We start from the raw sequence: 72,089 nt of genomic DNA on the forward strand, positions 1-72,089 counted from the left end.
CCGTATCACATTTTTCATTGTGGAGTCAGAGCTAGGTTTAACCCTCTGAACCCTAAGCCATTTTTTCCTATTTTTGGTCTGCCGTGTCACCTCGTGTAATAATGCTTGTCAAACCTCAACCCTTTAATGTTCAGTCAAGTTATACACATCTTTTTTTTTTTCAGGACAACCTAGGCTATCAGAATGTGTATGCTTCAGTGATATCACATGAATGTATAAATAGTTATATGATCATAAACAGAAATTGAATCTCACAGACATTCATTTTAATCTCTTGAAAGCTGTTCTTTGAAGCCTTGGCTGTAAGATAAAACAATTCAAAACATTCCTACTAATGCAACTTATGTACATTTTTCAACCCTAAAAGTCACCAAAGTGCCATTCTGCAAAGCAGTTCCTGTCTGCAGTGGGTGTCAGTAGTAGTAGTAGGGTTTGACATTGCTTTTAGCAATGAAAAGTGCTCTATAAATGACATTTATTATTATTATTATAGTAGTAGTAGTAGTAAACAGGAGGAGTGAGAGGTCCTGTTTTCAGTTTTAAATCTTTGTTTTTTTTTACCAGTCAACAACACAGTGTCTGATTGGTACAAGTACGTAACAAAGGCTCTGATTGGCTAAAGATCCAAAATGGACGGCTAAAAGTCCGCTAACAACAACAGGAGCCTTTTACATCTTGAAAACGGGATAAAAATGATCATCAAAGTCATTCAATGTTGGATTTATCATCACGGACATGTTGTACAAGGTCTTTGAAAAGACAATGAAGTTCCAAGCCGCACTACAAATCTAATGAAAGGGCCACGATTGCATGGAAGCCCCGCCTGGAACGGCGCAAGTGTTAGCTTCCCATCAAAACAAACGTAGGTTGCATAAACTGATCAAATGTTATGATGACTTTTATAACGTGACGCATTTTCTGTCGCATACAAAAGGTTGGGGCTCAGACGGTTGAATATGGGTGTCCTCATCATAATTGTTTTTGCTCCTATAGTCCATCAACAATTAGTATTTATCCAAATAAAGTAATGTATACAAGTCCACGTGCAGTCTTCTTCAAACAGCAACAGTTAAGACTGTGTGTGTGTGTTTGAGGAGGAAAGGCGGTTCAGTGAGAGAGCCAACGTGAGGCTTGTCCACGTGCGAGTGCACCCCTTGCTCAAGATGAGACAGAATATGAAAGTGGAGTGACAGATTGGAGCCGCTTCCTGACACATGCACTCGGAAGCCAAAGGTGTTTTGAAGCAGCACTTGTAGCTCCCCGCTCTTGTCTCCAGCGAAAGCCGAGAACACGAGCTTGACTCGGAGCATCGGGGAACATGAAAGGACAAAGCCACTGTACGTCAGAGCATTGCTCAGACAGGGCGCCGGTAACGCGATGAGAGAAGCTGCAACGTGGCATGATGACAGACGTGCAAAAGTTGCTGTAAAATTGCCAATTGCCAAGTGAAGCTATGAGCCTTATTGGAGGACTCTTTTCTGCGATATTTACCACACAAATGGTCAGTGATGCCAGACTCCAGTCGGAGAGGCCAGGTGCCTCATGTTGTTTACACCTTCGGCCTGATAATGGCCAAGGACTACAAATGTGTCCTTTGGCCTGTTCTTGTGCCTGTCCTCCTTTTCCCCTTGCAGCAGAGATGATTCTGCAATGAAGCCTCCTACTCAGTCGCCTTCTGCACGTAAGCAAACACTCCCCCTCCCTGTCCGTGGCCTGTGGTGAACGCGGGGCCAGCAGAGTTTGATGAGGGGAGGGCGGATGAAAGGAGAATATTGACGAGAGCTCATTTATTGATTAGCTCATCAATAGCCGATGGTCATGACACCACGGGGATAGAGACAGGGAAATTGTAAATGTGGAGCCGGGTAAGTTATTTTATCTTCCCCCCTGTAACTCTCCAAGGTTAATTTAACATCTGTCACTTTGATATTCAACCTGGTTCAATATTTGCAAACAGCTTCTGCCCAAAGCCACGGCAATTATATTTAACATTGAACGCTCCTTTTGGCTTTGAGATTTATGATTCTCAACACAGATAGGGAGTGAAATGTGGAGCTAAAATATAAATGATCTGGTCCTTGTCTTGTTTTTGTTTTTTTATCACCAGTAATCAGAAGAGGTGTGTAATTTTACTAAAACCACTGGGCAACGTTTTCAACACACATTACTGAAACAGAGGAAATTAGTGTGTTTATTGGTAACTAGCTTCAAATGTGATGAAATACACATTTGTTCTTCTGAGTTTTTACTGTGTGTGTGTGTGTGTGTGTGTGTGGCATTGACTCAAATTATACAACAACAACCACATCAAAGATGGAGCTTTGTGTTTTGTGGGTCTTATCTCTTATATGAACTGCAGTGTCCATGGTTACAAAGGAACAGGCCAGTGCAATAGTGTGGTTCATTAATGTTTTTTTTAAAATGTTTTTTTAACAATAAAGCTCAATGACAGAGGTATAAGTTATATCAGGCTCTGCACACGAAAAATACTTGTTGATGGGATACATTCCTTGTTGTTTTTGGTCTTTTCATGGGATTTACTGACAGTATAAGAAAAAGGACAATATAATGGAAGTATCTGTGTCCTTTCTTGATTCATGAAAATTAAAAACTAAAACAAAATATGGCAAAATAAACAGAAAGAACCAAACTTCACAATGCCAGTAGGCGTCTTTGATGAGAATGTAACCCCCTCTTTCTGTCAGTTAGTTGGTGAGAATGTTGACACAAATTCACAATGAATATTATTGCAGCTGTACTGATTCTGCTTGTTCTCTTTTTTTTGTGTCTGTTCACTAGTTTCAGTTTTTCATTTTGACTGGATATAACATGGGCACAACGTGCGGCGGCGCACTTACAGTATACATTCTCAAGGCTTCCAGTCATACTGCGACTATCAAGAGCCTCTTCTCAGAAGTCACTGCCTATTTCTGAGCCTCAGCCTCAGCCTCCACACTTATCACCTGCTTTCTGCAAAGCTTGCTTTCTGTGGATGAAACTGACGTTAGAGACAGAAAAGAACAGAGGAAGGGAGAGAGAGAGAGAGAGAGAGAGAGAGAGAGAGAGAGAGAGAGAGAGAGGGGGAGGCTCAGCTGCCACCGCAAACTGAAACCCTGTGGCTCTGGGATTGAGAGGAGTTCCGCAGAGTTGGGGTTTCACATGTCGCTGTGTGATCTAAGATAAGACAAGCTCAGCTGTATCCTCCCTTCACACACACACACACATACACACACACACACTCACAAGCGCAACGGAAAATATTCCAGGATGTACTGTATAACCCTTGTCATTATGAAAGTTCATAGCCTACAGTATATGTATACTTAAGTGCGCCTGTGTGTCTCCGTGTGTGTATGCCTGCGTGTGTCAGAGTTTTTTTCTAAGAAGTAAAAATAAATGGAGTAAAGGACACCACCCCTTCTTTTCTTTTCATTCTCATGACTGTACGGTAAATATGAGCCAGGAGACTATGTGACGGTAACAACATATGACTACCAGTAACTCTGGTAGCTCAGTAACTCAAAACTATATATGTGCAAATATTAAGGCAAAAAAAAAAACCCCACCAACATTTAATTTTTTAATGTTTCCCCAAATGTTCCCCTTCCACGGTGTTAACATTTTGTCTTCATGCATTTTGCTTTCTTGTTTGACTAGACACCTTGAGCATTTTACACAAGGACAACAAACAGCCTCTTTCCTCTGATAAAACCCCATCTGCACAAGAGAGTAATTAAGCGAAACACACCGAAGATGCAATTCACTTCAGGTCACGGCATAAAAAACGAGAACTCCGCTTTACATTCTCCTCCTCTGCAAGACCCAGGGCTGTTCGCATGGTCAGCAGGGACCTTGTTGTCTTTTGTCTGTCCTTGTTTGTTCCCCGCACAGTCGGAAGAGAAGAATCGCTTTCTGTTGGAAACATTACCTGATGGATATTTATGCAGCTGTGAGGCTGTGAAGAGAGCCCTTAATCTTTTTTCAGGCTTCACACATACACACACACACACACACACACACACACACACTGGGCCATTGCAGCACAATTGAACACACACATGTACACATATTAGACTCAAAGGTGTTCAGCTGTCTATCCCCATCAGCGTGGAGCCGACCTCAGAGCTTGGCCCTCTGACCCGAGGGGTCATGGCACAGAGATCGTGGTTAAAATAAACTGTGGACGCTGGGTAAACAGGATGTGTGCACCCACCCAGACATATGGCACTCGCTAATCAATAACCACCGAGCTTGGAGGAAAACAAGTGGAACTCATTTCCATGGAAGCTACAAGTACTCGGTATTAGTAAAAAAACAAAAACTACTGTACTGTAATATTTTTGGATCAAGCTGCCAAGCAACAAAGTCAGCTCCTGGAGCTCAGGGAACGTGTTCTCTGATCAAATGTACCGTCATGTATTTTAAGAGTGAGACGAATACAAAAAATGAATGAATTATAAATGTCCAGTTTTTACATAGAGGGAGTGGACAACCCTGTCGCCACTCGCAGACAACCATGATACACTGATGATGAGACGTTGTTTCTTATCAGGCACATATTACTGCCTCCAGTCACGTAAGGAAGACTAGCATGTCTGTTTATTTACAATATTAAGAGTGCTCGTCTTGTGCTGCAAACCACGTGTGCAATTTATAATTTGTTTTTCAGTCCTGGAAGCTGGCTGATGTAAGCGCATTATCAGTCGGGACAGTAGCTTCTCTTACGTTGTGATTTACTTACAAGTTTTATTGATAATGATACTGAAATGCCATTTAGTACGTGTCGTTCGCTGGTTTCACGTCAGGAAATGGTGGTACTTCACTTTTGTTTTGCACAGACCAGTCAGTCTTGGATATGGCTTCACTACAGTGGCTATGTAGGAGGATCTAGTCGTCATTTGTAATTCCACCTCCTAAGCTCTGTTTGATCGGCTGTAGATCGATGGTGGAGTAACCATCAGTGGGCACAACACCATAGCAATTGGAGACGTGGGATGTGATTCAGATGTCTGGAACAGGGCTATTCTGAAGTGTGTGAGTTTTTTTTGTGTGTATTTTTGTTCATTCATGAACATAGGATCAGCAGTTGTTGCCCCAGGGTCCATTGAGCAGCTGTTCTGGAGCTTTTGATCATTTCCCAAGGTCTTCACCAACATACCGTATAGAGATTGCACAGTTTTCAAACAATTAGTGATCTTCACTTCTTCCCTTATTGAGCGCAATAACTTCTGACTAATCCCTTTAGCTGGGTTCAATTTGTCTGTGAAGTCTGTAATGGAAAAACACAGGTGGAACTTGAATTTGAATTGCTTTGTCAATATTCTTTTTGCATTTAGGTCTTCGGTCAGTAACTTTTGATACAACAACATTGCATGTTCCTCTTGTTCTCATTTTACTGCTGAACATAAAAATGTGCATCACGTCATCTTTTCTGAATTGGCAGTGGTGCCGTCAAACGTGTCACTTCACAGTCTCTCTGTTGACATCTGCACACTGTTTGTGTTTGTGTGTGTGTGTGTGTGTGTGTGTGTGTGTGTGTGTGTGTGTGTGTGTGTGTGTGTGTGTGTGTGTGTCGTGTGTTTTTGCTGTTCCTTACAAATTTAGCACTTTGGAGGTTTTGTGCAACCTTCATATGTCAAATGCTCTTTTTTTGCCGGTGCCCTCCACCTGTCTCTCTTTCTTCTGGGAAGGAGATCAGGTACCTTTCAGCAGGTGCTCCAGTGACCTTTCGCAGCTGCGGGGGTGAAATTGGCTGAGCTTCCTTCACCTTGTCTTAGTTCCCTTGCTCTTTCCGTATCGCTCCCTTTCTCATGTATAAATATACAGACCTAAATTACAGAGCTGCCATATCACACATTCAAATCCCCCCCTCCCTTTTTTTTTTTGAGCTTTGCAAGAGAATAATTGCAGCTTGAATGACAAGCAATATACTAAGAAGTGCCCTTTGCCTCATACAGCAATAGCACATGTTCTTCACCTCACAGCCTTTGTTAGCACGTGTCACGGGAGCATTAGACAACATATCTCAGCACAAGCGAGCCCTGGTTATACAAACATCCACGTTATGCCTAATAACCTAATATGCCGCCTGGTATGGCAGAAAACAGGAACCCCGGGCTGTTTATGTTGAACCGGCCTGTACAGTCCTGCATTAACAAAGTACAATCCTGGTCTCCGGAGCCTTAACTATAGGTCCTCAGGCTTGTTGCATAATTAGGCCTGTGTCTGAGTTAATTGTGAAATGGGTACAGTTGCTGCTCTACGCTGACCATGCTTCCTATACAAAATGATAGGAATTAATGAAAAGGGCAGGAGAGGGGTGTCCAATAGTGAATTCAGGGCAGAAGGAGGGAGAGAGTGAGTCGGATTGATGTTTGCATCTTCGTCCCCGACATCTACACTCACCACGCGATCCCTCCTGCTCCACTTATTCAGCCACCCTTGCATCCATCCAGCCTTGGCCCCCTATTAGCGGAGGTGCCGCTATGAGTTATGGAATGGCTTTACCGTGTGCTGAAACAGCTGAGGTCATGGATACAGACAGAGTGCATGCATCCTTGTGTGCCGAATGTAAATGAGTTGGCCTTTCTCCAGCCCGGGAGCTGAGCTGAGCTGTGCGTGATCTCGTCTGCTGCTCCCTCTGTAGACGCGAGGCAGGGATCCTGCTAATCATCCCAAAGTATGTGGGACAGCAGACAGCTTTTAGAGAAGGACAAAGATCGTTCCCTCTTAAACATGGGATAAGATGCTTTTTGACAGCAATATCTCGCAATCATCATCTTCCTCCCCCTTGTTTTTTTTTTTTTTTGTAGAGCAGGTGGTGAGGAAAACACCGCCTGCATGTGTGGGTTTCACCTAGTTTCCACTGAGGAAAGGTACATTTCAAACCTCCTCCGACTAGAGATGAACTCAAATGTACGAGGGCCAGAACAATGGCACGAGAAGGAGAAGAGCTCGATAAAGATGCTTGTTTGTTGGGTGCGATCTTGTTAGCAACAGTAAAATAGATTATTTATGCTGTAAAGCCCCAGCATAATTAACATTAAGATCAAATAACAGACTCCAACCAGGCCGAAACTGCTTTATATATGTTATCCTTCGTTCCACAGGCCCCTTGAAATCCCATTAAGAGTAGCACATACATTTACATTCCCTTTAGCTGTAAGAGGAAATGATTGTGTGCAGTGGGGCACAGTTTTGTATTCTGATAGGGAACACAGGGAGCTATGGTGTGCGTGTGTGTGTGTGTGTGTGTGTGCGTGTGTGTGTGTGTGTGTGCGTGTGTGTGTGTGTGTTTGCGCGTGTGTGTGTGTGAGAGATAATGGTACATTTGACTTTGGGGGAAGCCCACTTTTCATATAACTCCATATATGGTAATGTAAACACAGCACTTTCGTAACTCCTCTGGAGCGTGCACACACACACACACACACACACACACAGGCACACACACAAAAAAAATGAATGAACACAGGAAGACCCACTCTGGCAGGAAGTGGCAGCCGCTGCCATGGTAACAAACTGAAACCCAAAGCAGCGAGGGAGAGAGCCTCGCCTTTCTCGCTGCTTTGACGTCATTTCTAGTACGCTACAACTGAAAGGCAGTGGCACACACGGAGGCAAACGTACAGGCAAAAAAATACAGGGAATTTTTGACTGCGTACAGAGAAATGATGACGGACCAGGCACATATTTTGTCTGCGCTGTCCTTTCAAGTAAACCACTGGACTGAAAAAAAACAAAAACATATGTTCAACACTATTAAGGAGAATGAGTTAAAAGAAGCTTGGATTGCATTAACGGCAAGAACAGCGTACTATCAAAAGTGTGACTAATGAATATGCAAATGATCGCAATATGGTCGCAACACATTTTTTAAAACTCTGGCATAATCCACTGCTTAGTGATGTATGAAACAAGTGCAGGAATAATCTGTGCATGTTTAGTAAACGTGTGCTCCTCGGCTCTGCCGGCAGGAGCAATGCATTTGTGAAATGATCTTGTGTAGCGTCACAGGACAAAACTTAACAGAAGAAAAACTATTATCTCCACGAGCTGAATAGGTGCTGAGGATTTAGCAAGTGTGTCACAGCTGTCGCTGCCTCTAAGCCCAGGAAATTAACTTATTTCTTTAACTGTCGCTGCAGGAGATTAATCACAATATCGACGTGTTTCTTCTATTACTCACTCTGCTCATCTATTTTTATGTCAAATCGTCATTGCTGCTACAAATATAAATAGAATTCAATGAAGTTAGTCACCAAAACAGGGGCATTTAAAGTAAAAAAAAAAGAAGAGAAAAGCTACCCACTATCACCAAACAGGTGATTTGTTGCCATTCAAAGAGTAAAGCATCCTCGACCAGGAAAAGCTCTCCCTCGAGGGCCGGCTCATCTTTCCCTCTCTTTTCTCCCCCTTGCCACCTAATTAAAATCTCTGCATCCATACAGATTTATCCACCTCAGTCCCTACAACAGTCCCTCACTCATTAGCCGCAGCCTTATCCTTTGTGATTTGCTTCTTTATGCCGCTGCATTATATTAGAATTGAGGTTTAAAGAACGGCGGGGGTTTGGATTTCGTGTGGCCCTAAAGGCTAAATCCATAGACAACAAATCTCTTTTTAAAGGGCCAAAGGGTAGTCACACAAGTGTGCATACGCAGCCCCTTTTTTACACGCCCTTTGGAATATATTGCCCATTGAGTCTATTTCACCGTTCCGTTTAACGGTACCAACAAAGAATGGGAATTCCAGTGCCAATGCTGTTGTGTTGCACGTCATGCGTCTGATTCGTCATTGTCGTCGCCACGTTATGCATAATTACACACAGGGACGGCAAGATGCTGGCTTGTTTTGGTTTAGTGTGTGAAAAGGGAATAAAGAGATGTCTTAACGACAATATAGTGGGATCTCTTTGTGTGTGTGTTGGTGTCGGGTCTTACGTTGAGTAAGACGCGTGCCAGAGAAGAGGAGGGTTGAGCGGAGGTGCGTATGCAGGCAGGGGTAAACCCAGCAACACTGATCCTGTGTCATGTTCAGTATGCGACGGGAGGCTCTGCTTTAGTAGAACACTCACCTATGAACAAACATCTGCTTTTTTCTGGCCCTGTAATTATCCAGACATATTTGTTCCCCACGTTCTTCACCCCCCCACCGTCCCTCTGTTTCCTACGGCACTCTGAAAGGAGAGAGACAGGTGCTGGTGCCTCATGGGTTTTAAGCTCCTCGGAAATAGTCATTAGCCCTTTGCACAACACACATGCATATACATCCCCCCCCCCCCCCCCCCCCCCCCCCCCCACACACACACACACAGACACACACACAGAGTGATGGAAATGTAGGTTTCTTCTTCTGTGCCTGTCAGTGGTTATGATTTATGACGGTAAATCTCTCAGAAGAGCCATGCGTTGAAACATCTGCGTCTGTGGCAGTTTGTAGGATCCTGAGGCGTCAGCAGTTGTGTTGCCAAATTGTGGGCGGGTTCGTTGGAACCATCTTACCCAACCTGTTGGGTCACTGGTTTAGGAATACGGCAGTGCTGCGTAGGTAGGTTTCTATGTAACCAGTCTTGTTGCGATCACCAAGGAAACTGACGTCACACCGTCTGTATTATTGAAAGGGATATTCAGTGATTTTTAACAACCTAAGAATTACAACATACAATGACCACGTGAGGTCCAGTATCCTCACATAGGATTCATAAAAATAAAAAAATGACATGTCATTTAGAGCAACATAAAGGGAGATATACACTAGAACTGAACGGTTAACAAAATAAATAGTGCGAGAATAAAACATTTGCTGACTTATTGAGTCCTGCATTGTTGTTCAGAAGCCCAGCTCGATAAATATTCAAGGACAAGCATTGTTGTCGATATTCAGATATGTGATTCAATGTGTCAGCAATCATGTCCCTACAAAATATGATTATGTGTTGCTCATTTCCTATGCCAAAGTATGCTTTAGAGGAAATGTAATTGCTATCTTGATTATGTTCAGTTGCAATCTCTTTCCACTATCCAGGAAGTACTTATTGATGTCGAACACTGCACAGAGGTGTAGAGAAGATCGGCATGGATGGTTGCATGCAATTTCTTTTCATTATTTAATCACTGTAAAATTGTTTATTTTTTCAATACCTAATTAATTTTGTGTTATTTCCCTTTACCCTTTACCAAAAAGGTATGAAAACAATGGTTTTTTTTGTATTTAACCAAGTCCATGATCCTTACCTCATCCAAAAGTAAGTAACTTCCTAGATATAACCATATTATTATTATTATTATATTATTAATTATTCCAAACTCTCACAAAACATATTTCCTCAGTCAAATAGGACTGTAATTTTTTAGATGTTATATTAGATGTTCTGATTTTTATCAGTCATTTTTATTTCTCTGTTAATGTTGTAGTTTATCTGTCAGGCTTGTCTAGTGACAATGGAGTCGTGAGTGACACGTCACCAGCCCTGCGATAGATACCACTGAGTGTGATCCAATTGTCCATGGTGGGATCATTGGATCATCCGGGACCCTCCTGCCATGCTGCCTTCCCTCCCCCTTCCCCTAAACAGTGAGGGGCCTCTGGTAGAACAGGGGGGGCAATGATCAATAGGGATTTTGTGTGTTTTTGATTGTCTGTGTGTGTTTGTGTGTGTCTGCAGTGTTTGTTTGGTGTCTGTTTCCCAGCCGGTGTGTGTGAGTGTGTGTTTCCGTGTTTCCATCTGCGTGTGTGTTTAAGTGATGTGGGGTGGGGTTGGAGGGGGGGAGGTTTCTTTTATTTCAGTGCTATGTTTGTGACTGATAGGGTAGCGGACCCCAGTGTGTGGGGGCCCGGGGGACCGGCTCTGTATTGGCAGACCCTGTAGAGAGGCTTTCTGTCCCCCCATCGATCCCAACATGTCAATTAGACAGACTCAAATAAATGTGCCCTCAACCTCAGCAGGCCGGACGTATGCAGAGCCTCCCATGTAAACGACACCCACACATCAGCCCCCGTGTCACTGGAGCCGGGGCGATACCAAAGGGCCTTCTGGTTTGGAATTGACAGGCGAGCTTTACCGCTGCACAGATTGTTTTTCACTTTGACCCTCGGCTTTTGCTCGTGAGCAGTCAGACAATGTGATCAACACTGCAGACATCATGCAGGTGAATTCAGTCAGGACCACGATAGTCAAAATTAATTAATTTCAATAATCGCAATTAGGTATATTTGGCAGTATGACTGAAGTTTGCTAGTAGGTGGGTTTGGTTGCCATTTGACATCAGTCAGACTGCTTCCCCCATGTTTCCTTGTGCTTAACTAAGCTAAACAGCTACCGGGTGTAGCTACATATATTTAATAGACAGATATGAGAGTGTTGTCGATCTCCTCCTCTAACTCTCCACCAGAAAGTGAATGTTTTTAAAGTTTTGAAGCCCGTCTGATCCACAAGATTATTTCTCTGTGAACACACAGACACAGGCACGCATTGACACAAATAGACTTTTGAAGAACCTGGATGAGACCATAAAATTGACTGTGTCTAAACAAGCCCACCATTATAGAGACAGATAGGGGGAGAAGCCTCTTGCAGATAATGACAGGGAGAAGTGAGCGACTCCCTGACAGAAGGTGATGAACGATACTACCTCCGTCTCTTCCCCTCACTCCATCACCCCCTCCGCTCCATATCCACTACTCTCCATCACCCCTCTAAACCCAACTCTCCACGCCTCCTTCCATTGAGCAGACACCCCTGTGAGGGGCCGCCCCAGCCTCCCTCCACCCCCGTCTCTGTACCCCTTGGTACTGATCAGTAGGATTTACTGTGCACTCGTCCACAGTTCTCAGCCGGTCACACACGCCCTCTGGATTGATCCAGGTCAAATTCAATTTGTAAGATATTATGTATTGATCCATGTGCTCCATCCTGCCCCCCACCTACACCCTGTGCGAAGCCCTGGCAGGCGCTCATTGACCCAAATGCAGGATTTCTTGGCTCATCATCATCTCACAAGTGTGGCAGTCTGAGCTAGTATTAGGGTCGGTGGCCTCAGGCCTATAGAGGTGACCTTCCATTAGATCTGCTGCCTAAGATCTTCTACAAAGCACCTAATACTGTGAAACAGGCATCAGCTTCGGATGAAGGTGCTGCTTAGGTTTTTAAAAAAAGATATAAAGATATAATCCACAATTTGTTGAGACAGCTCTGTCACTGCTCAAGAGACCCTCTTTTTTGAACATTCAGCATTACATTTTTGGCTGAATTGGTCCAGTTTTCTTTGGTAAACTTATATTTTGATAAATGACATGAATCTCATTCTCCCTGTTATTTTTGCATGTTTCTTTTATGGAGAAAAGATAAACAGATCCCCCCCCCCCCCACACAAACACACACACACGAACACACACACAACGAATCACTAAAAAGCATGCCACCGTTTAGCTTAGCCAACAGGCTCTAAATCTTGTAGATCAATAGCTGTTCCCTAGTCTCTCCATCAAACCCACTAGTAAATAATTCAAATGAGATAGTTAAGCCCCTTAGAATATAAATTATGGGGGGGAAAAATCCTCATTGTGATTTGGGTGTGCGATTTACGGGCATAGCAGTCACTGTGGAGAACCAGGGGGAAACAGGAATCAATGGTTAAATCTAAGCAGGTTAAATCAATGACCGCTTTGACTGGATAAATTGAGATATGAAAAGCTTTTATGACGTTCCTAATACATTAACATTAAATATTCAAGAGGCACCAGATCACTTTCACGTTAAACAGATGGCGGCATTACAGTTTTGTCAAAACAAAACAGCATCCGCACATTCAACCCAGTGCGTGAACATACGCAGGTCAACACAGAGAGAGACTCGGACCCAGACTCCAGCAAACGTATCATGGTTCGCCACAAATGAGTTGACACGCAAACGGATGAGCTCAGGTCCTGCATGGCTGCCACAGATAAGAGAAATAAGGTCACATGCTAACAGGGGAGAAAGCGCTACGCCAAGGTGAGCAATGGCCATGACATTTCACAAACTAGGCTAATTCCCCAGAAAATTTTGAAAAGGGCACATTGCACATTATTGCATCACGATTGTGATCATGTTCAAAGCATAGCAGAGTCACTGTCTTTTTCCTCCGCAGCTCTGTCTTTCTTTTCCTTTTTTGAGCCCAGAAATCTTCTTTGTCGACGAGGAGACATAATCTGTCACAACAAGTACATGGTAAATTACCACGCTTCATGCTGCGCATTTTAAAACAAAGCTCCAAAAGTGGATATCCACTAATGTTACTGAATGGGACAAAGCATACATTCTTTAGAGGACGAATGCGACTCAAATTCTTATCTCTGCCAGACACTGCACAAACGGAGGACATGGGGGACCCGTGCACGCACATGTGTGCTCAAGTGGGTAGCAATGCCTCCATGTGTGTCCTGTATGTGTATATATGGGCTAGAGAGAGAGAGAGAGAGAGAGAGAGAGACAAAGGCAGTCACAGGAGTCCCTGCGGGGTGAGTGCAGGACGACACTGTGGAGTTTCCTCGTTGGCGTGTGGGATTCCCTCTGTTTACCCCTCCATTTCCGGCCTCGGCAAGGAAGCGTGAAACACTCTCCAGCTCCCCTGGCAGGAAACACGAGCCTGTTCTGCTTTGTGACTCATCATGACCTTCAGCCAAACGCTCAGCACGTGACAGTTTGAGAAGAGCCCAGGGGGGAATTGAAATGCTCTTAGAAAACAAAACGTGCATGCTGACATATGTCTCTCTCTCAATGTACAGTAAGTCTTTTTCCAATAGCACATTGCTCTGGGGTGAATTAAGCCGGTGCAAAAAAAGTATTACTCACACTGATCTCACACTTGATCATATCAAAAACGAAAAACTGTCCAGGGGCCAAAGAGAGCAGTTGTTGTGAGATTGCAGCAGTTTCCACGACGTCGCAGCACTCATGCAATAGTATAGCAGACATTAAACAGAACAAAGACGCATTGGTTAAGTGTGTCAACATTAAACTGTGACAACTTTTCTTTGTACTATCCCTCTCTGTTCTAAACAGGTACTACGCAAGATTGCTCTAAAATATGAGCAGTCACATCTGAGCTTGTTGCCTAAGAAAAATGCTCATTTGAACCGTGAGCATATTGACAAATATAATATAAATATGACAATCAGAATTAATCCTATTTGCAGCTCACTATAATGCAATAATGCACAGTAACTACAATGTGAGATTCAGATTGATAATTGCTGTAGATGAATAAGTTGACTTTAATTACTTAAGCAAATTCTCAGTAGCCTCTATGTGTATCATGAATCATGTGTGTGCTCATTCTAGCAATTGCTTGTGGCCTTGAGTTCCTCAAGTTGTAATGAATTAGCAGTCGTATTTGGAACCAGTTCAAACACGTGGAAATGTGGAAACCTGATATTGAATCTCCCATTAGCAAGCAAAACATTTCCAGGAGCAATTTGAATGTCACATAATTGTGAAGAAAGTTCACGTGTACCACACTGCACACAGAGATAGCGAGGGCAGGGACTTACTTATAAAGGTTATTGCCCCCGGCAACGCAGACGTATGAAGCTCATTTAGGACCCTAATGAAAAAGTCCATGTCCAACATCAGCATTTGTAGTTTCCCAAGCAATGTGGCAGGCATTGGAATATCATTTCTTATTAGTTAATTTGTTATTCACTTCCAAAAAAAAGGGAAGGACAAATAATTCATACAAAATTTCACTGAAAAACAAGCAAATAAATGCGAACAGTGGTCCCACAGAGGATCACCAAAGTCATTGTCATGAACTCTTTTGTTTCTTGTGGACTTATGGATGTATTTATTTCATGTGTATCTCTGTCAAGTCCCTTCTGTTCCTTCCTAGAGTGTCTCTGCCTTAGTTAAGCTACTTTTGTTATATCTCGTGTTTCAATCTGAGTTCTCTATTTCCTGCTTTGTTCTGAACTTCCTGTTCTTCTCTCTCTTGTGTTAGGTCTTTTGACTTTTCTTGTGTCTCTCCTGCCCCTGTGATGGTCGGCCCCTGTTCCTAATGTGTTTCACCTTGTGTATGAAGTCTCTGTGATTCCCTTTGTTCTCAGTCAGTTTGTCTGTGGTGATGGTTCAGTTCAGTTCTGATACCTGTGCCGTGTTTCCTGGTTAGGTTTATGGTTCCCAGTGTTTTTTCACAGTGGTTTACTTTTGTTGGATTTTCTCCTTTAGTTACCTGAAAGACTGTAAGTCTCTTTTTATTGAATCTTTAGTTCCTGCACTCTGCATTTCGGTCCTTCTTCGACTTCAAACCTGAGAGTTGTTAGGATTCATTCTCTGGGGACCGTGAAGGTCTGTAGCACATCTCATGGCAATCCATCTTATAGTTATAAAGTCAGGATCACATGGTTGAACCAACGCTCTCATTTCAGCATCTAAATTCCACACACCTTTCTATTATTCACAAATAAAGCATCACATGTATTTCCATTTCATTTTTATTCTGCTCTCAGGCTTTGGAAGTCAACGCGGCAAAACCCTTGAACTGTGTCACAATGTATGAGCACGGACTGAGTGATGAGTGGCTGTTGTTTTTCTTTGAGTTGACTGTGTTGAAAGTGGACTTCCTTCCTTCCTCCCCTTCAGATTTCAACTCCGTCTGAGTTTGGTGTCATGGGCCAACAGTCAGAGACAGGGCCGGCTGTGAGGCTGGACTACATCAAACACACACCAGACACTGCAGCCGGAAGACGGGCAGGAACCGTTGAGCTCTGCTCGACTCTGTCACTGTCTATCATCACAAAAAAAACCAACAACCTAGAATGAGTAGTGCTGCGCAGATGGGGGAGGTGGGGACTGGGAGGGGTCAGGCAGGTGGGAAGGGACGTAAGCCAACAGTCAGCCTGCATTTTGTCAGCATGTTCTTCTGCTCAGCCTTGTCTGAACTTTATGTTCAAGGGGAGAGAAAATGAGAATATCAGAGTTTATGTCAAGCGGCGACGGTATCCTCATTCATCTGCAATCCTCTCTCTTGGTGCAGGGCAATTACAAAAACACAGCACACGCCAAATTTTCTGAGGGAAAAGGTTATTTTCAGGGAATGAAGATAGACTTTCCACTTGACCCGTGTGCAATGAAAGAGCATAACAATGGAACAGGATTTCTCTTTTCCTGTGGTTTCTGACATTTAGCAGAGTGGTCTTTTGACTGAATGACTGGGGGAAAAAAGAGGTAATGTATATGATTGTTGTAGCATTTATGTGATCCATGCAGCCATCTCTCATTGTGTTGCTGATTTCTATGTTTAGATCAGACACATGTAAACTAATAGATTCTGTCCAAAAGTGTATTGGAAAAATGACATATATTTAAAGGGGTTAGGGGGCAGCATGAAAGAAAAGCATACCACTGGTCGGCAAATCTAAGATAATGTGCTTTCAAAGTAGGAATTTGAAGGACATTCAGTTAATGTAGAAATATTGATTGATGAATTGGAAAAATGCGTTTGCTCACAAACTGTGTAACATTCCAGACTGAAATCCAAACATGTCAGACAAGATTTAAACCAAACCAAGCAATGCTAAGCTGATCCAAGACCTGGGGAATCTAGCGCAGACTGGGCTGGATCTCATCAGCCGTCCGATGTCCGTCAGTCTGCACAGATTGTCTGAGCCAGTCTGGGAAGTATTGATCTCCCTGATTGATCTATGGCTCTGTCCATCTGCCTGATCCAGACCTTAATGCCACAGAGTACACAGGAGGAAGAGGTGGGGAGGGTAGGGAAGGGTAGCAAAGGGAAGATAAACGGATAAGAGCACGGATAGGGTGGTGCACCAGGAAGTGAAGAGGCAGAGTAGGAGGGAATAGAGAGAGTCTAGCCAGTCGAGTCTGGACAGCTGGTGTCGATAACTAATCTGCCCATTGCTGGTGCTTTTTGTCGAACATGAAACCTGGCAACCTGATAGCATGAATTAATAAATGAACAATTTCTTCTACAATGGGGGCCCCCTGTTCCACTGGGGTTTCTTTACACAGACACAATAGACACTTAGAGGGGCCCACAGGGGTGTTCATTCCCTCAAGTACTAACTACCCAGACCACTGGATGACTGAGAACCACTTGATCAAATAATGACACCGAGAGCTGATGTCCCCGCTCATGTACCCATTGGAGTAATGCACCGTATGGGATCTGTGAATAGCGTGGGGAGGGAACGGACTGTCGCTTTCTCTGTGTCTGTTTCTTTTCTCAGCTTATTTCGAGCAGGCCTAATAAGCAGTGTGGGTGCTGAATGAGGAACCATTAGCTCAATAGCTGAATGAAGCAGCCTCCTCTTGCATCTTTGCTTTTCACCCACCGGCAATGGGAACACCTGCACAGGGAGACATAGGCACGATGGGAGGGGCAGAGGAAAAAGAGTGGCAGGGTTAAAAGGTGCAAAGAGGGGGGAGGTGAAGATTCAGTAGAAAGAAAGAAAGAAAGAAAGAAAGAAAAGAAATTTGCTTTGTTGTCCAGAGTAACATGTCACTATCACCCTGTGAATTGACGTATTCAGACCAGTCGTCTTGTGATTGGATCGCTCGAGACCGATGTTCATACCAGGTCTGAGCGGGACCTCAGTGAGTTTCCAAATGCTGGTATGCTAAGCTGAGCTACGTGGCTGTTCATCGTGGGATATTCACTCCAAATTCTATATATTTTCAGCTCATGAATGTGTCAACAACTGTAAAATTCTGAGCGGGTAGCATGGCCCTATCCAGAGGAAAGAAAAACTCGGCCCACCAGTACCTCCAAAAACTCACTAATTAACTTGTCATAGCTTGTTTATTATCCCATACAAAAGTGTGTTTTCGTGATGGTTATTGTGTTGTGCTTTTTCTTGGCCAGGTGCAGTGACATATTGCAGATTCCCAGTAAACCACATAGACTCCAAGAACAAAACAAACAGTATGAAATTGAGTTAGTGATCGTTGATCCGAGTCTGTCTAGCTGTGTACAGTCTTTACGCTGAGCAAAGCAAACTGGCTAGTGGTTGCTTGTTCTCACCTCCTGGAAACAATGCTAGATGTTTTGCAGTTGACAGCCGCAACTGAAATTGATGACGGAAGGTGAAAAGAAGGAGGCTAAGGCATTGTGGGTGCTGAGTGAGGCTGCGTCAGAGGGCTGATGTATGGCAGGGCAGATGCAGCGGGCCGGGGCCCGGCGGGGGGGGGTTGAGTGGATATAGGCTTGGCTGATGTAAGCTTCCAGGCGGGGCCCAGGGGAAAGAAGGGAGAGAGAGAGAAGAGGAGCAGGCATGCAAGCTATGTGATGATTATCCGAAAAAAAACACAGGGGCCGTCTGTTCCCTACCCTGCCCAGGCTCGGAGGCACAGGGCTGGGTTCCTGAGCAGGTGTGCATGGGTGGGAAAACACAGAAAAAGAAGAAGGAGGGCAGATGCACAGTCGGGGAAAGGAAACCATCGTAGGAATGGACAGGAGAAGAAAGGACAAATTAGAGGCCGACAGAGATGAGTGGCCCATTGAGTCAAAAAAAAGGAAAAAAAACCTGAAAGACAGACATAAGCTCTTGATGACATCAAAGCCGCAAGCAGTCGTACACCACTGAGATCAGAACAGGGGTCAAGCCTGGTGGAGGAGAACAGCTCGCAGGCTTGCTGGAAGCTATCCTGGTCATTAGCGTCTCTCGCATGGCTTAATGAAGAGCTCAGACACTGGGGGTCTGTATGCCTTCCAGCATCCGTCTGTATGGTTAGATGTCAATATAGAAATCGCCTAGTATCAGAGGAATCGCAGGGATCAATTGAGAGGAGAGGAGAGCGTAACTGGATCACTGTGACCCTCGGCTGACCCTTCATCACCGGGACACACACACTATGTCACTTGTCCCCCGGACGCAAACTTGCTCCTCTCTCAAATACACATGCGCACACACACACACACACACACACACCTGACCTTTCACCTCATCGGTTTGCAGATGTAAATATGGCAGAAGAGGAAGATAAATATATTCTTTTACACTTTTCAAATTTAAAGCTGTGAGGCTAATTAGTAGACGGTGGTACTTTAGATCCTCTCTGAAACCCAATTGTCCTTTTCATGTCACTAGGACTGCTTTGTACCACATGACCACATCAGTCATACTTACAAAATCACAACTGTAAAGGATAAACGTGACAACTCTCATGTAGGCCAAAAATGTACCAGTGATAGTACACGTGTGTAACCGTCACTGAGCCAAAAAAATGTGTGGTAGTTCTCTTTGTGAGTGCGTTGCATATGTAAAGCTTTGAAAGGGCAAATAATTGGCTTGTGACTCTGCGGAGCAAAATAATTAAGCACAGATAAACCAGCAGGGACCAACATAGCCCTTCCTCTGTACATACATACCACACACACACACACACACACACACACACACACACACACAGTCACTGTTGCCTTGTCAGCTACTGCTGCTTCTGGTAAAGAGCGCAGGCTGTGGGGGCGCAGGGACATTTCTCGCTAAGGGAAGTGGTTGGCTTTGTTGGTCTCATTTTTAGCCCTGCGTTATGAGAAATGGCCGAGCGCTGCTTTCATTTCGAAGCCGAGCGGCTGGCAATTACACTGTGCGGGTCACGCGACTGAGATGCACGGCTCTTTACTGCACCACCGAGGCCCTCCAAGGCTGATATGCCAAGAATGAAAAATAAAGAGCCAACCCCTCCCCCCTGCACTGCTCCGACCCTCCCCTCCCCTCCCCGCTCTCAGATAAACACACACACACACGCACAGAGTCGGTATCTTGCCCTCTGAATGGCTTCTAGACCCATATGTGCAGGCCCCTCATCTTTGCATTTATCAGTCTCACAGTATAATGAATACCTTGCGCTGGAATGAAAGGATTCACCAATAACACGCCAAACATGGCCCCAGCCCGTAATGCTCTCATTGTTCTCTGTTGCATTTGCTCTATTGAAATATAGATCAATATCCAGAGACAATAGATGACCAGCAGCATCAGACCAATACAACACACTCATTTAATTGGTAGAGAGTTGTCATTAATCTGGGGCAGTGTGTGTGTGTTTCTTTTGCATGTGTGCTTCCCATTGTCCGTCTTACTTTGTTTTTCCTCCCTCTCCCAACGACAGGCGTCTTTTTCTGGTCAAGGAGGACATTGATGAATTGCTGCAAGGCGAGCCGGAGAGGCACAATTAAGATTCCATCAGGATAAAGGTAAAGGTAAATTATTTACATTAACAAGAAGACTCGGCTGCCCCAAACTTTCCTCCATAAATGGAGAAAAGCTGGAAGCTGGAATGGCTAGCTTCTGTAAATTGTTTGTGCTTTTAATTGATGAACCAGGCGAATGTTTGCGTGTGCGCCAGGGCATCGCCCCTGCGGGTGTTCTGGATGTTGTGACTCCCGCACATTCCCAGAATCATGTTAAACCAAAACAATGAGCTGAAAGATGCTACAAAGCTTCACGGAGCCTTGGGATAATTGTTTATGAATTCACAAATAAGAAGGCTTGTGATCAATTGTTGATATAAAAATATTATCTGCTTTGAGTTCATTTAGCGTCTGCAAGTCACTGAGAATTTAAAGTTAAGAGTTAGAGTTAGTTCCCCAAACTTAAACAGCCACAAAAATAACAAAATCCCCTTCCTCTTAGGAGAGATAGGGAAACAAGAACAAAGCTATTATGGAAGGAATCAGAAACATAAATATCTGTGTTGGAGAAACTAATCACAATCAAAACTATCTGGCTACAAAACATTTATTTTCATTGTATTTGTTTCACAGCTTTCCCAAACTAACTTTTCCCTCATGACGTCCAGTTAAACTAACTACTAAATTGACAACCCATGTTACAATTATTGGAATATATACATGCAAACATTTATGTGCTTACACCAATTTCTTGTGCTGCCCTGTTTCCTTTTATTTGCATTGGTAAATGCTCGAGGGTTTCTTGGCAGCAGGCAAGCTCCTGCTCCTCCTCTTATATTTTAGAGCTCACAGAAGAGAAATCATCAGAGGGCTAATCAAGAAATTCAATTAGATTGCATGTGGCATCTCAGCCATCTCATTGTTTGCCTGATGTTGAGGAACAAGCACATTAAATGTTGTTCTCTAAACCACAGCAATGACATAATGATCACATCACCATACTTTTACTTTTCAAAAGGAAATATGACTCGACTTCGGACACATAGAGCTAGTTACTTTGCAAATTAATTCAATCTCTTTTGGCCTGTAACTTTTTACTTAAAGTAAGGCGCTTGTCACAAAAGCAAATATTAGAGAAAAGTAATTCATCATAAATGAATCATCCCACAAGCTTGCAGGTGTATGTAATGAACCTTGGAAAAGGCCCCAGTAACTGGGCAGGGAACCACTAGATTAAATCACCATCATAATAGTAACCATAATAAAATGCTATTTTTACATTAAAGCACTCGTTAAATATAGAATTTGACTTTGTCCTATAAGTAGCCTAATTAAGTACTTTTTTCCACCACCAAACATTATATTCTGCTGGAGGTGCAGCGGAGCTAAGCCATATCCACTTTCTCTCTTTGTGCAGCTCCTATAATGCCTTGTAGATGTAAAAAGGCCTCCATTGGTCTTTTTAGCCTCTTATCTGTCATCACTGATATGTGATTTGCTGGCAGAATGATGCCAGGGCCTCATGACTCCTTACAGTCAAAGTCGCCCTTGGCTTGATGAGCTTAATCAAGCAACATGCCTCAGAGTTTAGGGCCCTGCGTCTGTATTTGTGTCTGCAAATGTGTGTGTGTGTGTGTGTGTGTGTGTTTGCGTGCGAGCATGCTTGCTTGCTTGCATATTTCCACAGCTGTGTATGTTTATATCAACCAATGTATATGTGTGTGTGTGTGTGTGTGTGTGTTTTTGTGTGTGTGTGTGTCTGTGTGTGTGAGACAGGGCGAGACAGATAGTGTGTGGGTGGGATCGGATACATTTTGACAAAGTTCCCCATTTTTCAGAAATAATCACTTGTTCCCGTTGCAGACACAGAGTCGTGTGACTCCGGGGCTGCTGAGAAGGCAATGCCAGAAAAAAAAACCTCTCTCTCTCCTTCTGTCCCTGTCTGCCTTTCTCGCTCCTGGAGCATCCGACCCTTGTCCTTGTGGCTGCTAACAAGGGGGTGTGGCTGTCACTGGAGGCGTTGGGGCCAAATTACCATATTAATTAGCTCATCCTTTGACCGACAAACACAGAACTGAAATGTCACCACACTCACATTGGCCACAGGAAACACAATTAGTGGAAGTCATTATTGTTTAAGCAATGCTTCTCCCTCCATTTCCTGCATCTTCCATTCCTCCCACTCCTCGGCTCCTGCCTTTGTTATCTGAACCCTACAAGCCTTCCTGCTTCAGCAATGGTAACTTGTAACCGTGAAACTCAAATGAGATTGCTTCAATCAGAAAAAACATATTTACTCTGTCAAAAATAAAAAGGAGGAATCTGTGTCTGTCTGTCTGCCTGTCTGTCTGTCTTAACCAGTTGACTTCAGAATGACTGTACATGTAGATGTAACTTTTACAGAGAGAGAAGTACTCTTACAGTTTAGAATGAGAGAAAATAGATACAATCGAAGCATATAGTATTTGAGTCTGATGTAATTAGATATTGAGATACGTATAATTTTTTTATAATTCATATTACATTTCGAAACATTTTGACAATCGTATTCCACCTTACATGTGATCAGTCACTTCAGTTTGGCTATGCAAAAGATTCCCACGGCAGTTTGGATCTCTGTAAATATTTAATAAAAGGCTGCGTTAGAAAACAAGTTTGTGTGATGCTGTTTAAAATTTAGCAATGATGACAAATGTCCTTTTAGAAATCCCCTTAAGGTATAAGTAGGCGTTGTGTGAATTGAGTGAGGAGCTGGTGCAACCGGGGTCAAGAGAGCAGAAATGATTTTATAATAGAGGCACAATCTGTCTCTCATGTCGTCTTTCAGTCTACTTTGTGTTTTGAGCATGAATTTTGACATTTTAAAATATATATATATATATATATATATGTCTATAAGAAAGGGAGATCTGATGTACAATCTGTGTGGTAGTGAGCCAGAAATACTTGCAGCAGACACTACCATGTGTATGCCATATGTATGTGTCTTTTGATCCAAAAATCCTAATTCTAGCCTACTGCAGCACCAACCCTCACAACACCATTCCTCTTTTGAATCACTCTTCATGTGTTTGAGTATTCTTGGTGCTAGCATCTGATGAATAAGTTGAAACAGAGGGGACTGCACGGCTCAGATATCCTCCTGTGTAGATCTAACACTGGACTGCTGCCTTTGTGTTCTCATATGCTCTCTCAGGGTACTCTCATCATTTTGACATCAAAGATGCTGTCCAGATATCAGTCCCTTCACATGCATGATAGCTGGAGGAGTAACCTTGGAACTGCCCATGCATGTCTGCGGGTCAAGGTACACGTGTGCATGTTTTTGCATAGTTTGCCGCCAGGCCTTTGATGCTCGCAAAGGAGTAGGAGACGTGATAGACCAGATGAATACTGCAGTCGGATGCGGGACAGGAAGTAGTTTGTCTCCCGCTCTGTCCTAATCTCACACAGCCAGGCCTCTGTCTCATTAGGGTAATGGATGTGCCGAGTAAGTCAAACACAAAAGGTGGTTAGAGAAAGGTGGAGACACAGTGGGCCTTCGTTATAATTTGGACAAATTCAACTGCAGAGTATTTGTTTATACAAGCTAAGAATTTTAACAATGTTGTTACTTTTTTCTTTTTTATTTGGTCAAGATTTTCTCCATTTCTCCTTGAGCTCGATGTCATGAAGGCCATGCATTGTGGGACTTATACAGTCCTATCCCCTAGGAACAGGTTTTTATTGCCCTATCAGTAAACTAAACAGTTTTCTGTTCTTTTTGCCAAAGCCAAAATGCATTAAAGTAGCAAGCTCATCTTAACTAATAACCATGATACAAATCTAAGAATTAATGTGAGGAAATGTGTTTGAATTTTTATTAAAATATGGAATGAAATCATTGATGAAGGCAGTGTCAATTGACTGGACTGTTTTTGTGACTAGTCTGACCACAGTAGGTAGTTTTAGTTTGTGTGTGTTGAGTGAAAAGTCATTTGAGGGGATTATGGTAGTTGTACATTGTTCTAACTTAGAGTTTTGAAAAGTTGACAGCCCTAGAAGGTATAAAGATACAAGTACATAAGGTCAAAGTTGAACCAGGAATTTCTCTGTAAACTTTGATGGATGTTGAAAATGAAATACAGGAATTTCTCTGTAAACTTTGATGGATGTTGAAAATGGAATAATGTTGAATAATCCCTTCATATTTGCCTTTGTCGACTCTTCCGAAGATGTTCGGTTCACCTGGAAGTTCATTTAAAAGTTTGCAGAGAGGAGCTGCAGATGCTGCGGTTTGTCGTTGAAATTACTAGGTAACAATGATGACACAGTTCATTAACCAGTGCTTGTGATCATACTCTGTATGTATGCATTCACGTATAATGTTGTGAGTTTATGCCAGCTTTTATGCATCTGTGTTTGTGCGTGTGTGTATGCGCTTGCGTGCCGTAGCTCTGGCTCTCCTGGGGGCCTTCACTGGGGCCCACCAGTGTAAGAAGTGGGTCAAATCCACTGTGCTGAGGAGTGAGAGTCTTGCAGGGACAGGTCCATGAGAGGCAGCGAGAGGGAGGAGCAGCAAAAGTCCCCTGGATCAGAGGCTGTGTTGCACATTGCAGTCAAGGTATCTGCTAGAAACACACAGCGTGTGCTCGGCATGTACGCTGCATCCCGCGCACGTGGGTGGACTGAGCGGCGAGCTAATCAGATGTGTTATTTGTATGGGGTGAAAGCGAGGCTTCTCGCGTAATATGTGAGAAATCCGTCATTGACCTTGAGTCTCACTTTCATGCTGCTGCACTTGACGACTCGTCACACGTGGTCTGATCCAGACGTGTTCTGAAGGACAGACCGGGGGGCTGAGGAAGGATGAACCCCCCAAAAAAGTGATGTATCAAAATGAAAACTATTTTTTTATCGTTTATTTTAAGGCAGTGCAAGAGGAAAGTTTGGCTGCTGTAGCCTGTTCATACTGAATCTATTTAGATTTTTGAATTCCCCCTCAAACACGCACGCGTGCACACACACACACACACACACACACACACACACACAATCAAAGGCCTGTACATAGAGTTTCAAACACCGTAAATGCTAAGCAGATCTGATGCCACAGTGCTGTTGAGTCCTAAGTTGTGGCTCTTGCTTTGATTTTGTTTGCTCAGTGGGGGTGTTCTTCTTTTCTTCTCTTCTTTCCTCTCCATCCCTAATAGCAAATGCCTTTAGAAGTCTTCTCCCATGGGGAGAATGTGACAGATCCCACATTGTTCATTGTTGTTAGTCTCTCCTTGGAAAAAGAGGCCAAAAAACACACACACACACGTCACAATGGTGTGGGCTGGGATGGGGGAAAAATGGAATTACAAAGATCACATTTTTATCCTCTTTGATCTGATGTGTTTTGGTGAGTTGGTGTGTGCGAGTGGGGAGGTGACAATGTTTGCATGAGTGTGGCATGACAGAGAGTGGGGGGAAGAAAGATAAGTGTGTAAGAGAAAGGGACAGTGAAAGGGCGAACTCTGGGGGCGGGGGTGGTTTGCAGTGATGTGAAGCTTTCCTTGAGGGTTTGAGATGTATAAAGAGAGGAGATGCTCCATGCAGGGAGAGTGGGTTGTTTATTTACTGCAAAGAAGCGGTCTCCCTCCAGGGCTTTCCAGGGGAGCTTGTCCCCATCACTACCTCGGCTCCTGCATCCACCCTCCGGCTAAACGCCACGGTTAAGCTCCACCCAGCTAGGGAAGACAGCTGAGAGAGAACAACAGAAAGAATGACTCTCCTCCCCGTAGCCCTCGGCCGTGTGTTCTCTCCTGCCCCCGTCTGAAGCTGAAAATGGGGGAAACCATGCAATGCCTCTGCCTTGGCACCGAGGAAAACAAGCAGACTCCTAATGCCAAAGAAGTGCTTATTAAATCCCAGGCAGCCTCGCAATTGTGCTGTGCAGCCAGTCAAAATAAGAAATTGTTTGTTGTTGGTTTATTCACCCTGCCTCCCTCTTATTCCACATGCTTTCTTAACCTCCTCCGAATCAGCCCGGACTGTTTTTGCAGTTTCGTTCTCCCCCTCCCTCCTTTCATCTCGCTGTTTGTGAGAAATGATGTGTGGCTGAGGCGAAAAACACAGGACACGACAGCCACGCAGCAAAATCCTGCAGATGTGACAGTATGAGGGGGGCCCACTGGAGGGCAAAAAGGAAGGAGGGAGGGAATGTTACGGAGAGTAAATGACAGGCACAAACAGAAAGTCTGATAGAACTGAGATGAGACATTGCCTTAAAAAAAAAAAAAAAAAAAGCCTGAGGGATGAAATATTTGAAATGGTGAAGGAGATTGTTAGCGGAGAGAGAGGGAGAGGGGGGGGGGGGCGGGTTGGGGTACACAGTGAACAGCAGACTGTGGGGGCGCATGTTGTCGAGGTGGCCCAGGTCCCTGGTGTCCTCCTGTTTCATGGCTCTCACAGCCTGTCAGCGAGAACAGCCCAGCCATGTAGACAGCTGTGCTCAGGAGGCTGCGGGGGCGAGAGGAGAGAGGAGAGAGGAGAGAGGAGAGAGGAGAGGACCTTTGTTTTCCATTTTGCTCCTCGTCTCCATCGATGTCCTCATTTTTCTCCGGGCCTGTTGTGTATCCATTCCACCCAAATTTCTGCCCTCTGCCCTGTTGGTTCTCTTGATCTGCAAAAAGTACCACAAAGAGAAACAAAAAAGCCGTAGCGCTCAACAGCCTGCCTGTTTAGACTGTGTTTGTTTTTTCTTTTGTCTGTCAAGTCAAACAATGTAGACGAAAATGTCCTCCTCCTTCATCTGTGACCCAAATTAACCCAATCCCCTGAGGCTACAGTACACTTGGGAGAAATTGATGTGTGTGTGTGTGTGTGTGTGTGTGTGTGTGTGTGTGTGTGTTGACATATAACAAAGGAAAAAAAAATCAGAGTTGAAAGAATTACGCCGAGCAATAGATAGACAGAACTACTGTCATTCCCACTCACTTGAAATCAATCACAGGTTTGCTCGAGTGATTTTTGCTGGCCCTAAAAAGTCCTAGCCACAGGCTAATGGGAGAGTTTCATCTTCACTCCCACAAACAATACATCTTCCAATGTGGGGGCTTAAAAGAATATGACAGCTTGTCATCCGGAGCGTTTTTATGTGTTATTCCCTTTTTCGTGTTCCCGGTCCTCGACATCAGAGGGATCACACAGATCAATGCCCTTCCTTTGAAGGGACAAGTGCTATCCCCTTGGTGCCCCCACCCACCCCCATGAAGTCCTCCACTTACCCCTGTTTCCCTCCATCTCCTCCCTCAGCCCTTCCTGCCATCACGGCCTTGTTTACGAGCCTCTCCCCTGGAAGGACAGGTTAATAGAGGACCTGGCTCGGCTCAGGCCCGCCTGGTTCCCATTCGCTCCCTAATAAGACATTTCATCTCCTGCCTTACTGCCAACTGCCGGCGGCAAAGCTCTCCCCAAAAGTACAGCGTCCAGTATGTGTGTGCATTTGGGTCTTGGTTTATGGCAGCCTTGAGGTGCAAAACACAACCGCGTTCCACAAATCAAATATACGGCCATGAAGAAACAACAGTTTCAGAAAACCTAATGACATTTTAGACCCACAGTCTTCATTATATGTGAATATGTGTGTATGATCATTCTGCTGGATCAATGGCAGTTGTTACCAATGTGGAGCACATCAAAAAAAGTATATGGAAGGTTTTGAAGCAATACATAATATAATTTCTAACATGAAAAACAAAATGGAAGGGCAGCCACCAAAGGCTGTTAGATTATTATTTTTTAAAAATAAAATGATCTTATTGTGTGTTATTGTACAATGTATGTGCTTACTGTCATTGTTTTGTTTTTATCTGTGCTCTGCTGTAAGCCAAATTTGCTCTAGCGGGACAATAAATAACCAAACTGAACTGATACTGACCGAAGAACAGAACTTGAACCAGACAAACACATATGGGGACACATTGCACGAGAAATGAGCTACTGTCCTTTGTTTTGTACATGCAGGTGTTGTGAAAACAAGTGGTAAGCAACTGCACAATACTATTTTCTTTTTACGCACAGTAGCAACAATTTGAAAATACCTGTTTGCACGATATCTATGCATGCCAACTATGGTGTAATTATGATTATTATATATTATATCAGACAACTGAAACACTTGGTAAAGGTCAGAGAAGAAATAGAAATGGAAACATTAATTGCTGGATGCAAACTCCTGCACCTGCTCCACACCCATCCACCGACCCGACTTTCACAGCTGCACCCATCCTCTTACGCTTTCATTTTAAAACTGAAACGAACTCCGTCCACACAAGCGTTATTCGCTCTGTGTCAGTATTAATCCCTGCCCATGCTAACACACCTGTAAACAGATATCACGTGACATTTATATACACAGAGCATGTGCGTAGCGGTGTAAACACGGAGCAGATCGTATGCGGTTGACTATTTGGTTACAGAAAATATTACTCAGGACAAACAACAATAATAGGACGTAGAAGCAGGGATTCACTATGGACCGACAACTAGATGGAACGAGGAGTTATAGTTAGTATTTACAACGCTTCGAAGCAAATGCAGGTGACTGCGTCATCGTTTCTCAATGTCTCTGTTTGTTTCCCGTACACAACACAGCCCCAGGGCTTTCAAAGTAAAACGGAGACAGCGGTGTGTCCAAACGTCTCCATTGTAGGCGCTCGAAACGTAGTGATGTGTTACCCCACAACTTGCAGAGCTTCGCCACATTCTACAATCCAACTACAGTTTGGCACTGCGCGTGATTTCTGACATGTTTTTGAATTGTTCATGTGTTTTCTGTAATGCTCAGAGCCACCATACACTACAGCAACCACAATTAAAGACAGAGGAAGAAACACCAATGAAAATAGCTCCCAGCACACAAGGTTACCCTGTAAATCAGCTCCCAAGGACACAATAACAACCTCCTGCAAAACCGTGAAACACAAGGACTGTGATCTTTTTACTGGGGGACGAATGAAAGACAGGAACTGGAGGAATGGGGAGCCAGGCCTGGTCCGTAATGCTGGGGCTTTGGGTGGTTTAAATCACCTTGACTGGCTGAGCTCTAAAAGCGAGCCAACTCCCTCCTGTCCAGAGGGAGACCAAGGAGACTCCGTGTCCAGTAAACAATGTCCGCCTCGCCCTCTGGAGCCCTACTAGGGAGAGGAAACGGCATGTCCTTGGGGCTTCAACTTGACCCCCCTCCCTGATGAAATATGGGCCCTGCCCTGTGGTGTAGACTTGTTTGAACTCGAGTCCCTAATGGGCAAGGGTGTGTGCACGTTTTCATTGTGCCTTTGTGTGCGTTTCTCTGCATTTGCAACACTGAGTGTGATTGCAAATAACGCACTGGGTTTTTACCGAAAAACATGTTTGGATGGAATTCATGTGTTTTCATTGTGGCTCTGCACCGTTTGAAATGACATTGACATGGTTTGAGCTACAAACTTCTTTTGTGAATGAGAATAAATGGTCAAGTGCCTAGTGGAACGCAGAGAACTCGTGTTGCTTTTGCTCTCTGTTGTGTGTTGTTTTGAATCGATGCAGTTTCGAGTGTGGCGTTTTTGTCCTTTATTTGCAATCCTCCCATCTGTGTGTTTTTGCAGAATGAGTGAGTGAGCGTGTATTGGAGTGTGTGATGAGTTACCAGAAATGTTTGCACAGGCGTCACCGATACTTTAATACATGTAGTAGGAAGTGACCTATGTGTAAAACCAGCTACTCTGTTCATTCATATTCTATACGATACAGGGAGGCTGATGGATTGCCTATATGGAAAATGACCTTTACCATACAGATGAGCAGCTTTTCACTGTGTGTTTCAGATAAGAAAGGATTTATGTCCTCTGAAGCAGCTGTGTATAGAGTCGAACTGTGACATTTTGTAAGGATTTAATGGGCAATCTTACCCCGGGGAAGTGTGTATAAGCCAGTCTTCAATTCACCTCATTTCAGTATTTTCCAAGAGATACTCTGTATGTATGTATACATACATAGAAAATGCAACCATACAAATTAAATGTAGTATTGCCTCGGTGATGAACATTGGCAGTGCTATTTAGTATAAATAACAGATAGACATGAACACATAAGCATGTTTTGAATTTTTCCACTTCCCTTGGATTCCTCCTGCTGTGGCTGTTAGTTGAGATAATGTCGAGTCGTCTCTGCTTCCGCGGTGCGTCTGAAACACAAGCCGTCTTTGTACAAATCGATCTGTTGGATGTCCCTCACACTGGTCCCGGTGTTCACCTGATTGTCAAATGCATGTGTGTCCCTTTCTGCTCTTTTAAATTTCAAATGATGGATGAAAAAGAAGGCTGCCTTTTGGAGGATGCAGAAAAGCACCTTCAGACCGTGGATGACGGCCACAAGTGTCGTAACCTAGCAACCAGGGAGTCGCTGTGTGACACACACACACACGCACAGACAGAGGGGCTTCCTCTTGAAAAAAGAAAACAAAACCTCACTCATTCCAGTTAATTCATGCCTTTGTTGGACCAGCTATTTTAGGACCTCTGAGCATTTCGCTCTCACCCAAGGATTCATATATTTTTATCGTCATATCAAGCTTCCTGACGTTTTCTCTCTGCCTGCTTCATGGGTGAACACTGCTTAACCCTTTTTAATTTCTGCTGTGCTGCCTGCATCTGCTCCTCAGAACCGCATGGGAGGATGGATTTGTGGGGAAAAGAGGAAAGGGAGGTGGTGGTGGTGGTGTGTGTGTGAGTGTGTGTGTGAGGGCTTAGGAGGAGGAGAGGCGAAACAGGAGGAAAAAGGATGAGGGAGGAGAGGAGACAGAGGGAGTGTTTTCCATCTGTTTTTTTTGGCTGAACGTGTCCTTTTTGTTTGAGGCCATCGTCATGCCCGGCAACATGTTTTGTTTTTGAATCATGGTTGTCTCACGATCTGGACTTTTACCTATTACAGAACGTTGCCTTTGTCCTTGTTTTAGCCACGTTTGTGGTAGCGACGCACACACCCTCGTGCTCGATTCAACAACACTCTTATGTTTGCTGTTCTCTGTTGTTCATGACAACGCTGTAGAAACACGGTCTGGTTTTAAGTGTTGGTGCATTAATGTCACCTGCAGCTATTTTGGTTAAAAAACATAATTTCAGTTTTCCAGAAGCTAAGAAAAACTGTGTTAAATAATAATATTCTACATTTACTACTATCGACAATCCTATAAAATAACCAAATTTAACAACACGTTTCTAATGACTAAATTTTACCTGGGAGACTCGGTCATGTGCACCTGATCAGTTTTGCGTGGCACTCCTGTAACATTGTCACGCTCACAATTGACATTTGAAAAAAAAATATGTATTTTTATTCCGCAAAAATCAATGCAGCAAAACTGAAAAGATATTGTCTTTATTCTTCACATTCCTCTTCCTTGTCAAAACGTAATGTCTACTGAAAAGCAGGTCACTGATGTGTATTGCAGATCTGAGTGAAAATGTATTGGTGTGCATGTGTTTGGGACTATTTTCAACAATGGACTTGGTGTTGTATATTTAAGGCAGGACAGGTAATACTTGTTAGTGGGATCAGTTGGATTATTTTGTTGATCTTTTATAGGATTTGTTTACATTAAGGGAAATATGACCAGATCTAATCTTTAATCTTGTCTGCAGTGGGCTTCTTTTCAGAAATGGAGATTCTATGCATGGGTTTAATTAATAATTGTCTCCCTCCCTGTTGTGTGCAGAGCATCACTGTATATGGACGATCCTCCAGACGCAATATGAATTGATATTTTTTCCTAATCATTCTCTCTGTGCCTGAATTTTCATAGTCAAAGCTGTGATCATTTACATGATGGCATAGAGGTACAATTCATTTCAGTCTGACGCACTGCAGCTCCAGTCTGTGTGTCTGTGGGGAACGATAGGGGGCTAAAAAAATAAATGAGGAAATCATATAGGGGTGCTCAGTCGCTGATGTGCAGCTCTCTAGTGGCAATGGGATTCTACTGTCATTGGCTGGAGAAAGGTCAAAGCAAAGGCGCAATGAAATGGGGGAATAAATAGGCAAGCATACTGCAGTGCATAGGGAGAGTGGGCCTGCCAATGAAGTCCCAATCTATTCCCCTCACGCTCCCTGTTCACTCCCATTACAGACCTCATCAGCATCAAATCCCCACTAGCAGCAGCAGCAGCAGCAGCAGCAGCAGGCCCTCACATATACAGTGTGGTCCTGCTTTTTCATGGATGCAAACACACACACACACACACACACACACACACACACACACACCTCATTTGCAGGGCTTGCAAAAAGGAGGCTATTTGTTTAAATCTCCTGGACAGTCTGTGTATACGCTGTGTATGGATCTGCGTGTGCATGTCGACCAGTGTCCCTTGCGCTAACCTACAAATAACAACAGCCATTCAGATTGTCACCCCAGTTTCCAGGGGGGTCATTGCCTACAGCTCTCACCAGCAATCTGAGCAGACAAAAAGTCTTCAGTCTCCCTCCTTTTTCGCTTGATATAAATCATATTTAATGTTAATTTTTAGCATCCGTCAATGTAGTTTTAAGCTGCAGTCATTTTAAGAATACTGTATGTCCCTGAAATTGTTAGGGTATGAAAAAGAAGCATAATGGTTTACAGTTATTAAGATGTAATTGTTTTTTCTAGTTGCTTTGTGATGATGACTGGCCGGACGTCATAGTTTATATTAGCCATGACATGATTCTCCCACGTTGCCTTGTCCTTCCCACAATTCCCCGTTCCTCCACGCGAGGCAGTGGACCGATACCTTTGCTACATCCAGACAGGCACACCACCACCTCCAGGTTCTGCATCCCTCTCTGTCCACCTCATCTCAGCTCAGCTAACATGACAGGCCGGGCAGATGATGATAAATGCAGAGGAGGAAAAGCAATTACTGGATCAGTTAGGTGTAGTAGGGAGCGCTCAGGGCACTCATTACCAGCACACTGTAGAGTTCAGGATGCGCACCCTCACACATTTGCACACACAAACACACACATGTACATCTCCACAGGATTGGACACATCACCAAGAAGCGTTACTCTCGGAGTTACATGTGACAAAGTGTTGATCTGTTTCTTTATGTTGTTTTATACTTTAATTGAACTGAGTTTTGAAGTGATGAATCTATCATTATTCATGTAATGCTGCAACCAACACACAGAACAAAAGTGGCAAGCAGATGACAAGGACACCGTCACACATGCACATCACGTATAGGTAAATATCACCATGGCAGTAATGCGGTATTCGTTTGTTGAAGTGAGCTATACAGTTGTGTGACATGCCATCTGCACACCTGTCAAAGCTGAAGAAGCCACATGTATAGAATATAAGCCAAGGACCACGAGGCAGTCTTGGTGATTGACAGTAGCACTGAGGTTGTCATAGGGACAGCTGCAGTCCTCGCTGTACCCTGAGGAGGATGCAGAAACACTTTTAATAAGGGAGAGGATATATACACACTAAGAACGAAAGAGAGAGGCTGAAGAAAAATGTAGGGATGATTTGTATTTACCCTGCATGTGCGTGCGCCCGCGCACACACACACACTCATAGGCAGTTGCCCGGGCTGTGTGTGTATGCGAGTGGTGGGTGGTGAGATCGCAGGTCAAGCCCACGCAGTCCCCATTCAGCCGTACAGTGTGCAACACACATTATCTTCACGGGGGCCAGAATGGCAGACGAAACAAAAAGAAGAGTTCTGGCATGAACAGGAACACACACACACACACACACACACGCACGCGCAAACACATTTACACACACACACACACACACACACAGGGAGAGACAAACACACAGAGAGACATACAAGACGCAAGGGTATTATTGCGAAATCAGGAAATCATCTAAATGGTAAAAATGGACACATTAGCACAGTAAAGTAAAAAAAGGAGTGAATGTAACTTCATGAAAAGAAGTGTTTGAGGTTAAAAAAAAAAAAGTTTTTGCCTAAAAAACTTTTTCTCTCCCAACAAATGTCCAGCCGCAATTACACAAATGTCCATACGTCTTAATTGTGGGTTCCCTTTACCACTGCACACAGTAAACATGTGATTATAGAAACCAGCTTGATTCTGTCAGACATTTAATCACTGCTTGCATTGCGGCTCGGCCCGATCTCACTTTCCTTCACCTTAACTGTCAGAGGTGTTGTGTGTTTGACTTTGATAATGGGCACGTTCGGTTATTTGGCCGGCAGGGGCATTTTTGTCACATGTCTGACCACATTTGGACTGGACAGGATGTTCCAAACAAGTTCACGCCTGAGTGCCGCTGGGAGAGGATGATGTTGTGGCATTGTAGGTGGCAGAGATACACAAAGTCTTAAAGTGTGTTTGCATGCGTTTGTGTGTGTGTGCGCGCGTGTGTTTGTGTGTGTGTTTGTGTGTGTGTGTGTGCGTCAGAGTGAATGTTTGTGTATATGGGCGAGTGGGGGTGGCAGGGCTATAATCTGCTGCAAACTGCTTGCGGGCAGAGGCGAGGTGGGCGAGACAGTGATACAGAAAGAGAGCAAGGGAAGGAGAGATTGAGGGGGGAGGAGGACAAGTAAGGAAGAAATTAGTTGGCAAGAGAGAAGAAATAAAAAATAACAAGGACAGAGGGAGGCAGAAGTAGAGGTGTGTAGATCAGTACGGTTTAGGAATGCTCTACTGTACCCACTGTCCTCACTCCTCTCCCACCCATTGTCAAGCTTGGCACCGTGGGTGCCGGCACGGCAACTAATTCCTTTGACATTTACGTTGCTTTTCTCCGCCCTCCGGTGACGCAAGCCCGGCCACAGCCGCTGTCAGCAACCTCAACGGCTTCAGGTGAACGAGAGATGGCGGATGGTACGGATAATGGACTGCTCATGAACCCTAACTGGGGCCCGGCCAACGAGTGGGCCCGTAGAAACACTCTGTGAGCCAAGGTCCTGCATGTTGTGTTATATTATACAGTATGTCTTGAAAAAGAGAAAGGATTAGTGTGGGTGGAAGAATATGAGAAGAAAAAAACGGTGTGGAGGAAAAGAGTGAAAGAAACTGAAGCAGAGGAAGAGGGGAGGGGAGGAAGAAATGGGAAATTGATAGTGCAAGTTTTTTTTTTTTGTTGTTTTACAAATGTTTCACTCTTCTGTGCCAAAAAATGCACATGGGATTTAGAGAAAGAATTTCATGAATTCACTCAACAACAATCGAGAAATATTTCCAAAAAGTCTAAAGCAACTTTTTGTCGGCTTGTTGTTCACCTTTCCAACATCACTCGGCATACCACAATCCCTCACTACTCTGTAACCTTCACACTGCCTCGAATCACTTCTCAAATTTGATTATCAAGTAAGTACAGCAAGTTTCCGCCTGCTCGCAGTGAGCAAATAAATCGTAACTTTCATTTGCCTGTGTTGTTTTTTGTTCTTGTACAAACTCACCGCTAATATCAAGGTCGCAAACGCATTTGAGAATTTAAAAGCATTCCAATTACAACAATACAAACTATTAAATACTGCTGCCAGTGTGTGGATTTGGCCTCATCTTGAGGGCACTGGGAGAACAGGTTGGCAAAGTGACAGGAACGAGGAAAGAAAAGTTTTGACTGATCATTTTAATAACCCTTTATTGTCTTAATGAAAAATGATTAAAAGATTTATTATGAGCTTGTTAGTTCAATTAGAAGAAAAAAAAAACAGATGAAGTAAAAACAAGACAAAACAAACGTATCCGAGTAGATGTGAGTAGACAAAAAGTATCACAGCGACGAGGCCTTGTCTGAAATTGTTTATGATACAGACTTTGGGGAAAAATAACATTAAATCTGTGACTATCATCTTACCTCCGCAGTCTGCATCTCAAAGTGATGTGCTGGGCAGCCAATTAAATGAAATACTCGCAGGCTCATGATTTAAATCAATCCTGCCATTGTGATCAGAAAAAGAATTACATCCTTGGGTTTGAAACACATGATACTATGAGTATAAATGAAATTGTAGCACCCATCTAGCAAGAGCCCACCATCTGTAGGCAGATCACTTGGTCAGTCGCAGCCCCTGGTCGGCCCTTCTTTGGCACGCCACTCATGAGGTGATCAAAACATGACGATTCATTGGAGTTTTATGAAAGTAAAAGTCATTTCATGGAGCAGGCTTGTGGCCTGTGGCTCTTTTCCCAATGTTGAAGTGACCCAGAAAATGCCGCCTGTTTTGCTGATTAACCTATATTCAAATGATCTATCATAACTTCAGTGGTCCGATCCCCTGCCCACCTCTCAAATGGAAGACGGAGCACATGGCAGATATATTTCAACTGTATTTCTGTTGAATATAACAGAGTGCACTCTCACTGTCATATAACATGCAGAGTCCTGTCTCTTTATAGAACAGCCTGGGGGCTCATACGGCTCACTTTTTCAACAGTATCTCATCTCTCCCTCTACGTCTGAGTCTCTCCACCACCTTCCACCCTTGTACTAGAGGACACACAGTCAGGAACAGACAACGCACAGACACACACTCACAGACACATTCCTTGCCACCCTACAGACACGTAACTCACCATCACCATGTACTTAGACAAAGTGGAATGCTCAATCAGTGGCATTCTGCCACCAGACATGACGTGTGAATCCACCAGTCTAACGATGAAAATGGAGGCCGCCCTCTTTCAACTGACACCCTTGTCATCCCAGAATTGCCTATGCAAATGACTGTTAATTAAATGCAAATATCTCTTTGTGGGTTTTAACGCTCCAAGCCTGAACCTGTAAATGATACATAGGATCTTTTTTACTGCAGATGGTTGCCTTGTTTCATTTGCCGGTACAATTATAGTGTACAGCGAGTCTGGGTTTGCATGCTGCTCCCTCCGTCCTTTGTCCATCCTTTATCTCTCTGTTCATTCTGGCCAGCACTGCACTCAGAGCCCAGGTAGATAAGTGCCAATGCTCTCTTGGTCGCAGATTACTTTGAATAAAAAGTCATATCTATTTTTCTTTTTTTTTCCTGCAAAGGCGTGGGTTCAAATAGAGTTCATGGTTGTGATGGAAACGTTCTGTAGGGATGTTATCTTGGGTGGGATGATAGGAGTGGCACCGGCCAGAGATCAAATGTTAAGATGTAAGATTGATTTGATTCTCCCTTAGATCATGTCAACTGCAGTAAGGGAACCTGAAAATGAACAATTAAGAGAAGTTGTGTCACAATCTTTCCCAAAAATAATTCAAGCACCAACAGGTTGTGTTTTATTGCTTTAATTCATAAAGATCATTTTGGTTTTCTATTATTTTAAGCCATTTGTCCTTCTCTCGCTCTCTCTATCACCCACCCAACACATGCATACTGTACTGTACATACACCTATATGCATACTCACATGCGGGATGGATATATAGAGGATATGGACTCTGCATCAAGAAGTGAAGATTGAAGACAAAGTCATTAAGATTGAGCTGCAATCTGCGACCCCCCTCCTCGCAGCCTCCAGTGCTCACCCGGACAGATCTAAATGATATTGACAGTTGAATAAATTTTCTGCATGAAATCATGTCAGCTCGAGCATGCCCACCCTTTGTTAAATGAAAATGAACCTGAGGTTACTGTTGAACCAATATTGTGTGTGTGTTGGAGGATGATAATCAAGAGTTTTGACTGCGGTGTAGCTGCGGGGTTAATGACGCTACGGATGATGACTGTCATCATCAGAGTGTAAGATAATTATTTGTCAGGCTACCTTGTGATATTCATAGACAGAACTGTCATAGTAGGCATGTCAATGAGTAATTTGCAAACCTCTTCAAAAACACCTCCAATGTTGTATAAATCATTTACTGGTTTATATGGAGAAGGGCCCGGTGGGGCCAATGCTGGAGTTTGAAATTAAAACTAAGTGATTGGTATAGCTTCATCGGGGCACATGTGTTTACCCTGTCATCAAATAGAAGTGGTAGTGGTAAAGTGAAATGCAGTTCAAAGTTGTAGTTCCCCATAGTCCACATTTATAGGCAACTCAGCAATACAGTAGACCACAAAACAATACGTGAGGCAATTAAGATCGCAATAGAACAGTAAAAATACGCATGAGAAGTAATAAAAGTAAACACAAAGCCATTTGGAAAGCCAGTAAACATGTAATGTAATAACTGATTCCTCAAATGAGAGTGCTTAGTCTACGCTTTGTTCATGCGTAATGACTCAGACTTCTAATAGATCCATTCATCATGATATGACTGCAAACAGTGTGAATTATGAGGCTTATATGGCTTTTATGTCTGTTTAATGACACATTGTAAGCCTCTAATAGTCATTGTTTATTCCATAGGACCTGCTACTCGTAGAGCCACTGGAATTTATGACTTCATCAGATCTTTTATGTGTGTTTAATGACATTACAATTACAGAAATAACACAGTATTACCATCCACGTATAATAGTGCGTGTTCATTGCTGCTGAATGCTTTGACCTTTGCATGTCTGCGGACTACAGTTGCACTTCCCGAGATGGGTTTTTGTGTTTTGGTGGAAGACACACTGCTGTCTGCGAGTGATGTTGTGTAACTGTGTGGGTCTGACTGGTCTTTCCACTGCTGGAGTTTCTGCCCCCTGGTATTTTGAACAGGGAACATCTGTGAATACAAGACGGCCTTCTCTCTATTGTCTGTGTGTGTGTGTGTGTGTGTGTGTGTGTGTGTGTGTGTGTGTGGAGGGGTGTGAGCTAACAACATAATAAAGAGCAGTTACATCATCTAAGACAAAGGCTGAATCTTCTCTCTCTGCCTGCAGCCATTCAGTCAAAACAAGGCACCATTGCACGACACTGTCTGTGTCTCAGAAATCCATGTGGGCCTCCCATTAAAGAGTGTGTTTTCACTGTTAGGTCACTGTCACACACGGAAAAAAAGAACATTTAGTTTTTTTCTTCATTTTTTCTGGTACGTTGTCACATCATCTGGTAAGAGTTGTGCCGTGTGAGACAGGAAGTACAAAGATTGGAGAACAGACAAAGGTCGTTGGCTGCAGGGTTAAGGCAACACGGGTTAAGTAGCGTTAAAGCTTCCTCTCACTGAAAGCCCTTTAATCCTGATGAGGACAAACAACTCGCTCACGTACACACACACACACACACAAACACACACACACACACAAAGCCACAGAGTTTGCTGATGAGAGAGCCAGGGGTCACCCTGAAGGATAAATGCTGATAATGATAAAAACAGTCCATCCTCAACACAACTCTATATAAACACACACACAGACATATGTGCACCACACATACTGTATAAACCAAGTGTCATCTGCACAGGGAACTTGTTGGGATTATTCTAGAAACCAAAATCATGTTCTCAGAGTCAAACGCGTTTCCCAGTTTGCAGCCTAGACACACATTTCCACTTCCCCTCGCCCATCATCATCATCATTCCTTCTCACCGTCATTACCCCTGACCCCGCAACTCAAAGTGGTTTGCCTGAATTTCTCCGCTCCCTCTTCTTCATCGCCACCCCCTTGGCAGCTGTGTCAACACCCACAGGCCTCCGGCTTTAAAACAAACCTTCCACGCAGCCATTGAACACCATGCCACTCCCCTCAGGCGGCATCCAGGAGGGCTGCGCTGACAACTCTATAAACGCTGGCAGTCAGTCCCTGAACAACATTGATTTTGTTCCAATCAATCCAGAGAGATTGTGATGCGTGGTAAATGACAAGGCCCGTGTGCCACAGCATACATTTTAGCATTAATTGTTGCCGGGCAGACTTGACCGGTCCTTCTGGTGGGTTGGTCCTGTGAGAGTCACGACAGCAGGAAACATCCGTGTGCTGTCTGTTTGCTGGAGCGCGGCGGGAAGCCCAGCTGCAACATCTCAGCCGAGACTGGACAAACTTGATCCCCGTCTCACAAAAACTGGCCTTCACCATCAATCCAAATACTCCACTCAGCAGTCATTTAGTGCAAAACATGAACAATTCCTACAGTCTTGCTTGATTTAGACAGATTTAACCTTACTCATCTTACTTTCTTTCTGTGTGATTTAAAGAAATAGGTAGACATTTTGTAAAATATACCAGGCCTGCAGCTAACGATTATTTTCATAATCGATTAATCTGTTGATTATTTTCTCGATTAGTCGATTAGTCGTTTGGTCCATAAAATGTCATAAAATGGTGAAAAATATTGACCCTAAGATGATATTTTGTTTTGTCCACACACCAAATATATTCAGTTTAATGTCATAGGGGAGCAAAGAAACCAGAAAATATTCACATTTTAGAAGCGGAAATGAGAGAATTTTGACTTTTTCTCTCTCCATAAAAACTACTTGAATCGGTTAATCGATTATCAAGTTGATCCATCAACTGTTGCAGCTCTAAAATATACTGATACACCTCAGTAAAATGATCACAGATGACCTGTGTGTTTTCTGTCAAAAATACCCATACTAGTCATAGAGAATTCAGCATTATTAATGGTTATGTCTACAGACACAATGTATTTAATTTACTAAAACCTTGATCTTTCCCGAACTGCTTTCTGTGCCAACCATCCAACCACCTCCAAAAAGCAGTGTCTCTTGAGTTAATCCAGCCAGCAGATAAACCAGCAGATGTGTATCCTACAAAATGTGTTTGTGGTTTTGCGATTTGATTTATAGAAACATCATTTCTAGGAGACTGGCTTGCATCAAGATTTTATTCCTTTAAACATTATTTTTGGTCATTTTTTTCAGGAAACGCCATTTCCGTCTCCACCTATGAGCTTTTCCTTGCTAACATAAATTGATATCGCAGGCTCTTGCTGGAGGAGCGTATGTACGGTCAAGGAACTGCTGTGGCTGTTATTCTAGCTGTCAGGCTTTGTTTACCTTTCATTTGAACATTTTCCTGTCTCTCATTCCTAACTTTTGTATGTTTTCTCTTCACCCCGCCTGTTGTTTTGTGTCATAACAAAGTGAGTTATATTCCCTCCCCCGACAGTTTTCTCATCCTTTCTCCCGATGGTTGATTTTGCTGTTTATGTTTCCACTCCATCATTCTTCTCCCCTCGGACGGAGCAGAGATGGGACAAGGCCTCCTATTCTGCTCTGTGTGATGTGGGGTTATTGTGTGTGTGTGTGTGTGTGTGTGTGTGTGTGGTATGATTTTGGCAGAGGGCATGTTGTAGGAAATATGTCAGGAGAGGTGTGAGCTAGGTGCATGACGTCAATGACACATCTCTGCTAATGCAGGTCTGCGTCTTACAGGAGCTGAATCACGTGGCATTTTATCTGCCTTCATCTTTGTGGACACAGATTGTGTGAGTGTGGGAGGGAGGAGTCCTGTGCTGACAGCCAGCCTGCTGCTCCTCGACTGTAGAAAAATATTAATGTACTAGTGAGCAGAAACACACACTCTCTCTCTCTCTCTCTCTCTCTCTCTCTCTCTCTCTCTGTCTCTCTCTCTCTCTCTCTCTCTCTCTCTGTCAGTCCATGTTTGATTGCTGGGAAAGACTTCTGGACTTTTATGAGTCTTGCTGCCGGACCTGCCGCAGGCTTGGCTCAAGGCCCTGACAGGGATCAGAGTGGCATAGCAGCACTCACACTGGGGCTCTCTAACACACACACACACACACACTGGTGTGAGATATGTGAATCATGTCTACAGTTTCCTCACTAGGACTTCACAGTGACTGAGGCGGTGATGTGTAGTGCCATTGGCTATATATGGTTGCTGGACACTGGTCACAACACACACGCACACACACATACACGCGCACACATTTAGACCAATTAGAGCACAGAACCTGCAGACAGCTTGAACCTGAGCAACCTTGGGCCAGCATACTGGGGATTGCGCCACACGAGCAGCTGCCTGGCAAGGCAAAGGGCACTGAGAGCAGATATGACGTACTGTTGAGAATCCAGTACGTCACCACATACGACAGAGAAGCCGGTCAGGGATGAAACATTTGCTCTTCAGGTTATTTCCTCAACCTTGTGCTAAACTTGGACTGGTGACAGTTCAGTCAGGTTCAAGTGTCTCGCCCAACTCAACAACCAACCTGTGGCGCAGGGCCTTTAATGCTGCTCTCTCTCTCTCTCTCTCTGCATCTCTCTCTTACATGTCATATCTATAGTTTATGGATATACCCAAAGAATGGACACAGAGGACACTTAAAATGAATCCCTGGCTAGTGACTGCACATGAATCAATAAGAAAGAATCATAGAATCATAGAATAACGTAAAAAGATAAAAAGTGAAAAAACATCCACCGAAAGGAGTGAGCGTAGACCTGAACAAGTGTTGCAACAGCAGCAGAGCAGCGAGAGAAGAGCGGTACTGTCCCCGACGGTAAAGAGCACTCACTGCCCTTTCTGTTTTGCTTAGAGGAGAAGAAGTGACTGCTGACCACATCACCCACAGACCTTTTACTCACAGCTCAAGCACTTTCTGCATGACCTTCACATTAGAGCGGCTTTAAACTGATGTCTGTATTTCAGTAAGAAGAAATAACAATAATCAAGTGTATGTTTGTTTGTGTGTGAGTGTTGGGAGACTTGTTGTTTTTGACCCTTTCCATGTACCATGGGACTTGAGCGCACATTAAAACAGTGATTAAATCTTAAGAGAATGTTTTTTTTTATCTTGCACTGGCTTCCCAAACACAATATTTCTAATTTCCTTATGGTGACTACCTAAAGAAAGACGGTTTTACATTTTTGGAAATATGTTTTTACACTTCTTTGCAGAGAAATTAAACGAGAAGATTAGTACCATTCTCGGAAAAAAATCACGGTAAATATGCAGCATAAAAGCTGCAAACAGATGGAAGGAGTGTGATGGGATGCACACATGGAATGACACACACGGAGGGGTTGAAAAAAACAAACTAAATAAAAAAATATTTTTTAGAGTTTGCAGACAATACCTCACAGGAATCAGAAGTCAGGCATTTATGTCTCTAAGAAGAAAAATAGATTTCCCTAATTTTAGTACATCAGCATAAATGAAATCACACCTGATTGGCCCTGTTGTTATTACTAGATATTCATCCAAATCAGAACAACCAGACCAGATTGAGTCAGGGTCAACACCTCCCTTCATGGGAACCTCAGGAAACCAAAAGTAACAGGTCAGAGTTTCCACTGTGTCTTTATTCTAAGCCAAGCTTACAGGCTGCTGGCTGTAGCTTCGTATTTGCTGTTCATTACATAAGAGTGCCATTGATCTCCTTATCTAATTCTAGGGAACAACAACAGTGAATAAGCGTATTGGCCATGATGTTAAACTGTGCCTTCAAATGAGGTACGTACAGTACAGCACCGAATGAAACGGAAAAAGTTTGAAACTCTCGTTCCTCAATTCTCAAAATGTACTTTTGACTTAATCCTAATTGGAGAGTGTGCACCAGAAGTCATTCACTGTTGCCCATCTGTCCTTTGCATTAACTTTAAAAGGTCATACATTCCCCTCCACGGACTGATGTGGAAAAACTGCGACTGACTCCAGACGAGCGCATTTAATGCTTTTAAAATGTGCTTTATTAGAATAATCACTCACTGAATTTGATTTAGGATTGAAACTAAATTGGATGACCACACACTGTTAGACGCACAGCTGTTAGGGCATGAATTTGATGTAAATAAATCTCAAGAGACAACTCTGTCATCAAAATCTAGACGAGGCTACTGTAAAATGTTTTACTTTGACCGCAGTGGTGCACATTAGAACATGTTGGGTATGTCCGGTCTCTCCTCTGTGGAGCTTTAACAAACTGCCGGCTCTGACAGGGCGGCCTCTTCTCACCTCTGACTGTGTGCATTTACTAAACACTGGCCTGGGACTGATTACCTCCCCTCCCTCTGCTCCGGCTGTCTCTGTATATGTCTGCTGATGTTGTTTAGAGGAGTACAGACCACTTCCAATTGTCCTCAGCGTGGAATGGAGTGCTGCAGCACATTCTTACATGTCACTTTTGAGCAAAACACACACAAGCGGAGCGCCTATTCTCTGTCTCCGCATGGTGTTTGCAGTGTGGGCAGAGGGTGATGAATACAATGGAGAGAAAATAGAGGAGAAGAGAGAGAGAGGGGGGGGGGGAGTGGGGATGAAGGAGAGTGTGTGGGTGAGCAGATAGGACTGGAGATGAGGGGGAGGGGGGGGGGCAGGTTAAGTCGGTGCCTACACAGGCCTCTATCCCACATGCTCTCTCCTGTCTCCCACGCCTGGCCCCTCTAACCTGGCCTAGCTTCTGTTTAATGTCTGGCTCTGTCACACCTCGGCCCACTCCCCAGAGATCTGCATGTCTGTGGAGTGAAGTACATTTCAATACTAGTTCTCCAAAAGGAGAAAAAAAAAGACACACACGGGAGAAGACTTCAGCAAAAAAATTCTGCGTGCCTTTCATCTCTTGAGCAGCTTCTGTTTGGCTTCATCTTCACCTCAGTTTCTCTTTTAGCCTCTATTTCTTAAGGACTTGCATTTGGTTGATATCATTTTAGGTCAGCTAGATTAACCTCTTGCATGTTCAAAATAGTCCTTTCGATTATGAATATTAGACTATGCGCGCGTTGGCTATATTTATGTTTTGTTCACTGTGATAGAGAGCAAGTGTTTTTGATTGAAGTGTGCGAGTCAAAAGCAACAGCTCTCTGAGAAAATGTTTTCAACTTTCTGTTGTATTCACTCTATGAACAATGTCTGCAGAAACAGGTGGGAGACAACCCTGATCGTCCTCGTGGTCTCCATGGGGTATCTCCATGGCAGCCGCGGCTCCCACATGCGATGGCATATAGATTACAGTGTAACACCTTAATGCAGGACTATAAATCAACCTTATTGTAGCAATGTGACACTTTGCCGAGGAAGTAAATGAAGATTTTGTTTTCTATCTGATCCTTTCCTCACAAAATATCTGAGGTCAATTTTGTAGGTCATTTAATAAATGGTTTGTTACTCACCCAGTTGTAATGCAAATGAAAATATGTAAATGGTTTATAAGTGCACTGCATTGTCAACTATTATAAATCATGCTTATGTTATATCATTACAACACTATTTTGCTTGATTGTCTGTTTATACTTGATTATAGTCAATGTCCAGATATAGTAAATGTTGTTTGATTCTTTGTTGCTAGTTACTTTTCCCAACTGCTATAGTTTCAGCCTGTAAGGTCAATGGGTGACGGTATTTGCATTGCAGCTCCAATGATAACAGATTCAAATAAGCTGGTTATGATATCTACTATCTCAAATATTGTCCTAGTTAATGTCTCATCTGGAATACTAACACCGTCTGAGTCTGAACGGGATTTTCCCCCTGAATGGTGGTTTCTTCATTCGCTTGTGTCGGCCCGGAAACAGGTGGTACTTTGTCAATTGCTGGTCGACATAATGACCGAGATATTCAGATCCACATGAGGGCTGGATGAGCAGATTAATAGTATTGACAAATCCTAATTAGCGTCATGCCGAATCAAACGATTAATGTGAACAGTTGTTAAGGAGGCAGCGTGTGTCTAAATAGGCCCAGAGGCGAGATAATACAGTAATAGCCCATGACTCACACTAGCACTGTTTTGATGAGAAATAGACAGAACACGGCAGACGGAGGGGAAGAGAGAGAGAATGACGATGAAGAAGTGAGACAAGGGGGGGAAAAGAGTGAAAGCAAGCGAAATGACATCTGTATCGCTCTGCTGTTGTCTGCCTGCCTCGCTGCCTGGCTCCCCCCGACGTTTTTTTTTACACCTTGAGTTTTAAGCAGCGATGGGATTAGTTTGTAGGATTGTTGGCTTGCATTGTGTGCTGAGAGGATAGGCAGTGAAATCCCCTTTTCAGCCACCGCTACTTATCCTTGTCCCTGTGTTGTCTCTTTCAAACAGAAGCGCCTCGCTCTACATGCATGTAATCTAGGTGACAAGAAAGAGGGAAAAGGGGAATTGAACGTGTGTATGAAGGGAGTGGAAATGGGACGGCTGACAGGAGGGGGAGTGCAGCCTGGTTACAGGAATATAGTCAGGGAGGGAGGAGGAAACAGAGTAGTGGGAGTGGGGCTTAATGTGGAATGAGTTTGTGGTATACAGGTAGCCCCCTCATTTAAAAAGGGGGGGGGGGGGGTACAGGCCCATAACATGATCATCATCAGCATGTGAATAACTCATCCTCAACTTCATGTTTGAATTATTGATGTCTTAAAGAATACAGAATCAGGCCACAGAAAAAGGCAGTCTATTGGGAAGGGGCATGATGCAAGCTGGAGAAAAGAATCATGATTTCATCATTATTTTCAGTTTCATTCTTTTGCCAAATGGAAAATGTGGCATTTAATCAAATCAAATAAAAAGCCTCCTGGCACTGCAATAAAAATTGTGGTTAAATACATTTTGTATTTCAGTTGCTCTTATTTATCAAACAAGAACATTTCAAACAATATAATTGTGCAAAACACAGAAGCTGGCTTATTTGGTGGCACTGTGTTCATACTAGATGCAGTGTATTAATAGTCTGCAATGTAATATGACAATTAAATAGATGGCTATGAAACTTCCAGGGGATGAATCCAGCAGACGGTGGTGATCACCACAGTTCTTTATGGCGCCACTATGAGGTCACCATTTGCAGTTTGAAGTGAAATGTTTTGACAGCTACAGGACGGAGCCCCTTGAAATGAAATCAATGTCCCCCACAGGATAAACTGTGATCACGTTGATGATCCTCTGCTCTGACCATCACAACCATCAGGTCGATTCACGACAAAATATGTGCAGAACTAATGACATTTCCAGCCTCAGCTGAACTTCAACAAATTCAACAAATTGCTGTGCCTGTACACAGCTGCTTGTATGGCCGAAGCCTTGTGTTACAGTTTACTTTGAAATTCTGTTGCCATAATGACTTCATGTTTTTTTAAATATATATATTTTTGTATGGTGTTTTTGGGACAATAGTTTACATGAATACTATACTCAAAAATCTGGATGATGTAGTACAAATGCTCACTGTATTGTTGTATAATTTTCAAGCAAGCACACAGCACATGCATAAAAGGTGCTTATAATTTGTATTTAGTATGGGAGTAGGACACTATTATTAAAGATCTACTAAAAGTCATATGTTCTTATAAAAGAATGAAAGAAAAAGACCATCTATGTCTTTCTTGATGTCTTTTGTTTACTTAGTTGTCCCCCTTTTGCAGCACCCCGAATGAATTGTGTGTATGTGTGCTTACGTACAGTACATCTTTCTGTGGGTGTAACTGAGCGTATGTGTGTGTGTGTGTGTGTGTGTGTGTGTGTGTGTGTGTGTGTGTGTGTGTGGTGGCTGTGCTGCCTGCTCAGGGAGGCACGGGGCCCAGACACTTGGAATCATTTAGTGAGAATTTCGAGTGTGGGAGGAGAGGAATGTGTGCCCAGATAAAAGAAAGAAAAAGTAAAAGAAAAACGGAGCAAAGGGAGGGGGTGGTGAGTGCAAGAGATAGACACAGATATAGACAGAGAAGAGGGCAGCTCGGGGAGAGGGTGGCAGGTGAGGAAGAGGGAAGATGGAGAAGGGCGGGGGGGTGGGGGGGACAAGCTCAACAAGCTCCAAACGAAGACGGGGGTGAAAAAGAGGGCGCAGAGAGGGCAACCAAACAGAGAACGGGAGGCAGAGCGCAAGAGACAGAGATGAGGAGCAAATGACAGACGGTGGGAGAGGCAGAGAAAAGAACAGAAGAAAATGCTGAGAAAAAAAAAAGTACTCACTGCCCACTCCTTACCTACTGTTCTCCATTAAGCTGATTTTTTTCAAATGGCTCTTGCAGGTCTCGCTTAGGGGGAACATCTATTCCTATCACAATGCTGCCTACACACACCTCGCAGTGACAGGCAGAGAGCGGGAGAGAAGGAGAAAAAGGGGGTGCACAAGAACAAATCTACGACGATTTCAGACAAAAAGGAATAGTCGCAAAGGAAAGTAGGGGGGAATGTCTGCAGCAGCATATTTGACGGACGATACCAGCGAAAAGTACATGTTATATTGCTTTTATTACTGGTAATACAGTAAATATAGATTCTGGGTGCTTGTTTTCATATGGCAGTGGTGAAAAAACAATAACCACAAATAATATTATCTTCCCAATCCAGTGTGTTCTTTTTTATTATCCATGTATACAAACTGTTGTAACCTCTTTTCCTCTCCTCTGTATATATATCTGTCTTTATTTTTTCACTGTTCACAAATATATCCTCCCACATTCCCTCCTCGTGCTTCCGGTCTCTCTTCCCTTCCCCGGACTGTGCCAAAGCTAACAGCCTTTTGCGAGCATCCTCCACTGCTGTGGGTGTGTGTGTGTGTGTGTGTGTTTAAGAAAGAAAGATAGTCCGTGTGTATCTGTAGGTGTGTGTTTGGGTGTGTACATATGCGTGTCTGTGGGATATTCAGACAATTTACATGGAATACAAATGACTTTCCAGACTTTCTGAGGGAGTGTGGACAGCTTGTGACAGCCTGGAGGATGGATGTCAAAATTAGGGTTGGGTGTCGTTTGGGGTTTATTCCGATACCCGTAAAACTAAACAGTGCCAGAGCTGATACTCTCAATGGAAGTTCGAAATTAAATTTAACATATTAAACAGCTAAAAGTATACCTAAATATACAAATATAAATGAGTGCAAAACCAATTTAAATAACAAATTCATTGCATGAGTAAAACCTTACCAAACTACAAGCTTTTCAAACTCCAGCTTTAACCTTACGGCCCTAACTGCGGGCTGATGTGCTCGTCATGTTGGCTTGGGGTCATGGGGTCACACAAGCATTCAAGCACAGTGCTATTAGCATCCGCCACTGTCCCCGCCTCAAAGTGTCAAAATTGTACTTGATGAGCGAGCGACTGTCGGTCGGTGTTGAGTGGTAGCGAGCCTGTAAGGAAAGGGCAGGTTCGCTCATATTGCAGCAGAATTGCTCACTCGTGATAACTAAATAAAGCCCATACATCCCTCCACATCCCGTGTGTTGCCCGTTGCTTCATCAAGTTGGACGTGATCCCTCGCGATTGTTTTCAAACATTTGCCTCACCTCCCGGTGTCGGTATCCCTTCGCGTGAAATACAGCGACACTTTTCCACCGTTTAGCTTTAGGCATTTTGTCGTCTCGTCGACTTGCTTTGGGTGAGACACTAGCTCAATGTAGGCTAATGTTACGTGCTGCCAGAGCCATGTAGAGAGTGTGTTGCCACCAGAGGGAAGTGTAATGTTAACTCGGCATGTGTTGGGATGTTTATGTCGCCTTTAAGCAGGGCAACTATTTCAGGACGAAGCTGAGGCACCGAAACGAGCACCCGAAATCTGTGTAGTCATTCAGTCCGGAGGGTACCTGCTGTGTGAGAAACCAAAATGTGGTCAAAATAGAGCTTTAAATCAACAGCCCATGATGATCATAGAAACTGCAATCCTCCAATGAGGAAATCAGACTTGCTGATAAAAAAAATGTGTTCCGTCAAGATAGGGTTAAAAAAGGCCAGGATGTAGCAGAAGCACCTCTTCAAGCTCTGTCTTTGTGCATGTTGAAAAGGCATAGGATTTCACTGAAAAGTGTCTATCCATGCAAATTTGCATTTCGCCTCCTGACCCAGCTGATGAGCTGTGTAGTTTAGTTGGAAGGAGTATACACCGCATTGTTCACTATCGACAAGGATCAAACCTTTGCGAACCCTCTGCCTGCAGGTCAAGAAGATCGTCATCCAAAATCAATGTATGGTCTGTATCCCCATTCCTCTATCTGCAAGGGAATAATATGCACAGGCTGCGAATGAAAAACATTAATGACGAATCAGAGTTCAGTTGATGGACGCGAGGCGCTATTGACCAGCCGAGGTCACGGAATGAACTGGGCCACGCTGACCTTCATCGGCTCCTGGCAATGAGGCGGGCACATTCAATCTCACTTGACCCACTCAGCATTGACCCTTGACCCCTGGTAAGGCTGCCCCCGTGTGAACTCTCACCTCCGGGGATCAATAGCTCTTGAACCCGCGCCTCAGGTCTTTTGGCCAGAGCACTGAGGGCGATGGAAGTGGGGTGCAGTCTGGTAGAAACAGCTGACCTCAGGAGGCATGGGCCCCTGACCGAAGACGACGTGGGAGATTTATATTGGAATCACATCTGATGAGGGGAGAGGCAGATTGGAACGTAGATGGGTGTTTAAATTGAGAATGCATCAAGGCAAATCATTTTTAGTCCTTCTCTGGATATCACCTTTAAATAGTCAAAGGATAGTGGTGAAATTTAGACGACAGACTTAAGAACCTCCAAGGGGGAACTTTAACTCGCCGAGAGGAATCTTCTCAAGCTCTCCCAATCTATTGACTGCATGTCATACAGGGATACCGCTCTCTTCACTTCAAACTAGGTATCAAGTTTTGAGCCTCAGTTGTTGTGGTTTTGTTGTGCAGTTCAACAAGTCAGATCACTAATCCTCTTATGCCAGAATGGTGTAGCAGCTCAGCATCCGACAGTTGAGCTGCCCTGCATTCTAATCAGCAAGGTGAAGTTCTTTGATCTTGAGTTGGAAAAGCTTCTCCGTCTTCTGCTTTAGAGATGATACTATGCATGGTAGCGGCTTTATGCTCTGAAATCCCTCTGCATTTGCTTTGCTGTTGCCACAAACCCTGGTATTAGGGATACAAAAACAGCCCTTTCATTCCGTACTCCCTTATGACAATTCCCAGCTTCATTTTAAAGTTAGGTTTCAACCTCTGGATATCAACACAAACAGGATCCCGCAGGCAAAATGCACGCCCTAACAAATACACAGTGGGTCTCGGTGGGTGTCACAGAGATATGATGAGGGTGTTATAACAGCAGTGAGTCATCAGCATCATAACACGACAGATCACGGAATGCATCTGGTCTCTGAATGAATTGTGCCTATGTAAGTGCGCTAGACAATACAAGAGCTATTAAAAGGAACTACAGATGCCATATGCGACACTTCAAGAGAGACGAAGGTAGTTGTACAATTGAATGTACAATTGAAAAATTGAATAGAGAAGCATTAAAATATATAGACTTGCTTGAATCAGTACCGTCAGTGGTTTTGCTGCTACAGGCAAACTTGTTCTGGTATGACCAGTAGCGTGTGGTAGCTAATGTCAGTGTAGTCTAGTCACTAAACCGTGAAAGAGTCTGAGTTGGGTAAAGATTGAACGCATAATTCAGGGAATCTCTCTAAGCACCTGAGCACTAACTGTTACAAACAGTATGCATGTGAATCTGCATGTAGGCTGGTGAACACACAGGCTTGTACAAAACTGAATAATGTTACAGTATTCATATATATTTAAAACTGGAGATTTTGGCTATATTTAATGTTAGCCTTTTGCTTAATACTAGTGCATTGAACACTGCAACAGTTATTACATGTTTCTTAATAAAAGACATTCTGTGAAACCATATCCGGTATATATTTGAAATTGGCAAATGTGTGCCATTGTGCCTATTTGTTTGTGCTTGTATTAGTTTATTGATTGAGTTGACAACATTTTAAATGCGCTTATTTCGATTATTTGTGCTTTTCTCGTGTGCTATGTTGAGGAAAGTTTTCTTTAACTTTTCTTATCAAGCATGTGTCCCAAAACGTCGCAGACACTCTGCTGCAACGGCCAACAATCATTGTGAAAAACAGGTGCTCCAGTCTGGCCCTATACTTAATCATCCCAAAATGTTCCTGGTACATATAATATAAATATATATATTCCTTTGAGTGTGTGAGTGTGTGTGTGTGTGTGTGTGTGTGTGTTCGTTTGATAGTTTGTGCAAGTGAGCGCGTGTGTCTGTGTTTGTTCTTTCATTTCCCATTTCTCATATCTCACGTCTGTGGTTTTACAAACAGAAGGGCCTCGCACAAGAGCTGAGGCATGACTCAGACCAACGCAGACTTGTGGCTGGCGGCTGTGACTCAGAAAGGAAGGGAAAGGGAGGGGAATTTGACACGTTTGCAGAAACGGAACGAAGTAGACGGTGTCGGAGATGGGCTCTCTTCTCCCCGCTCACCCGGGGTTGCGGGGATGAGCAGCTGGCCATGAATACATGAGTGGCAGCATCACTCAACAAGCACAGTGCAGACACATTCCACTGATACACACATGCAGACACACAGGAGCAGCTGAAAATAGCAATACAGAGGCCTTCCACAACATCTGCTAATTATCTGGCAGAGAGCAGGCCCGGGCCCAGGATCAGAGTGGTCCCAGCTGTGGGCCTGGACTCGAGGATGGCACTGATAGAACCAGGGGGAGAGAGAGAGAGAGAAAGAATGGTGAGAAATTTTGTCAATAACAGACAAAGGGCTTTACAAGCAGCAAACTGGCTCCCAGTGCGACAGGCGCATAGATCAGTCTGTCATAAACACATAGATTTATTTTATCCATATGTGCCACGGAGAAACAACCAGGGCCCCAGCCTTCCAACTGCATTGGCAGGAATCACAATATCCTTGACAGTCAGTCTGCCCACCTTCCCTCCATCTCCATCCTTCTCTCCCTCCCTTTGGTCTCCTCTGCACTCAGAGAAAGAAAGACAAACTCATTTCCATACAAATGGAGTGAGAGCCTGCAGCCCAGCGACCCAGTGGAATTGCAAATATTTCATCTTTGCCTGGAAGCCTCGTGCTATTACTCCTTGGCCATTATCCCCTCTCTTTCAGTCTTTGTCTTGTGTTACTTTCTTTCACTTCTTTGCACTCGTGCCTGCTCACCTCCGCTATAAACCTCCATCCTTCTTTTGGTCTTCTAAATCGTCCGTCTAACAGAAAAACATCCTCCCACAATTTTTTTCTGGAGCATTACAGTCATTCACTACTCCTTCTGAACAGTCAAAAATAACCTCACTACAAAGCCCGACTCGGTTTACTTCACATCCTCACATCCAGTGGCGATTGAGATAGTATCTTGTAAGCGACTTTACAAGAACCGTAAGCGATCTCACCTAGCTTCCCTTCTGTGTCAACTTCCAGATAGATGGATAATGTTCATGTTTAATTGATCCAGAGGGAAATTTGGGAATCCAGCAGCTTAGACTGTATGACAAAGAAAAGTAGCACACATGCGGTACATGTTCTGTTTCTTTTCCCGCAGCATCCCTCCATTCTTACCTCCTTCAGAGCATCTGCCCAGTGCCCACATTCTTGGGCGCACATGGTGTCCAGCAGCTGCCAGGTCAGCAGAGGTGCTGGAGCGCAGATTGCCAGGCGCTGGCCTCCTACCCAAGGCGAGCTGCCAGTTGTGGACACAGAGGCAGCAGGGAGGCGCTTCAGAGGGTCGGGGATTCAACAGACTTTATGCAACGCGGTGTGCTGCCTGTGTTCTCCAGTACTTCCACCAATGATCACAAGTGAGGCAAAGCATGCGGAGATGAATCGCCAGATATCAGTCTATACATGGATGGCGATTGCCAAACGAGTATCGGATTGCCGGATTGGAATCATTCAATTAACATTAGAATTTAAATTTGCCATTTTAGCGACCCTGGAGACAGTGACGGAGGCACTGAACCTGCAAATCTCAGAAGCATTTAGCATTCCATTTCCATTCAAGCGTGCCAAATTTCCATTGAGCATACAAAACTCTTATATTCATATTAGTCTTATTAGTCTTATATTTTCTGCTTGCTCTACATTTAATTCTCAGGGGGACGGCTCTGGCCAGGACACAGGGAGACCTATATATGGCAGATTTTTTTTTTTACCAGTATACAAAGGAGAGCAGGGGGAGGACAGGCTAGGCCCCAGATGGACAGTGTGTAATGTTGTTAGCTATAGTTAGCCAATCTAGTCACACTGCCAGCAGCTCTCATTACATGATCTAATTCTCCCTCTCTATCTCGCTTTCCCTCCCATTTCGCCAGCACACACACACCCACACAGGCCAGAGAGGATGGAGGGAGTGCCAGGAGGTGGAAGACAGACAGACCTGTGTGTGCGTGTGTGTGTGTGTGTGTGTGTGTGTGTGTGTGTGTGTGTGTGGATGCAGGCGGAGGTGGTGGAGCTGCAGCAGCACCGTGATGTGTTCAGGAGGTTATGCAGGGCCTCCTCACTCAGGAACTTGTAGTTTTCCAACAGGAGAGAGGCATCAAAATTGAATGAAGATATTAATAATTCAGCGACAGATTTCTCAAAGAAAACAGGTTTTCCGAGACGATAAAGCAAAAATCAATGCCGCCTCTCCACTCTCTGTCTCTCGCTCATACTCCCCATCTCTTCATGCATGTGTGGAGGAGAAAGGAAGAGGGGGTGGAGGAGTGGATCAGCGTATGCGGCTCTCTGCCCCTTTGTTTGCGCCCGGCGTGTGGGAGCCTCTGTTGGTGTGCCTCTGTCTGTGTTCTAGCAGGGTGGACATCAGCTTCGTGCCCGCCGGCCTGCACTGTTACTCAGTGAATTCCCTGGAGGCAGGAGCGCTGCTTCAGCCTCGCCACCTCCAGAGTGGGTCAGTGGAGAGGAGACACCACGCTGAGGGAGGTGCAAATCTCAGCGGGGCCGGAGGAAAAAAAAAAACAGGCAGACATGCACAAGCCCATGTAAGCACACACCCATGTGAGCGCACACAGTCAACAAAAGCCCTCGCTGTGAGACAAACAGGCTGCTCATGCCTTCGAACAAAGCTGTTCCCTAGACGTGGTTGTGTGTCCATTGTGAGGTCAACCAGCATACATGAGCTAATTATCACCTCTGTATGAAGCTGTCTGGAGAGGAGCAGGTACACACCCAATGCACTCGTGTGTGTGTGTGTGTGTGTGTGTGTGTGTCTGTGTCTGTCTGTGTCTGTGTGTGTGTGTGTGTGTGTGTGTGTGTGTGTGTGTGTGTGTGTGTGTGTGTTCATTTCAGAAAGTCAAATAAAGCATCTAAAACAAAAATCCATCATCTCCTCTTTTCAGTTTTGCTCAGATTTTTGTCAGATTTTTCTCCTCAGTACTTTTCAGTTGGGGATTTTTTTAGCAAGACTGTGTGGGCAGGGGTGTTTACTACTGTTTTTAAGAAGCATTTGACTCGCAGGGTTACTTGCATGGGACATTTTTGGCTCTGATGAAGAGAGGGAAATGTAAATCAGAGACAAAAATTGGCGGAAGTTTGTTTTGAAAAAAAAGAAGAATATACATATGTATATATATTTCTCTTTTGAAAGATACACTGTCAATTCTAAAAAGATATGTAAAATTCAGTTGGAACCATTGTGATCATGCAGTGAATGCAGTACTATGTAACACTTTTGATGAGGGCATGCTAAAAAGCTGTTGATTCAACTCCATGATATGGTACTACTATGACTAAAGTGCCTACTGTATCTGATTGTTTTACAAGATAATTATGATTACAAGATAGATACAATGAAAGCTCAAAATTTGTACTTTTCGTCTATTGTGAACTGCAGCATATGACATATGCTACATGATATGTTTCAGGAGTTTGTGGACGTTGTTTGACCTTATATATTGTGTAATATAATATTTCATATTAGAAACTGCCAACACACCAGCTTTTTTATGACTTTTTCTAGAGTTGGGAAATGGGAGGGGCTATAATGTTATATCACTCTTCTCTGGTTGAAAGTAAAAGTCCCAGTCATTTTCTTCCCAGAGGCAATGTTGCATGACTCACAGTTTGAGCACTTCTACATCTCAGATGCACACGAAACTCTGTCGGATGAATCATCAGTACAAAAACATCTTGTACACCTGTACAAGAAAATCCCGGCGAGTGACAAAAACAAAGCAGGTAAGGTGTTTGGCTACAAGCCATCAGAACAGCTTCAATGCAACTTGACAGGGATTCTACAAGTCTCTGAACTCTGCTGGAGAGATGAGCAACATTCTCCCAAAAGATCTTCCCTTATTTTGTGTTTTGATGATGGCGGTCGAGAACACTGTCTAACATATCGGCCCCAGATCTCCAGTAGCTGTTCAAATGGGTTGAGATCTGGTGACTGTGAAGGCCACAGCATATGATTTACATCAGAGACCCCTCATGCCCCATGGATCATGCTGGGACAATCATTCTGTTTCTCCACTTATTGTTCAGGTTTTTCCTCTGTAATATGCCACTGTTTTGTATGTGGCCCTTGCATCAAAGGTGGATTTCTGTAATAAACATATAATCACAGAACTTAACAGAAATATTTCCATGCTAAAGAAAAATTGGAATTGAAATAGAGAGCAGGGAAAACACATCCAGAAACCAGCAGCTCCTCTCACTGCGCATAACTGCCCTGTTCTTCAGCTGAAGATGTTTTTTTAAATGAAGAACAATGACGACGAAAGGCTTTGAATGTTACAAACGACCAGAGTGACAGATGAAGGTGTTGTTGTCTTTACGAACTCTATATGGTGGTGATTGTCCTTATTTGGTGGAACGCATCCTCCATGGGGAGATAAGAAGCAGCGTGGACTAACCTCCTGTGATTGTAGAGGACAAACGTCGAGGCCTTGTGTGTTTGTGTGTGGGCGGCACATCTGGCACTGGGAGCTTGTTATCGGTGTTTGAGTTTCTGTCTTTTTCCGTGCCAGTCGGGACACGTAGCTACTTCTGTACATCGAACTGTGTTCACTAGTGATATATGTATGCATTTGTATTTTTGCACTCTCGTGATGTGATATATGTGCGTGAATGTTCCGACACATGCACAAGCCTGACAGTTTGCGTGTCCATATGAACACGTCTGCTTCTAGAGATTGAGGGGTTCTGCTCCACCGACACTGCCACTGTGTCATGCAGACATATCCAGAGTAGAAGAAATCATCACACTATATTTTTTCTTAATAAATTAGTGGGTTGAGGTAACCCGAGGCAAGGTAATACAAGGTTAATAACGCACTGTTATTCCCCACTGGCAGAAGTAAACAATCTCCACTGTTTATTTGCCTTCGCTACACTCCCACGAGAAGCCAGAAACAGCAGGACAGAGGCGTGGAAAGAGGGAAATGGAGGAGAGAAGAAAAAAAAGATAGCAGGACGAGAGTGATAAAGATAGATGACAAATGGATGATGCTCCGTTCCCACTCTGACACCCACCCGCCCCCCCCTGCCGTGTCCTTCGTGTCGTCGCAGAGAAAAATTAAAACAGGTCGACCCACGGGTTTTTTTTGCCCCTTTTTTTCTCTCATCCCATTTTCCTTCCTCCACACTGGACCCTCTCGCTCTGGTTATCTGGCCTCCTTTCTCTCTCTTCCTCCCACTCTCCTGGTCATTGCATGGGTCAGGATGGGAGACACGACAGGCTCCAGTATGAACCCCCCCCCCACTATCTGTCATTCATCACATCCCACAATTGACAGCTGCCTCTACCCACTCACACTTTCACCTCTGCATTTCTCATGGTAAACAATGTGTTGCATAAAGCGGTGATATACCAAGACGCCCCTTCATAATAGGCAACTGAAATAACTCCTCGCTAAATTCACCGTAACACATTGTGTTTCTGCATAAGTAGCGCTCTACCCTATAGGAAAGACGCCATGGACAATTTCTCTGTGATGCGGCAAAGCCAGCGATTAGTGGTAAAGGAAATGGGTGTGAACTAGTACGTGTGAGGAGCAGATCAAATGAATTTTGTGTAAGAGTTTAGCTTGAACTGGGCAATTATGATGAAAGAGAGAAAGAAAGATGTACAGTATGCCGTGACTTCGGCGGGAACAGTGTGTTTCTTCATGATCATGCAGCGGCACAAGGAGATGGATTACAAACTTGTCACGTTTGATTGGGAGTGATGGTGCTCCTTCATCAGGACAGTTCTCCCCAAAGTGACTTTCAGGCCCCCACAGCCGTCATTGGATGATCTCATTGGTGACACACCCAACGGCAGAAAACAAACACGCACGCCCGCGCGCGCGCGCACACACACACACACACACACACACACACACACACACTCACCTGCCCAGTCATGACCTCAATGCTCTTCCTGAAAAGACAATTCTTAGAAGAATGCTGACTTTAAGCAGACAACTAGCGTGCACGAGTAGCCCCCACATGAATGTTGAGACACACACGTACCCACACACAGTGCAAAAGCCGCAGCCGAAAGGTGAACCGGACTGATCTTTGCCCCTATACTGTCACCTGCACAGCGAAACGGGACTGACAATGTGAGAGTAGGAGGTGGAGGCCAGAGAAACAGAGCCGAGTGAACCACAGTGTGAGAGTCAGATAGGAAGTGAAGTAGCTAAAAACGGAGCTCACATGCGAGGCGAGCCTGTCAGAAGAACTACTGAAACCCACAGGGACGTACTAACTAGGTCACGCAGGACCTTTGGGTGTCTGTGTGAGCACTGCACTTTTCAAAGAGGAGCCAACTTCTCCACCATTAAGGTAGAATAGAGGAGTTTGGGATCTGTCTTGTCCACCTTAATCTCCAACAGGGGAATGCTCATTAATCCCTATGTACGCCCTATGATCTTTTTTTCTTTTTTTTTAGCATTACCATTTCCCTAGGTAAACACTTACTTTCACCCGGGCCGCTCTTTTGTGCCGCGTGTGCATCACTAAAATGAGGTTGATGTGTCCCCATTGATTTCTTTCAAAGGAGTACACTTCTCTGTAACATCCATTACCTTATTTCTCCTAGAGTGCCTTTAAACAGCAGTAATCTGTGTTTGTGAGAATGTACGCTAAGTCATCAATTGTATAATTAGAAGAAAAGGGTGGAGGACATTCATATTTAACGGATTTTGTTTTTGCTTTAAACAAAGGGTATAAACATGATTTTAAAAAATGTACAAGTGATGGAGAACATGGTTCCCAGCAGGGGAGGAAAACCTCATTATCCGAGATTATTGTCTTTGTTATGTGAACGCTGGGTTCCCTTTAGTGGTTTGAGTGCCAGCAAATTTCTTTCAATCTCTTATTTCCATTGGTTATGGTTAGACAGTTGTGTCTCTCCTAAGCTTCACATGAAAACGAGACATATTTTATTAGGCACAGCCTGATGAAAGTAATGTGCAGACATTTCAGAACAGGAACATCACATGATAGGCCAGGTTGTATAAATTTCATCCCAAAAAAGATCTTCACTGAAATCGAAAAAAAGAACATAAATGTCTTTCTAAAGACCTATAACATTTTTATTTTTATCTGTATAATATTATTTCCGTAGATCATGTGAGTGTAGAGAGGAAGGATTTAGTGGGTGTATGATTCGGGTTGTATTTCATTTTGTATCATTATATGCAGATAACTTACTGCTGTACATTAATCCACATCTTCCATATTTTATTGTTCTGGGTTTTACCTTGTTTTCTTTCTGTTTTCTCTATGTTTACTGCAAATGCAAATGAAAGTGAATTATGCTTATCATGCTTATTATGGCATGTATCTCTGTTACTCATCATACATCATATACAGTATAGCAGCGCTGTACCCAACTCAGAATTTTGTCAGAATCAGAGTTGACTGTTAAATATGAATATTCAAAGATTGATTCCCTTTTTAAAAAAAATTCCATTTACACTGTCAAGAAATGTTTTATTGAATGACAACATTTTCAGGGTCACCGTACAGATGTTCAGGGTGGCAGCAACATTCACGTAATAAAGTTAACAAACAAAGCTAATGCATGTTAACTATGCTAGTCACCGATTGTGAATCTGTAACAATATTTTATTTCCGACAAGACCATACACTACATTGTGCATGGTGACCTTATTTTGCCACTTCTAAGGATAAGATAGTGTTTTCTTTGAACCCGACAGGGCAGCTGCCTCCAACTCTCTCAGACTCAGCCTGGACCTGTAGAAAAGAAAAAAAAATGAAATTAAAACTGTTTAAACTATTGCTGTGGTCTGTGAGATACCTGACATCAGGGGCTGTGCTCACAGTTGGCTGTTGCTGCTGTTGGATGGTCTTGGTCTTGAGCAATGTCATTAACATATAATTGTATTTGGATTGACCAGCTGTGGATGGACAATGTGGTGCCTGGTTCCATCGGATTGCTGGCTTTGCATTTCATGAGGCTATTGACACTTGACTCGCACATCTTTGTTTTTCCTTCTTTTGTCGGTGTGCGTGTGTCCTGTGCATGGATGTTTTTTGGAAACCGGACCAGCGAGCTTGTGTTTGTTCGCTCTCGCGGATGAGTCCAACAGCCCTCTCCTTCACGCTGATTTCCATTTGTCCTGAAACAGCTCGGGCCAATCACAAGCATTCATTTGAAATTGGGCGAGTTTGATACAATGAAAGAGGAGAGGAGAAGGGTGGCGCCACTGGCCGCCTTGTTGTTGGCTGCTACTGATGCTGCAGGCAAAGTGATTCCAGACACTGTTGCCCTGCCCAGCATCTCACATGCTACTTTGCTCTGATTTGTTGTCGTAAATTTACTCAACTGCATCTAGAGGCATTTTGGCCAACCAGCACTTAAAAATTAACCAAGTGGTTTCAGACCCGTTCACAAATGTGAACTGATCTGGCAGTGCCAGGCTAATAAGTCACATGACACATGGGCCAGCTCCATTCAGTGAAATCATATTTAAGTGAATCTCTAATTAGATTCTCTCTTCACCATTCCTGTTTAAAGTTATGGGACAAATGTGTGTGTGTGTGGGGGGGGGGGGGGGGGTTATGAGCACATACATTAGTAATAGTTTCCCATACCGTTGTCCACACATCTGCTGTGCTTTGGCTCACAGTTGTGACAAACACAAGTGCTTAAAGTTCTTGGCTCATAGACACTGGAATCAAACCAACAGCATGTGTGTGGGCCAGCAGCCCACACATGCACACTCACCCACACATTGCTGCACACATCTTCACACAAACTCACACACTGTCTTGCTTACAGAGGGGCATCGCTCTATTATCTCGCATACCTCTAAGCACTTACCTGCAGCCTTTAAATGTGCTTCCTGTGTTTTTATTCCAGGAAAACTCCAGACAGCCCACAGCATCTCTGCTGCCTACATTGTTTATAATCACTGTTCTCTCCTTTAATACACCATGCAGTCGCTTCTCCTACACCTGTGAGTCAACTCATTATACCTCTTTTGTCTTTTATTATCTCAACACAGTGTGTCCAAAATGTTCAACCTGTTTACATACACACAGTGTACGGCCAGTTCAATATTCCAGGATGTGAATGAGATCCAAGCGTTCCCGTGTGATTAATGCAGGATGACTCATTCGCCTCTCGTCATACATACACAAATAGGTTTGCACGCACAGAACTCGCACATCATTAAATACATAAAAGCAATATATGTATGTATTCATTCTGCACACCCACGCGCATTTCAGTACTTGCCAGATGTCAAATACTTTTCGTGCATTTAATCAAAGTCAAAGTCAAAGTCAAAAACAATGCAACAGTCGTCACACAGAGGATAAAAATTGCGTTTCCCCATACTCCAAATGTGCAGTAATATATAACACACAACATATAGGATTGCAAGGACAACAACAAATAGACACAACATATGCAGACAGACAGTGGACATATACAATATCAAAGATATACACAGTGCCAGAGTATTCAAGTTTTGAGGTAAGTTATTGGGGTGCAATAATAATAAAAGGTGCAATATAGAAAAGTGCCAAGTGCAGAAAGCAGCATGGAGATGCATTTGTATGTAAACATGTATGTTATTGTGTATATAAAAAGCATAGTGCAGACATTAGGTCAAAGTTATTGTGACAGTCAGTTTATCTTTGTTTGTGTAATGCTCATGGAATTTACTTGAGTGAGTTGAGTAGTCTGATGGTCTGAGGAAAAAAGCTGTTCTTAATAATATGTGGCTGTGGCTGCTGATGTTCTTATTGAGCCTGACTACACTTTGACTCTGCAGTTGACATTCTGTCCATTCAAAGGCTACCACCGAGCGCCAAAGCTCCGTCATACGAGGGTCTCCTTTCACAGATCCTCCCCGTATTTTACGCGTTTCTGTCATTTTGTGTGGTTTGGAGGCCGTACAGTAATTCCATATGTGTCAGCAGAGAAGGAATTCAGTGTGGGTGATTGTAAAAAGTAATTGCTCAAACATAAAACCTCAACTTTTCCCTGAATGGGAAGAGTGTGTTACTGGATGATGTGACACATGACATGTCCCCCTCCCTTTCTCGCCTTCTTGTCAATTAGGGCAGAGTTGGGACGGAGAGGCATCTGTTTTGATCATTTCGAACACAGTAGCCAAATGGAGCGGAGGACACACCCAGATGCTTCCTCTATTGAAAACACAAATACAATAGTTATTAGTTTGTTTTTTGTTTTTGTAGCTGATAATAATTAATGATAACAGCCTGTATCCCCAAGAAAGAGAAACACTAACCAATGTGTATATGTACTGTAGGCCAGTAAAAGTATCCTGTCCGGTTGTGCGTGTCCCGAGTTTTCCTCTGCCTGCAGTCTTCTGCACTTTATCACTCACAGCTCCTCCTGTTACAACCTGGCCCCTGTTGGGGGCCTCTGGGGCCCGCTGGCTCAGCAGCACCAGGAATCAGAGTTGCAGGCCCCTAACCTCTCTTTGGATTACAGAACTCTAACCCCACCTCTCTGTCAAGGCCTCCCCAAGCCTTTGAAGTTGCTCTGGCTTTTCCTTCCTCACGCCACCCGACTCCGAATGGATGATCTACCCCCACCTCTGCCCTTCACGACCCTCTTTCTTACTCTCACCCTCTTTTTCTGTCTCGCCACTCCTCCTCCTCCCCGTTTCCATCTCTCTGCCTCCAGGGTGAGGCCCCCCCCCCCTGTTCACTCTCTCCCTCGACTTCCTCCCACTCCTCTTGCCTCTCTCCCACTTATTTTGCTCCTTATTCTTTGACTCTCCAACCCTAAAGGCACCTCTCCTGTCATATCCCGACCCACTCCGTCTCCATCTCTTCTTGGGCCTCCAGTCCTCTCTTTTTTGTCCTCCTTTGGCATTTTCACATCACTCCTCGGTTTTCGTCAAAATCTCTTTTCCTCCCCCAGTCTTATTCTCAACTTCTCACATTATCTTGTATTTCCGTATTCTACTCTCCTTCGCCTAGTTGTCTTTTTTAACCAGGCTCTTGTCCTCTGTTCCATTTTCCTTCCTCTTCCTTCCTTTCTTTCACTCCTCCCTTCCTCCTTTGGACTTTGTCCCCAGGGTTTTTTGCATGCCTCACACATTCCTTTGCACTGACTGGCTGTGTTTACACTGACAGCCTCTATTCTATGTGTCCATTAACCCTATTCTCTCTCCCTCCACAGAACAATACATGAAAGTAAGAGTCAATGGCATGAAATTAATCTGTAGTAGAGATAGAAGATGGATGCATCCTAATAACTCTAAAAATGTACCACGTTTTATTTCTTTACATTCAGTGTGGCACCCCTTGACTTTTCCTCCACAAATGAATTACACTTGCACATGGCAGTGGACATTTTTCATCAACATGCTAGGGACGGCGGGATAGTTGGAAGTTCAAACACAGTAGAATGCATCATGCCAGCAAAGGTTACAGAGTGAAGTCAAGAGCTGCCAAACTGTAATAGCACCCTTAATCATATACCACCTGATCCTGCAATGTGAAAGCAGTGGAGGCGAAGCCCAGATTCATTGATGAATAAATGCAGCCAAGTGGATCTTTTTATAGCTCCTGCAGCCAGAGGACAATACGCAACCATGTGAGCTATGTTTATTTTATCAAAAAGAGGGAGCGATGTGGGGGGTAGGCCACCAAGACAAAGGACAGCAAGAGGGCTACAGACGGAGGGAGCATTAACAGTTCTATCATAAGGTCATCTTTTTCCGCTACATACGCGTCACTTGTGCGTTGCTTACCAACGGACAGTCAGCAAATTCAAATGTCACTGTCTGCTGCTTGTATTGTGTAATGCCATGCTCACCCAGCCACACACACACACACACAATCACACACACTCAAAAACACACACGCCTGTTTGTCGTGTAAAAACACAAAGTGTTGCACAGAGCGATCGCATGTACTTTCCGTGCCCTACCCTTGTCAGTTCCAGGTACTGTGTTGTGCAAGATGCTCCCAGCCCATTCACCTCCTCCTCTAAACTCGTCCATATTAGGTCGTTATGTCTCCGCACATTACACACTGCACTGTATGTGTGTCACCATTTCTTGTCCTGTGCTATTCTTGCATTCACCGGTCAATCCGCCTTAATGCGTCTCATTATTCGCTGAAATTATATTCTATTGTGGACAAGCCTTAGATACAGAATGGGATCACGCATTAGCAGCTTGCTTTATCACTAATCTGCTATTGTTCATAATATAGCCAACATTCATGATTTATACATCTTTACTGAAGCAGTGTACAGTGTTTATGGGACAAAGGCGGGACTAATCCATGGCTCCTCCTCTGTTTACCCTGTTTCATCTTGTGATGTGCCTTCCCTCACTGATTGATCCTCTACTCTGTGTGTACTCATGTCAGGTCACAGTTAATTGCCAGGAGGATTATAAGGTGTTACAAAAGGATAAAAAACATTTGTGTAGTGAATCACTTCGACTTTACCGGCACACACGCCTTCACTTCCAGTAAGGACCCGTAGCAGCACGCCCGCCTCTTCCCCAAGCCTCCATGAAAACCAACATCGATGCCAATGGCTGTAGAACTGCCCACAAGGAGTTAACACCTCAGATGGAGAGACATGGCGGAGGCAGGAGTGGGAGGAGAGGGAAGAGGATGGTGTGAAGGAGAAAAGGAGTGGCTGGCAGGCGCAAAGGTGGTGAGCTCAGGGCTGTGGAATCAGGAACTGCTCTTTGCTCTGCTAAGCCCCTGCACTACCACCACCGCAACACCCACACCTCCACCCATGCTCTCCACCAGCATGATCTCTGCCCCACTGTGGTCTTGCTGGAATGTCGACTTTCACCCCCACCCACCACCCTCTCTGTCTCACCCCTCCTTGATTTGCAAAATAGGGAGAGAGAAAAGGGGGAGGCAGCGTCCTCTGATACAAGATGTGGCTTTGTGTGACCAGCGGTCTTCTTGTGGATGTGAATCACGCTTGTATTAAAAAGTCACAGGAACAAAACAACAACAGCTCAATAAGAGAAAATTGACCCCATGTGCTGTCTTGGTGTACTTGAGCAGAATTGCCCCAGTCTAACTAAAAATATCTCTCTGAGCAGCAGAAGGAAAGTCTGATTCCACACAAGGCTCTATTATGACCCACAGATTCAGCAGTGCAGACCTCGGTCTGATTCCAGGGACGATCATTTCTGCCTCTAGAGCTGGACTTTGTACTGATTGAGACCAGGAAAAAATAGTCAAACAGAGTCTCAATTGGGGCAGATTCCAGTAAAAGCAATTTGTGTAAATTTGTGTCCAGGGAAAAATAGTTTCATAGCGGGCGTGCTGATTTTAAAAATGCTGCTTTTTAACTTCAAAAAAAGAAAACAAGCGATGTTACCGCTCTGTTGAACACAGTCAACTGTCAACTGTGGTTATATCTCTGAGTCATACATCTTCTCAACATGGTTAAGGAAAGAGTGACATCGGATCTTTCATCTGTCCACTCCGTTTAGCAGCTCAGCCTCAGTGGGTTCGGACACTCCAGGCATGGCTGGCATGAAGCTCTCATCAACAAATGTATCATTATCTATCTTTGGTGATAACCAACCATGGACATTGTCTGTCTCCTGTTCCAGAGTATGAGTCACCAAACCATACTGTATGAATAAAAAGCCCTGTCTTCTCTCAGCAGAACATTTCCAGTTGGCTATTTCGAGTGTTAGTGATTCAATGAAGATGAAGATAAAGATGTTAATCTGATGGGGTAGCTTATTAAAAAAACCTTTTGAAAGAAAAGAGTTGAAGGTTTCTTTGCCGTAGCTAGGTCAACAGCGGAGGAGAGGTTTGGGCTTTGGAGGGAGGAAGAAAGAAAGAAACAGGGCGGTAGCTGGCACATCTGTCATCCAGGGAAGGGATGGCTTTCTGCTTACCTGTGCATTGTCAGCCCAGGAGGGGCGGCAGGGGACATTTGTCATGGAGCCGGGGAGTAAATAGTGAGGAAACAAACCGCCATCTGTCTGGGCCCATTGATTTTCACATGAAAAGCAAATACATCCATTCTGTTTGCGCTGCCTCCCAACCCCTTTCTGCCTGTTGGGCGGGCGCAGAGTTGGAGTTTACCTTTCGACATCATGTTCCTTTGATAATCCTTATATGACTGAGCCTCCTAGCCTGATGACTCCGTTAACGGGGGGTGCCACCGGCTGAAAAGAGGAGCAGACAAGAGGCGCTTCAGCCCTGGTGAGTCACTGTAGGATAGACAGAGTCACGGCGGCAGGTCGGCGAGGTGAGCAGATAGCATGTCTTCCCTTTATAACAACGATCAACGCAGAGAGGTCGTAATGTGTACAGTCCATGGCTGACCTGACCTTGAGGAGAGTCACAGCAACGGCCTGGGGTCCAGCCTCTCACCTCAGTGTACCTGTGTGGCACCTTTGAAGATGCAGGGTTTGCCTGACACCTCAAACTGGGTGTCCTTGCACATCTGCAATTTGTCACATGTCATGTGTTTGGATGAAAGACAGAAAGAGCGAGATGCAGAGATTGATCCTGCGACTGAGGGAAAAGAGCTTTAATGTCTTGTGTCACCACCACCTGCCTCCTCACATGAAATCCCTTAATGTTCCACCCACTGAGTTTCCAATCCTCCTTTCTGCCCTTGAACAGACACTAAATAAACCGCTGAATCTAATCCCTAATGTAAAGAGATGATAAATTCCTTTCACTGCAACCATGTAAATGTTTATCATTAAATGTGGGACAGTCACCAAATTATCACTGAGGGGCGTAATGACTTTTTATTAGGTCTGACTAAGGTTAGTGGGTAGATAACCTAACAAAGAGCGCCTAGGTGCTCTCTGTGTGTATCACCCTCCCTATTTGGCTTTGATCGTTTTGGCATTTTGCTGCAGACACTTTATATATACAGCTGATGAAACCAAAATGTCATCCCTCTTTCTGTACAACCGCTGGAGAGAGGGCCTTTTCATTTAGGGCGAGAATTTGAAACAGCTCTAACCTTTCATCAACAATGCTTCCACTTTACGCTGTGGAATTCCTAATTCAGTGAGAGGCGTACCAAGGCACCTGATAAGGTCCGCTGAGAAAGTCTGTGGAAAGGGAGAAAGGGGACGGAGGGAGGCATAGGCAACTTGTTGACAAGACTAAGGTGGCATAAACAAAATGAAACACAAAACCCCCCCAAGGCTTGTGATGTCTTGTGGCACAAACAGGTTTTCACTGTTGGGACATTGCAAAACATATCACGCGCACACATTAAACATATTATCTGGATCACATTGTAATGATGGGGATATTGACACATCACACCTTGTCATTAGTCAATCACGTGTGCATTTTCACGTGTACGGTTTATATGCACGTGAGTGCATGTGTGTCTGCAAATGTTTTGTTCCCATGCCCTTTCTTGTCCATGTCAGACCCCACCTGTTCAGTAAAAGACAGAGTGGAAAACCATACACTGCCCCCCCCCCCTCCAAATGGCCTATAGTCTACACTGTGGGCCTGCGTGATTTGTCATCTGTGCTGGCTTTTTCGTTATATTACCGTCCCTGCTCTCACATGATCCAATTACCACACAGTCTGATGAGAAGACTCACGAGGGCCATTTGTTATTACAGTATTTCAAATTTCGTTTCACTCATTCACTCCCAAGCTTTCTTTCAGCTGCCTGCCCATCGCCTCCTTCTATATCCTCATATCTGCCTCTCACAGCCCCCTCCTTCACCTCCCTCTCTCCACATTCTTTGGTGAGTGGGTGGAAAGTTCAATGGGGATGTGGGATCCCAGATGGGCAGGGGAAGGGGGGGGGGGGGTGTCTCTTACCAGAGCACACGATGTGTGAAAACCAGGGGCTTCTTATCAGCCAATCCAATCTTTCTCTCTGCATATAGTCACAACTCAGCTGCAGGCCTTTGCTCCTACACAGTGTCAGCAGTCTAAGTGACATGCTTGGTGGTGGGGCGTAGGTCAAAGGTCAAAAATATATCTCCTAAACGGTTATATTTAAAAGTCTTAGATTCTCAACATTTAAGATAAACAGACAAAACTGCCCTGTTACCAGTTCTATTGTCGCAGCTGAAATATTGGTGTTTTCATGGTTCACCTTCATCACCCATTCATTGCTGCTTGCCACTTCAACATGGACCACAGACACTGACAACACTTAATGAGAGAAGGACCTCTGCTGGATATGTCATGATACTGCAATCCTCCTCTTATCTAAAGTAGACAAAGTACAGTATCAGATTTTCACGCTCAGTTTGACAGTAAAACGAACTTATTAGTATTGTTATTAGACTTTGATCGTGTGGCGTGATAGACTCTGCTATCTGCTATTGCTTCACACATTTGCCAAGTGAGTAAAGTTTAACCAGTTCACACACTTGGCAACTACAAAATGAGAGGGTTGGGCTGCATTTCCAGCAACTTGCATAACCTTCCTGCAGTGACAAACCCATTAGTATTTTGTTTTTGGCATTCCTTGTTTTGGCCTACCCTCATGTCACATTGTCTATCTTGGGTTCTGACTTATCTTTGTTTGTTACAAACTGGTTTAGAAGCGTCTCTGGTCCGTAGGCTGCGAGTGTGGAAAACACACAGGAAGTGGTGGGCGACCAGCTAACTGTATTTCCCCTTCCTGTCTATGTCCTCCCTCCCTGCCTGCCTGCCTGCCTGCCCTTTGGCTATTAATGTAACTCCGAGCTACCCACCACACACCCACATAGCCACTGGGAGCTGGTGTGGACTAGAAATCACAGACATGCATGCACACACACATGCATGCACAAAAATAACAATGTATGTAGTTCCAGCAGCAGATGCTTGGTGATGTCTGCCTAAACAATTAGCAGCAAGCAGGCAGGCAGGCATTTCAAGTTGCACACAAAGTGAACAATACAGTATGTGCCCTCCTGGCTGGCTCCATCATCCATTAGTTCTTGCCTCTCCCTCCTACCTCGTACACAGAGAACAGACAGCAGCGTGCAGTTGAATAGGTGTCTGTCACTCAATCATAAAGTCTATCGCAGCCAAGGATGACTGATAGTGTGCGTGCACAGGAGGGAAAGACTGGCAGCATGATAAAGGTTCTTCATTCTTCAAGTAGCTGCACCTGCCCCTGCACAAAAAAACGGCACGTGTACAACACACACGCACACTAACAGCCACACGCGTCACAGACGAACAGTACCATTGCAGTTTACTGCGAAGGAAATTATTGTTTATTTCGGTTGTTTATTTTCTCCAGCCCCCTTTATGTAGGCCTGGTTTTTCCGAAAAGTGGGCTCAAAAGAGGGGCTGACAAATTTGGCACTTCAGCTGTGCACTTTCAATCTCTCCATTCGTTTTTTTCTCTTTGTTCAATTAGCCACTCGCACACGTGGCACAGCCTACATACACACACCTGCTCACACACACACACACACACACGATCCGTGTTCCCATTGCAGTCCTTATCTCCTCCCTCCAGCTCATCTGCGAGAACAGAGAAGAGAACGCACGCTGGCATGAATCACAATGAAACATGCAGCCTAAATAGCAACCAAAGAGAGGTGTTGCATTTAACCGGGACACAGACTATTTATAATGGCCTGGGCGTGCATATTCTCATTATAGGCCACGGAGGATGCTGACAATGGACAGGCAGATGAGAGGGTAGTGACTCCCTTTAAATGTCACCAGCAATGTGTCTCCTTATCAGCAGGCCGTTGCGGTGGCCGTCTGTTTGAATACAATATTTAGAGCGGGGTGACTGAACTGAAATGTAAGGGGAGTCAAGACAATGATTTGTAGATGAGGGGACACAGACACTCCATCACCACATAAGAATATTGATTTTTGTTTTAGATTTAGTCCCATATTAAAGGGCTTGGACATTTCACCTGCGCATAGAGTCAACTGATTTGATTAAGATCAGTCGTAGTGATTTCAAGTATGTTTACAAGAACACGCACCACTTTATTATGAATGATTGTATTCTTTCTGAACGAAAAAAAAAAAGAACCAATAACATAAATGTGACCCAAAAAAAGTGTCTCTCCCATGCAGACCGCTGCCTTATCAGCTTGTTAAAGTCTCATTAGTGTAACAAGTTGGAGCTGGAAAATATACAAACATAATTATCATATCAAATACATAAGCTGTCGTGGGGATGGTAGATTAACTTGACAAACACTTTGTTCTGAGGTTTTCTTTTGGCTCTTTTTCTCTCCCCACATGCCAATCATGCCCAGTGCCTCACATCCGGACTGAGTTGGGAAGTGCACGCTCATCAGCCTGTGGCTAGCTGACATTCAGATGACACCGTGTGCGTGCTGCAACAATGGACATAACCCTGCCCCAAGAACTACCACATGGGTAGTAACAGCTTTTCAGGTGGAACAGCTTCGAGAAGCAATCAACACCCAAACAATTACGTCTGGTGAATTGATTAGATATTGATTTAGGGTAGCCAGACACCTGACCAGACTCTGCAGATCCTCAACACCCACAATTACAAATCGACGCAGGCCTGTGCAGCCCCGGGACGAAAAAAAACGTGGAGACCCAGTCTGATGGTAGAGGATACAAAACGCTGGAGCACCATGACAGGTAGCCTGCGTTCCTTCTGTTCCAGTGAAAAAAAGGGAGAAGACAAGAAAGGAGGGGCGACTCCATTAATCAGCCAACATGTAGGCTCATGCTGCACGGCTTTACCCAACCAACGGTTGTCATGGTAGCAACTTGTCATGTCTTCCGTGTCTCACCTTGAATGAATGGAGCCCTGCAGGACATGTGCCCTCCCCCAGGAGCATGCACGGGGGGGTTGGGGGGGGCGTAGTGCGTCAGTCCTTCGAGCAGCTGGCGACACACCCACGGCAACCTGCATCACTGTCTGTGTGCATGTGTGCCTGCGTTAATGGGTTTGTATCCGCTGTGTCCGGGAGATGGCACGCAAAGCTGTTTTCCTCAGGACCACGTTGTCACCACGGGGACTTCAAGAACAGCAGTAGCAGCATCAGTCGACCAGCTGCTCTTCCATCTGAAAACTGCACCTCGCTTGGCGGCCCGCCAAGGACGGCCATTCCTGTCCCTCCTCTCATCAAAGGGCATTTTCAGTGTTCAGTTAAATAAGTGTAGTCATAACTCAAAACCTCTGTGCAATATGTTCAATACTAGCAACAAAATGAACTGGAGAAACATTATGAACAAGAGACAATCTTGCAATGGGATCACACACTCACAAGGTCAAAACAACACCAGCCACGCTGCTGCGGCTGGTAAGGATGCCTTAAGTGGGTTAGGGTCTAATGTACTGCTTTTCTGTGATGGTTGGTTTTGTCCAATATTGATCATGTATCCGCTATTTGACTAGCAGGTCATTTAGACTAATGTCCTCTTAACAATCATTTACTATGGGGAGAAAAAGCTCCACAGATTTTTTATTTTTTATTATGTAGATAATAGCACAAATACTTGGGTTCATATCTATTATTTAGTTGTCCTCAATTTGAGATGGCCCAATGAGAATTTGGAATTTGAAATGGAGATGTTGCCTGCTTTACATAAGTAGTTTTTATTTACAGGGGAAAAAACCCTACTGTACAGATGCTTTGCACTTTTTATTGTCTTGTATCCCCCAATGTTTCTCTACATTCTTACCGTCGCTGTAAGAGTTGCAACTCGAAGTTGTCCATATCTGTTGACTGTTTCTGGAATAGATTTGAGAAAGCTTTGCGTCTGTGTGTAGGTGAGCGCACGTCTGTCTGTGCTGAGGGGGTGATGAGGGAAGAGGAGGAAAGGCATGGCAGGTTTCCATGACAACAGCTTTTTATTTGCGCTTCTTCAATGGTGCAGGAGACAGACAGACAGATAGAAAGATAACCAAACGATCAGGTTTCCAGTTCCGGAGAACGTTACAGGACCTGCCACTGAAACCTCTGTCTGCCCTCATTTAGTTTGATACCAAGACCACGTGACTCTCACGCCCACCATTGGCAGCAGAGTCAGGTGGCCTAAAAATACAGTTATGCATCT

General features: G+C 44.0%; 1 long non-coding RNA gene across 2 annotated transcripts; it reads left to right on the forward strand.

The window, feature by feature from the left end:
* Window positions 1-15,860: 15,860 nt before the first annotated feature.
* Window positions 15,861-54,872, forward strand: LOC118318697. Of its 2 annotated transcripts, XR_004795788.2 has the most exons (4): window positions 15,861-16,204; window positions 20,111-20,195; window positions 53,203-53,458; window positions 53,972-54,022. It is a non-coding gene; the product is annotated as an uncharacterized LOC118318697 (long non-coding RNA). The 2 variants fall into 2 exon arrangements; XR_004795787.2 differs by having other exon boundaries at window positions 53,203-54,872.
* Window positions 54,873-72,089: the final 17,217 nt, after the last annotated feature.

Source organism: Scophthalmus maximus, chromosome 13, assembly GCF_022379125.1.
Source record: "Scophthalmus maximus strain ysfricsl-2021 chromosome 13, ASM2237912v1, whole genome shotgun sequence".
In the NCBI taxonomy this organism is placed as follows: Eukaryota; Metazoa; Chordata; class Actinopteri; order Pleuronectiformes; family Scophthalmidae; genus Scophthalmus; species Scophthalmus maximus.